Source organism: Podarcis vaucheri, assembly GCF_965113315.1.
Source record: "Podarcis vaucheri genome assembly, chromosome: 2".
Lineage (NCBI taxonomy): Eukaryota > Metazoa > Chordata > Lepidosauria > Squamata > Lacertidae > Podarcis > Podarcis vaucheri.
The window spans coordinates 61,024,500-61,089,942 of record NC_138760.1 but is presented as its reverse complement, the minus strand read 5'-3'; the positions used below and the strand labels follow the sequence as shown (position 1 = coordinate 61,089,942).

Here is a 65,443-nt window from a genome sequence, read left to right as displayed (position 1 = left end):
AATCAATCAGTAGCTGAACATGGTTCCACACAGTTACAACAAATTAACCGAAAAAGCCTCAAAAACAAAAATGCCAAATAAGTAGCAAAAACAAAAGTGCCAAACTTAATCCATTCTGGAAGTGTATTTGACTTCCAAAATGTTTGAAAACCAAGGTGCAGCTTCTGATTGGTGCAGGTGCCCCCAAAATAGCCGACAGCTACATCGGATGTTTGGCTTCCAAAAAAACGTTCGAAAACCGGAACACTTCCAGGTTTTTGGCGTTTGAGAACAAAGGTACCACTGTATATGCATTTGCACACAGAAAGGGTGAGTCCTTTAAAAGAGGCCCCGTGGATACAGAGTACACATGTTCCACAGGGCCTCTTTTAAAAGACTTACCCTGTACATACCTGTCAATCTCTCTGTAGCTGTACATGGTGGACTGTATTACCCTTCCCCAACTGTTGATGTCTGTCTAAATCTCTGTATCAAGAAACCGTCTTTTAATTACGGTAGCTTTCATCAACTGGCCGTTAAAGGTAATTACCATTTTTGTGTCAAATCCCAGACTCCAACCAGGCATTGTTTTAAACAGGGGTAGGCAACCTGTGACCCTCCAGACGGCCTGCAGCTCCTATCATCCCTTAAATTTTAATAGTGGCAGGAAGCAGTGATACAGGTTGGGTGACTGACGTGGTTATTGCACACACAAGCATAGTGCTTCTCTTGTCATGGACTGGCTAGATGCATAGAGGTGGTGGGAGGCACCAGTTGAGAAACGCCAAAGTGAAGAAGGCTCAGTGCCAGGGGGTGGAGGTGGGATGTGATGGTGGTTAGAGGGAGAAGAGGGAGCAGACTGGGAGGAGGAAGTGTTGGAAGTTGGGAGAGGTGACAGGGTTGGTGAGCAGGAATAGTCAGTGGCAGAGGGCAGTCCAGAATCAGAGGTAGAAGTGGAAGCTGGAGAGGAGGGGGGCCAAGAGGCAGGGATGAATCAGGCTGGGGGGAAAGTCAGGGTGTGTCCCCCTCCTGCTGCGACCAGCTCCCCTCCCCCCAGTCTTCCGGAACCAGAAGAGATCTGAAGAGGGAGGAGTAAAGGTAGACACAAAGCCATACTGTGACATCTCAGATTTCTTGGGAAAGACCCAGGTGAGGAGAAGACCTAGGCAACTGTGGGAAGGTGGGGAATTTCAGTCCACACAATTGCCTCATGGGGCAAGATCTACTGGGATGAGTTGCTGTGCTCACTAGGCCTGGCCTCCTGAGCAGACCTTGTTTCCTTGAATAACGAGTTGATGTACAATGTGTGGTTTATTGCTGACCCGCTCCTGACATCTGCTTCTGACAGCCAGTGAGGTGATTCCTTCCTGCAGGTGCACAGTTCTAGAGTAGCATGAGATCCAACCCACATATATCCAGTTCTCAAACCATTCTGCTTCTCACAACCACTTGTATTATGTTCCTATACCAACATAACTGTGACTGGATCCAGGTAACCAGCTTGGCATGGTACCAAATACTACAACTGAGTGATATTTGCACACCAGCAACCAAGGGACAAGATGTCAAAGCCTTTATAGTACAATATCCAGGAGGGGTGGAGGGAGGGGTCCAGAAGAAGAAGGATGGGGGTTGGCTGCTGTTTTTTGTGCTATTCCAGTCTCAAGTTGCACAGAGGGCTCAGTACAACCTGATAACCCGTCAGCATCTTAAAAAATTCTCATCTGAATGCCAGATGCCTTCTTTCCTCACTCTGTCTTACAAGATACAGACAGAGATAACTTCACCACCCACCAAAGTTGCATATTTCCTCTCCCTCTCTGCACCCTATTTTATTTTTTGCTTTGTTTACCATCTAGCCAGATGTAGAGTTATGCCTGCAGATATCTATCTATCATCTATCTATATCTATCTATCTATCTATCTATCTATCTATCTATCTATCTATCTATCTATCTATATCTATCTATCATCTGGGGGGGCAGGTAAGACAGAGTTCCACGCATGGCCACTTACCAGGAGGGAGAGGAACAAGACGGCAGCAAGATTGTGTCTGCCTGGGAGCACTGGATTGGCTCTGTCTGTGTTCAATCAGAGCATCCATTTCACCACCACCTAGCCCCTCCTGGTAAGTGTCCCACCAAGAGCTGCTCCTGTTGGCTGGCCAACTCAAAGTATCGCCCTAATGTGAGTTTCTGACTTTTTCTTGTGGGTCAACATGGCTGACTTTGATTTGTGGATTTACACAATGACAGATTCTGTTTCGAGTCTCAAATTTCATCTCACCCCACCACCCTACTCTCCTCGCCACAATATTTTTGGCTGCTGCCTAGATTTGAAGTATAGCTTTTGATAACACCCATGTGATAATGTATACAGCTTGGTTTGCTTCTCATATCAGGAGGATGGGCACTGCCTACAAAGGGAGAGGGGTCATCAGCTGTGCTTTTTGTGAAGGCCCCTTAGCTACTATTCACAGAAGGCTCTGAGGAAGGCATGATTTAACTAAAACTCAGGGCAACATGGCCAGCTTGAGAAACTTTGCTGCTGAATGCAAAGGACAAAATGGTGTCCCCTTCTGTTCTACCTGTCAAAGCAGACTGGAATAGCTTGCTTCTCTGGTGGCCTGGCAACACCCTCTACTGTACCTGAGGGCTAGGGGCAGGATGGGACATGTGGCTCACACAGAGACCTTGTTCACCAATGCCTTGCCACTAGTCCCTGCCTATCAGCATCTACCACATGAGGCAGTTGCCTCCTTCTGGCTAATGGTAGGGCCAGTTCTGAGGGAAGAATCAGCAGTTTGGAACGTGTACATTTTACAGTGGTACCTCGGGTTACATACGCTTCAGGTTACATACGCTTCAGGTTACAGACTCCGCTAACCCAGAAATAGTGCTTCAGGTTAAGAACTTTGCTTCAGGATAAGAACAGAAATCGTGCTCCGGCGGCGCGGCAGCCGGCCCCATTAGCTAAAGTGGTGCTTCAGGTTAAGAACAGTTTCAGGTTAAGTACGGATCTCCGGAACGAATTAAGTACTTAACCCGAGGTACCACTGTACTTAGGTCATTCCTATATTCATCCCTCTTCTTAAGGCAGTGAAATGGACATCAATCTATTGCTTTCAGAACACCAATAACTGATCAAATTGTGGTTCATTCTTAGCAGGGTCATCCAATGGTACTGAATGCTTGTCACTCAGATACTTTTCATAACCAGGTCATGCAAGAATTTGCTTGCTGTACAGTCATTTCGTGTTCTACTCTTTACGGAGAAAAGCCACAGAGTATATGGGTTTTTCAAAAAAACGATTTTTATCTCAAAACTGACTGTGACCACACTAGCAACCTTGCTACGCAGCATGTATATATTTAGTTTCCCCTCTTTGTCCTGGACCTGGCCTTAGTATTTCCCCTGTAAATACATGGGGTTTTTTCCCCCCTTCTGGAACTGTATGCTTGGTTTTGGTTTTTTTTCTCTTTCCAACCCTGCCCCTCCATTAAGCACTGCATTTTGATTATTTTATGGCAATGCAGCAATACCTAGTAAAGTTGATACAGTATAAACCCCACCCCCCACCCAAATAGCATGATATCTGGGAGAATTAGCATGGTTGCAAATTTACACATGCACAATGAACAATGAAAATGGCAAGGAATGAGAAGGAAAGGAATCACCACAGGACAAATAAATGCACACCAGTCACCCAATATCTTGTGGTACAACTTCTTGCACAAGAAACACGGAGAAGCACAATGCTCTCAGCACTTGGTGCGGACTTTTCCCTCTGCAGGTTTAAAAATGCTTGGGGGAGAATATCCACGATAAAAATGAGTGTGCTACCAAAGATGTTATTCCTTTTCCAATCATTGCCGATAATTAAGGGGGCATCAATTTTTAAAGAATGGCAAAAAATAATTTCAAGATATATCTGGCAGGGTAAGAAGCCAAGGATTCAGTTTAAGTTATTAACAGATGCAAAAGAGAGAGGTGGCTTCGCCCTGCCAGATTTGAAATTATATTATGAAGCATCATGTCTCTGTTGGATAAAGGAATGGATTAAATTAGAGAATGGAGAGCTGTTAGATTTAGAAGGATTTGACAACAGATTTGGTTGGCATGCTTACCTATGGTATGAGAAGAAAAAAATTCACAAAGTTTTGAAAACCACATCTTCCGAAGATCACTGATAGAGGTGTGGGAGAGGTATAAAAACTTGTTGGAACCTAGACTCCCCCATGGATTTCACCATTAGAAGTGATGAGTGTGAAAAAAATTAACATGAGGGGGAGGTGGATAACATATGGAGAATTGGTAATAAGAGAGGGGGGGAAATGGAAAATGAAAATTTATGAAGAGGTGAAAGAATTTGTTTATGACTGGTTACACTACTTTCAGATTAATGAAATGTTTAAAAAAGATTGTAAAATGTGTGGGTATGAAGGTAAAGAATCAAAATTCCAAGTGGAGGTATTGAATAATGAGTATAAAAACCTGTCTAAAATGTATAAAGTGTTGCTGGAGTGGCATACAAAAGATGAAGAGGTAAAAGTAGTAATGATACACTGGGCAAGAGACTTTGGTTACAATATACAGTATGATGATTGGATGAAATTATGGAATGAAAGGCTAAAATTTACGGCATGTACTGCGTTGAAAGAAAATGTAATGAAAATGTTTTACAGATGGTATATAACGCCAGTTAAACTGGCCAAAATGTATAAAACATGCAATAAGTGTTGGAAATGTAAAGAAAAAGAAGGTACTTTCTATCATATGTGGTGGGAGTGTAAAAAGGTGAAAGACTTCTGGGAGATGATATACAATGAATTGAAAAAGATGTTGAAATATACGTTTGTTAAAAAACCAGAAGCCTTTCTATTAGGAATGGTAGGAAACGAAATCAATAAGAGAGACTGTAAACTGTTTCAATATGCAGTGACTGCCGCAAGGATACTTCTGGCCCAAAGATGGAAACAGGAAGAAATTCCAACAGTGGAAGAATGGAGAAGGAAATTGATCGAATATGCAGAATTGGACAAATTGACTGGGAAGATTCGATACCAAAAAGACCAAAAGTTTATTGAGGACTGGGGAAAATTTACAGAATATCTGAAAAATATATGTGATGCGCAGACAACGCTTCTTGGTTTTGAAGAGACTCTGTGAAATAGTAAGAAATACTGCAAAAAAGAGAGTAAGAGGAAAAGGAGTGGGGAAAGGCAATATCATGTTCAGAAATGTGTCAATAAATAGAAATTTTTCGAAAGATTGACAGAGAAACTGAGGGAAGTCAAAAATTGAAGCATGAGTGTAAAATAATTTGTTGACTGTTTAAAACTTGTTTGGAAAATGAATAAAAATTATTTTTTTAAAAAAAGAGAAGGAAAGGAATCATCACAGGACAAATAAATGCACACCGGTCACCTAATATCTTGTGGTACAACTTCTTGCACAAGAAACACGGAGAAGCACAATGCTCTCAGCACTTGGTGTGGACTTCCCCTCCGCAGGTTTAAAAATGCTTGATTAAAGGGCAAGAACACATGTGGAGCAGGAAACAGCAGGTTAGGGGAGGGTTAAGTTTCTTCTTGCTTTCCTGGAGCTAATATAGGGTGGCTGTGTGGCTCACTTTCCACAGGACAGTCCTCTTTTTGCAAGATAGTCAGAGGACAGTTCTCTGTTTGAAGCCCCAGTGGTTACAAGGACCCCTGGTGGTTATGCTCTGCCACCACAGTCAGAGGCAATGTGCCTCTGAATGGCATTTGCTGAGAATTTGCGGCGGGGGAGAGAGTGCTGTTGCACCCAGGTCCTGCTTGGAGGCTTCCTGTAGGTATCTGGCTGGCCATGGTGAGAATTCGATGCTGCAGTAGGATGGGTCTTGTTGTGTTCAGAAATCCAGTTTAAAGATAATGAGATCCAAGAAGGGCAAGCAGAGATTTTGCAGTTGTCCACGAACATCTAACAGCTGGACAGCAGCATGAGCAGGCAAGAAGTCTCCTGGCCTCCGCCTCCCCTGCTATGGAGAGGTGTGTTGTCGTTCTGTTTGATTTTTTTTAGTGATTTCTAAACTTGCATCTTTCACCTTTTATTCATTTTATTTCATTAAAATTATTTGTAACCCCTCTCTTAATTGTCCACACAGTCCTGGTGTAGGAGGGGGTGGGAATTGTACACGTTGTGCATAACCTTGGGGGTTTCGTTTTTTGTTTTGTTTTGGTCTTGTTCACTGTCAAGGTAGACTGCACAACTGAGAACACCCTCACTCAAATCACCACATAAGTGTATTGCAGAGGACCGTGGCAACCTGAAAAGGGTACCCCCGGAAGATTTCAGAGTTCAGTGGTGTGCATGGTGTCGAGGACAGTGTGTTGGACTGGGACCTGGGAGATCAGGGTTCAAATCCCCACTCAGCCATGAAGCTGACTGGGTGACCTTGGGCCAGTCACCGGCTCTCAGCCCAAGCTGCCCCAGAAGTTGGTTGTGGGGTTTAAACAAGGAAGGAGAGAACCATTTATACCACCTTGAGCTCATTGGGCAGCAGGGTAAAGTGGGTTAAATAAATAAACCACTCTGGGGTTTTTTCTACAGTCAAGCGGTATATAAATTTAGGAAATAAATAAATAAATATAAGGGAGTAGGCTATCTTTCACATTATCTGTGTCCTGAGTCATCTAGGGCTTTATATGTCAAAATAAATATTGCATATTGGCAACCAGAGCACAGCTTTCCTCCCCAATATTGTATGTTGATGGTCAGCTGTCCCCCACAGGCAACCTCACCAGGGCATTCTGCACTTGCTGCTGCTTCTGAGACAGGCCCAAAGGCAGCCCACACAGAACAAATTGCAATTATCCCAACAGTGTACTGGGCCCAGGAAATCCTGTTGATATCCCCGTATGTTTGTGTTTTCGCCAACAACTATTTAATGAATGGCCACTGTTAATAATGTACTTCCTGCATTTCATTTCCCTCTGACCTCACAGTTCACCATCCATTTTATGCTCACTGTTTATACTCCTCTTCCTTTAACTCAAGATTTCCTGTGCTGAGCTTGTGGTGAAGCTTATCCCATAATAAATTGGTTAGTCTCTCAGGTGTCACAAGATTCTCTGCTGGTTTTTCCCAGCCACTTCTCTGGAAATTATGCTGAGGCAGGCAAGGGAGACTACACCAGGTGCAAAAATGTCATTCCTGGTAGAGAGCAAGTGCAGGGAAATTCAGAGCTTGCTCATCTCAGCAATTTTCAGATTGTTTGTGGATGTGTGTATAAGCCCCGAGGAGGGAGCCCTGAGAAGGGAATCTAGAATTCTGTTTTCAAAGCCTCTTTTTTTTTTTTACATTTTCTCCCCAAAATTCTTGGTGTAAAATACTGCACTTAGGGCTAATGCAGCCCACGGGAGAAGCAGCAGCCCCTTCCTTTAACACTTTGCAATTTTGCCTCTGTTTCCATTCGTTCAAAAGGAATGTACAGCAAATCGAAAGGGCGGTAGCTCTATGCCTCCATACTTGTTTAGGTGTCTGAAAAAGTGATGACCCTTGGTTTGCTTTTTCACTTTATTTGAACAGCTCCTCGGGGCAGAGAGCAGCCTCAATTGCCAATTTGTAAAGCACAGCAATGGCGTTCGATGTTCTCCCCACTGCCCTGAGCAGGGAGACGTTCCAGGGACAGCAGCGCTTGGATTGCTTTTTCTTTGGACGAGAGTCCTGAGGATGTACGGCATTGTTAATAATGTGCTTGGTTTACGGATATACAAGGATACGTGGATGCAAAAAGCAGGCTCTCCCACAAGGCCTCTCACCAGATTCCAGAAAGAGGCTCTGTATGGCCCCAGGGTGCCTTCAGCTGGCTCATAGCTCCCTCCCTCCCTCTGACTCTTCCAAACTGCTGTTTTAGCTTTCTCCCCCTCTCCACTCTCTCACACACTCATGCATCAACCTCCTCATCTGAATGGCTGTCCCTAAACTTCAATAGACATCTCAATCAAAAACATGGAGATGTTCAGCTCTTTCCTAACTATCAGCTACCATTGAGGAAACTGTAAAAAAAAACCAAAATCACACCAGTACCATTGTCCTGATACTGGCACTATGTAGATTTAATTCAGGTAAGGAAGATCAGAGCCAAGTCAAAGATGACTGACCAATCAGTAAAAGGAATTTTTTCTAACTTCTGGTATTGTTTACACTCATTTGCATCGCAGCAGTTACCATAAAGTTAACCCATTTTAAAGCAACAACCATCTGATTTATTTATTTTTAAGTTTATCAGCCAAAGAAATATTTCTGGGGTGATAAATTTAGCATGCGCCATTGGCAACAACTTGTTTTGGCAGTGACACACACACACACACACAGCATTTCTGAATCATCTGACATCATACTATCCACTCAGTAATTTAAAGCAGCACATTGTTCTTTAATCCAGAAACTGAGATGCACAAACAGGCTGGCAAAGCGGAGAAACAGAATGCTGCCTCTTGACCCGGCCCACATCTTCGTGTCAGATGAAGTTAGTCACACATCAGAGTGAACTTTTTCTTCTTCCTTTCATTTAAAAAGCTTTGTTAAGCGCCCATGATGTCAATCAAGGAAGACTTTTTTGAATGCTGTAATGGGAACCAGACTTTTGAGTGATGTGGCTGTTTAAATAAAGTATGATTTAATGTGTACAGCTTGTCATCATACCATATTCATGGGAAGGATCCTGCCACAGATTGTTCAAGAGAGCAGTATAAGCCCAGGCATATCTTGTTTGATGTAGACCTCAAGACTGACATCAGATTCTTGGTTGTTCAGTGCATCACTCTTAGTTTGCTGACTCTGCTCCAGACAAGAATGGGAGCTTGATCAGGAGAACATGCAGGGGAACTGCTATGTGCTAAATAAGACCATGGTTCCATCTACTATTTACTCCTAATAGCAGCCAGTATGGAGTATTTTGCTTATTACATCATGCAATGCCCCTTTAAAAAATGAGCATGTGGCAATTCCATTATGAAATGCCCAGTCTGGAAGAAGCCTCATCATTTCCTAAGAAACAAACCCCATTTGTTTGTTTCATTTCATGGGCTAAAAGACCTGGATATATGTTGACTTCTGAAAGTTTTAGCATTTGGTGGAAGTGGGACAGACCATGAGATTCAAAATGCACAATTGTATGGCCTCTGAATGTAAAAATGTCATTCCTTGGCAGTAGAAAAATGTCTATTTGATGTCTATATTTTCCTTTTAAACTTTTGCTGGCATGCTTCCAGACTCCATGGAACAGCCTCAGCTATTTTCCAGTCCTCCCACCTATGCTGTAAGTAGGTTTTAACATTTCCAAAAACATTGCGAGCTAAACCCAGGTGCAAATGCCAATGCATGAAGCAGATTCCACCATGGTGCAACAAACCTATTACTTCTACCAGTTTAGATCACCTAAAATATACATATAAGTAAGATAAATGCACTTAAAAAAATAAATATGCAAAATCTTTCTACCTAGTGAAAGATGCAGTGATAGACGCAGTTACACGGGAAGAGGATGTGAAAAACCACTTGAACTATTTATAGTTGTGGAAATTAATAGACTGCGCCTTCAGCGATGGGAAGAGAAGAGTTGGCAGGTCTACCTCCACTCTTAGAATGGCAGCTGCTGGGAACTGCAGGTGGGCAGAGTGCTGTTGTGCCAATGTCCAGCTTGCAGGCTTCCCACAGGCATCTGATTGGCCAACGTGAAAACAGGATGCTGAACTAGATGGTCCACTGGCTTGATCCAACAGGCTTCTCTTATGTTCTTATTCCTGAGAGCTTGGGTGCAACTCGGTTTTCAGAAGAGGGGTTTAGTGTAACATGAGGATGCACCTGCCGTCTGTCCAAATTGCCAACAGGGAGAAAAATCTGTAGCTAGCTTTACTCTTAAGCTACACTGAGAGCCAGTGTGGTGTAGTGGTTAAGAGCGGTAGTCTTGCAATCTGGGGAACCGGGTTCGATTCCCTGCTCCTCCACATGCAGCTGCTGGGTGACCTTGGGCTAGTCACACTTCTCTGAAGTCTCTCAGCCCCACTCACCTCACAGAGTGTTTGTTGTGGGGGGGGAGGGAAAGGAGAATGGTAGCTGCTTTGAGACTCCTTCGGGTAGTGATAAAGCGGGATATCAAATCCAGACTCTTCTTCTTATGCTAAGAACATAAGCAATGTGATAACAGGGTCAATTACCTATGGCAGGGGTCAGCAAACTTTTTCAGCAGGGGGCTGGTCCACTGTCCCTCAGACCTTGGGGGGGGCAGACTATATGTTTTTTTTTTAAAAAAAATGATGCAAGAGCACCACAAGCCCTGGTGGCTGCTTACCTGTGTCTTGTGACGGCAGCAGCAGGACAATGAATGGCACACAAAAGGGCTCTGGAGAGGGGCTGCTTAAAATGGCAGTTGCTCAAGCACTGCTGCCGCTGGCACCAACAAAGCCCAGCCCCCTTCCTCCTCTAGGCAGGGCGGGGAGAAGCCAGGAGGAGGAAGGGAGGGAGGAGGCACTGCCGCCGCCATGTGAGGGAAAGGGAGGGAGAAGGAAAGAATGCGTGCGCTAGTGATCCACACGGTGATTCCTGGACCGTCCGTGGGCCAGATCCAGAAGGCAATTGGGCCTGATCTGGCCCACAGACCTTAGTATGCCAGCCCATGACCTATGGAAACCCTTCTGATATGCAAAGCAAGCAGCATTTAATGTAGTGGATCTTGGTTAGAGAGTAGATGGTACTTGTTGCAAGCACACAGAAAGAGAGATGCTTGCAGGTAAGAAAACAATGTTGGAAACATATGACCTGGATAGAAAAATTTCTAGTTCTAGTCTAAGTAACAAGTCAGCCATGCTTGCTCCTTTGTTCTCCCAGAGGATAGCTAAAGATGACTTCTCTGGTTCCAGGTTGAATGAAATCTAAGCTGTCAGGCATACTATAAGGCACGAAATAAACAAGAATCCTTTGCTTTGGTGCAGACTGGTCTAAGTTGCTTTCTACCTTTAGCTTTGTATTTGATTTATTATTTGCAGCACGCTACAAGTACTTTCTAGGTGTCAAGCTGCACCGAATGGAGCAATCAATTGATGACAATTTACTACTCTTGATCATTAGCCCTTAAGTCTTTATCATTCGTTGTAGATGCTGGGGCAATCAAAAAAAAAGGGTGGAGGGATCTTTTGATTTCCTCATAAAGGCATTCCAAGAACTTTCAATCTGCAACTGTGGTTTTCGACAGCTTCATCTCAGTGTTTACGTGTCTGCCATATGTTGCACATATTGCTATAAAGCACGCACACATTGTTGCATGTGTTATTGTGAGCCTAGAGGTTTTAGCAAATGTAGCTAAAGCACAACAAATGGAGCTTTGTAGATAGCCAAAAGATCACAAAAATACATGGTGCCTCATGGCAGCCTCCTATACTTTGCCAGAGAACCAAAGTTCAGATCTGCTCAGATTGCTATTAAAATGCCCAGGCTACTAAAGAGAAGTATGGTTGCATTTCTCATCCTGTACACATCTGTTAGGCTTTTGTGAAAGCAGCCAGTCTCTTCAAAGCCCCTCACTGCACAAGGCTGGGGGCAGCGGAAATGAATATCCCATTGTTGGGGGCGGGGAGGGAGGCTTGAGTCCTTGGAGTGAGTGCATCTTGCATCAGCACTGGCAACTTCGATAAATCAAAGAGGGAGAAGCATTCAAATATACATATCACAATGAGCAACTGTACTTGTGCGTGAATGATTATTCTGCCCCCTCCTCTAGTTTGATGGACTTTTGTCAGCTAAAGTTTCCCACAATATCCAATTTAAAAACTGCTAGGCATGTTCTGTTGCAGGGGCCACCAACCTTTTTAGGCCAATGGGCCTATTGGGATTTTTCAACCAAGTGCTGTTGTCAGCCCCCCACCCCGTTTCTGGACAATGCTCTCCCACCTCCTCTGGAGCAACTCCTCCTCCCCCCCCCAAAAAGAGATAAAATGAAGCATTTCTCCTTTGGCTCTATGTACTTTTCGAGGGGGAAGCAGTGCTCCGAGGCTTGATGAGCACCGGGAGAAGATCTCAAGGGCTTCTGCCCATGGGCACCACATTGGTGAGCCCTGCTGAACTGCACAGGAACCACCAGAAACTTGAGATTTTGAGATGCTCGACTACATAAGGCTCCTAACTCTACATGACAGGAAAAGTTCCATTTTTAAGGCATTGTAGTGCCTGGGCCGATCTTCTTCGTTGCTCCTTTGCAAGCTCAATGTTACAGAAACGATAAAACTGAAGATACAAGCAACTTTTGTGACTAAAGAAATGCACAACACCCACGCCACATCTTTCAAAAGAGCACTTTGTATTTTTTTGGTTAAAACTGCACGTCCTAGAAATACAATAAAATTATTTTTTTTTACATTTGGAATAAAAAATATGGTTCGATGACAAATCTTTTAACATCTTTAAAAAAAAATGGTGGAAGTTCAGAAGGCACGTGGCCAAAGTGCCCAAACACTTAAAGCATGAGCAGGGAAGTTTGGGTGGTTCTTTCAAAAACTGAAAGAGAGCAGGGAAACGAGAAATGGAAGAACAGCCACCCAGCACCAATAGTAAAAAGAGCTCCCTTCTTCCATCGATAGCCACTGCCTTTATTTATTTAAATAAATAGTGCCATCATTGTGTTTCATAGTAGAGTAGGAGTCATTTCTTAGAAATGAACTGGACGATGCACAAAGTTGTGGTGTGATGGGGAAACCAGCTGACTAATGCCCGGGATGGTTTCAGTCGACTTCTGTTGTCCCACATGGCCTTAAGAACTCATTTCCTCTTTCATGAAACCACTTGTTTGATACTGTAAACAATAAAAGTTTTCGTTAGAACTGGGGCACCAGGCCCGTATGCAACCGTCTCACGTTGGGCACTGCGGAACAAAATTTAGCTGAAGCAGCAAGGGGAAAAAACTGGTTGAATTGCACACATTCCTCCATTTATTTCCCCCTTTGCCACATATTATAGACAGTAGAAACGAGATAAACACACTGGAACCAACCCCAAATCCAGATCTTGTGATGCTTCAAAATTAAAGGTCCGATGCATCCCACATGTGCATGCAGGATGGGGACTGGGAAAGGACTCGACTGAGCTCTCTCTTTCCCTTTCTACCTGGCCTTTGACCACAAAAAACATGGGCACTCATGGGAGTAACTTGTGCTCATTACCCTGGGGGTGAAGAGGGAGAGCTGGGTGCATCTATGGGTCTTCTGTTATGAAGGCATGCCACACCCAAGGGCCAGCGGAAGGGACAAAGGTTCCCCACTCCTGCCTAGTGCTTAGCGAGCCTGTCCTAAAACCAAGGACCTGGGAGTCTTACTTACCCCACTTGCACCCTACTAACACCGGACATGCTGCATGCCGTGTCCGGTAATCACCTTCTCCACTTCTGAAGAGGTTATACCAAAATACTGCAGTCCCCTGAAAGTAAAAGAAAAGTCTTCACTGAAATAAAAAGTACTATTTGTGCATGTTTCTGTGGGCATTTGCCACCAAACCTATAGCTGACGTTAATACAAGAAGACCACAATCACTTCCAGTCACCTCCTTGCTTATAAATTTCCCTGTTCCCGCTTTTAACAAGCTTGCAAAGGTAGCATTGTTTGGCCCAGTTCCCAAGTCACACCAATCCACCATTTAAAGTAAACTATGGTTTACTGTGAACAAGTAGCATTCTGGTACATGCCGAGTGTAGCCAATACTAAAGGGGACTGCTGTCAGCACCAATCACTGGACAAGTGTCATGGGAACATCTGTGCAGCACACACCAGAATGCTATTTGTTCACAGTAAACCATAGCTTGCTTTAAATGATGGTTCGGTGTTGCATGGGAACTGGGCCAATGTCTAGAAAGTTCCTGAAACAGTGAACATCATTCAGACAGGGAATGATTTTAAAATTCAGGCAGATGCTTCCTGAATCAGATTTAGCAGACGGCCTGATTGCATTTTTTAATTAGTAGTGCTGGAATGTGCTTGCTTTTAATCATTTTGCATTGCAAATCTAAGCCCAGAAATCACTACCACATTTGTTAATCAAGCCAGTTGCCACACCATATGGTCAACTGGGCAGGAGGGGTGCAGAACACAAAGAAGACTGGGAAATATTTAGAGCGAAAACAGTGGTCATAGCAGTTTTAGTGGGAAAACATGAGTAATAGACAAGTTCAGCTGTTACCTTCTTGGGCCAAATTGCTGCTCCAAAGTCTGGGAAAACTGTGGCACCTCCAGCTTCTACATCACTCATCTGGGGGTGGGGAGAATATCCATAAAAGTCATTGATGATTTGTAAGACTGCACAGATTAATGTATCGTTTCCTCTATAGAAATGTTAAGTCAGTTACTGCTGTCTGACTTTTAAAAGCTTATAAATATGAGATGCCTAAAATCAATGGCTAACAAGGGAGTCTTAAAATGCTTGACAAGCCACAATCCATAATCTAATTAATCAAAGCAAAGGGTCAATTAGATTATGGGTTGTGGATTGATCTGGATAAATAAAAGCATTTTTAAGGACCCCCCCCCTTGTTAGCCAGTGATTTTAGTTATCTCATATTTACAGGGTTTCAAAAGTCACACAGCAGTAACTGACTTACAATCTGGCTTAAAAATAGGTATGGTGCCTGCTTTCAATTGAAATTAATAGTGGAATCCTATGCATATTGAAAGCCTCACTGTGATCAGCAGAGCTTATTCCCTAGAATGTGCAATTAGGATTGTAGCCTGAATCCCTTCCAGAATTTTTTTTTATTTTTATGGTACTCATTTGGTGAGAAAAAGCAACATTGCCATTTAGCCACATGTTTCCTTAGCAAATTTGAAGCATACCTTGGCATTGATAACACTGCTCAATTATACATGTCTCAGAGTGAGTCATTTATAGGTCTGACATGTGGCAATAAAACAGACACTGCTCTATTTCTGTGTTAGAGTAATTTCAGGTCAGTGAGCCACCGACTTGTACTGTCATGGAGTGACACTTACTTCCATGCAATGATTTGAATCCTAAGTTACCATTCTGTTTATGCAAGGATTGGGAGGGGGGGATAACCATTTTTGCCAACTACCCCCTCCATCTGCACTATAACTCATACCATTTCCAAGGTCCACCAACCCTCAGGAACAGATTTCCAGGAGTGCAGTTGGTGCAGAGTGAAAATCTCTGTTCTGCAAACAGAACTCTGTTCTGTTCATGGAGGTAAGTTAGGATGCAAGCCATTGTGTTTAATTAAGGCAAGGAAGTAAGATTCCCCTAAAGAGGTATAAATCAGATTCAGCTCATTTCAAAGACGAATCCAAAGCCAGTGGCAGCAGTAAGAAGGAAAATATTGTGGCTCCGTCTAGTCAGTGCTATGTGGAATAGCTGATGTGGAGATGAGAATTTTTGAACAAAACAGGTTTGAAGATTCGTATGACCCATTAAAGACTACTAGGTCATTAAAACACTTTTCTAAAGTATGCCGAATCCTCCTTGACTGGGAAGTCAAGGAGAAGGAGGTTACAGCGTCTATGATTAAGTGGTCACAAGATTTTGGGTACTCAATAACTAAGAAGCAGTGGGAAAACCTTTGGAAAATAAACTGGAATTTTACAGCCTGTTACTCTCTGAGAGAGAATTTTATTAAAATGCAGCATCGGTGGTATTTAACCCCTTGGAAACTGTCCAAGATGTTCAAAACTGTCCCAAATAACTGCTGGAGGTGTAAAGAAAAACCAGGTACTCTATTCCATATGTGGTGGCAGTGCAAAGAAATCAAGGTGTTTGGGGAGGATATCCACAGAGAATTGGAAAAAATGTTTAAAATATCTTTCAATAGGAAACCAGAAGCTTTCCTTTTGGGAATCACAGATTCGGATATTCCTAAAAATGTTAAAGAGATCTTCTTATATGCTATGGATGCAGCAAGAGTTCTCATTGTGGCAAATTGGAAAAGTGATAAAGTCCCATCAATATCAGAATGGATTCAAAAATTGGCTGAATATGCAGAATTAGATAGCATGTCAGAAAAAAATAAAAATAAACCAAAACAGGTATTTATCTCAAAATGGGAAGTTTTTAAAATATACTTGAAAAATAATAATTGTAGTCTAAAGTCGTTTGCAGCATTTGAATATTTTCAGTAGCAGTGTTAAGAATGTTGTAAAACCTATGAATGGATCAAGGGATATTAAACTTGAACAAAACTAGTTATGCAATGGCAGTGTGGGAAAATGATTGCTTGTACATAAGAGCATGAGCAGAGTTCTTATTATTGCAGGGTGATTTCATAGCTAAAAGCATCCTTGGAGCATGAACAGCGTGTGAATAGCTCGTGCTGTCCTAAATGATTGGCTCACGTAGCATAGGACTCTCTTTGTCTGCGGGCAGGGGCAAGGTTGAATTCCTTTTGATTGTTACTTTGTTGAGTACGAGACAGAACAAGCGCTGGGCTGGAGGAGAGAGGATGAATTATTTTTACTGCACACAATAAACATTGCATGGCAAAAGCCAAAGCTTTTTCTTCAAGTCATCTTGGTGTGAGACTGATTATTTCGGATGCCGAGCAGGTTCTTGACATGGCAGTGAACAAATAATACAGAATCTGTAATAAGGAATAGATGGGAAGTCTGGCCGATAGAAAAAGACCACTTTTATTTAATGATTTGAAGGCTATTAGTTGATGTATTAATTCCCTTCTTTTTTGTTTGGTGGTGATGGAAATTTGTTTTCTTTTTCTGTATGGTGTGTGAATGGTAACAATAAAATCTTTTTTAAAAAAATACTACTAGGTGGCCATTTTGATATATGCACAGGTATGCCCAGCAAATTCAAAACGGCAATGGCAACATAACACTAGGAACCAGCAGCAGCACTCCACAACCCCAAAGTCTTGAAAATATGCCCACTTGATTTAATTGGATATTACACAAACACACAGAATCCCTATACTTGCAGACTAGCTATAGCTATACCTGTTGAACACATTTTTATAATACACAAAGATACTGTGGTGGTCCCCAATCCTTTGGAACTCCCATTCCTCAGCAGTGCAGATTTTTAAACATCTTTATAAATATGTAGATATATTATAATTTATAAATAAACAGTACCTTAATCACAGCTCTTACTGAAACCAAAACTATAGCAGTTAGCTCAGCAGAGCAGATTGAATTCTTTGACAAACAAGAAGAAGCACAATGAATTCTCTGTCACAGATATTGTGACTATGTGTTATGCTGAAAAGGACCAAGGAAATCTCCACATTCAAGGTCTACACTGGATGGCCACACCACTGAGACCAGGACCAGTTCAACATGTTCTTGAATCACCAGGGTCAGAGCTGACCTCTCAGAGTGAGACAGGTAGGCACCCAGTGTTCTCTTCTCCTAAAAAAACTCCTGAACTACATGGGTTGGTTGTGCATGTCATGTAGAACATGTCGGACTTGCGTTCGACCAAGCGACTCTTCTGGAATCGCCCTCCGACGATAATTAACGACCTGAGCCTCTGATGAGGCTCCAAGCACGTTCCCCTTACGCAGCACACGGAAGGAGCCGAGATAGTATGAGCTGCATGGCTAAAGAGTTTTATTTCTAATTACGCAGACAGAAAAGAAACATCCTCTCTCTGTGAGAGCAGAGAGCAACTGGGAAAAAAAGGAACAGGAAACCAGTAACGTCACATCTGTCTCCTGTCTTCCGTGAGACTTCCAACAGTATGGAATCTCTGGAATGTAAACAGAGTCTTGTGACTCCAAAGCACTGCACAGTGGCAACAAACAGAAACTAACAGAACAGAGGCATGGAAGTGTGATCTGGATCTGTCTGGCATGTGAACATGTGGACCTGCTAAGCCCACTTTGGCTACATCCAATGCTATTGCTGCAGGGCTGACCCAGGGAGAAAGTGGTTCTCGGGCTGCCAAAAGGTTTAGCCACCCCTGGTCTACAGCCTAGTAAATAACTACATTTCATGCAGTAAGTTGTATTTATGCCAGTGGCATGACAAAGAGGTCTCACTCCACATATACAGGATTGGTCATACTTACATAGCTTAAAAAAGTGGCCACGCGATTCCCAGTCCCTAAATGCTTGAAAACATCAGGTTCCTCTTTCTATAAAATTAAATGAAAGTGAACTGCAAACTTCAAGCACGCATAGAAGGACACAGAGGTACTTACATAGTTAAGAAACGTCGCTAGCCTATTTCCATCCGATTTGAGTGTGTTGTCAAAGGGTCGCTGAAACAAACAAGAACTTTAACCCAACTTCCAAGGTTCCCTGTTTTAGCTTTGGAAAGCGGGGTGTGCAGCCCTGATCCTATGCACATCTATAGTGTTTGAGAGGAAGTTGTCCAATGGGGGTTATCCTAAGGTAATTGTGCACTGAACTTCAGCCTTTAGAATCCCAGGCTAAATAGTTGGCTAGCTTATTTATTAATGTGGCATAGCATACAAGGCCAATATAGCAACTACACCAAGCCAAAGTTTAGCGTTTCATCCTGTGATCAAACAAGGTTTTTTCCACACAGGCACCATGCATGCTGGCAAGGTGTGAGAGAATTCTTTAGCTGCCCAATCAGCATGTATGGTAAATTTATGGCTGACATCCATGACACTATACAGGTAAGTGCTATCTTATGACATCACTGCAATTGGCTGTGCTTTATTCCTAAGATCACAGGTAGCTGAATCACAACGTTTCCAAAATGTGGAAATAAATTGAACTGCAGAGAAACCTGTGGCCGAGCCAACAGAGCTGTGATGGAGACTAGAGAGGGTTGTGTGAGTGTGCGCATGTGGCTGCGTACTACTGGCTGGAGAGAGAATGAGCAACGCTTGTAGCCCTGATCCAAAATCAGCCATGCCCGCACGGCTGCTCCTGAGTGCATAAAAATATGTCAGGTCTCATTAGGAATCTCTCTTATCTCTAGTTTAACCCTTAAAAATTATGTATGCTTATCAGGAACACAGAACAACTTTGAAATTGAAATCTTACCCGTGAGAAGTCAAAGTGTGGTTCATACTGTCCTCCCATGCCGTAATTAGCAACCTAAGGTAGGAAGAAAATGACAAAAGAAAATGTAATGAAATATAAATAAAAGATTTCTTCTGTAGGTTAAAAGAAGAAACCTAGGTGATCAGTTGTATTCAGTGCTGCTGCTCCACTTAAGCCACAAAATCCACTTGCGTAACAAACTTGTCCCTCCTCTCCTTTCCTTTGCAGCCCCCAGCGCACACCCTCAAAATTTCCTCCAGGGAGCAGTTGAGTCTTGGACATATAGAGCAATGGTTGATTAAGTCATTCTCATTGAGCAGACTCATTGAAACCAATGGACTTCCAAGTAATTTAAGCTTACTGATTTCAATATATATCTCAGTTGGACATCACTCAAGAGTCTCCGATGATAATGCTGACATAATGGAAATATCAGACAGTTAGTTGGAGATGTAGGATGTGAAGAGGGAGAAAGGATTATGAAGTGAAACTGGCTTGTTCATGACTGAATTCCACAATTTTGTCCTGGATGGAGTTCAAAAAACAGCAGCTGGAGGAGACATGGTCTCCATCTACTACTGCATTCACAGTTCCCATTGGCACACTCTGCCCCATGAATCCATAACCTCAGCTCTTCAGCCTGCTCTATTTGCCAGAAACTACAGCATTCCCTAATATCTGGTACTCCAACGCACTGAACTGAGATGAAGCAAACCAATATGGAAACACCTCAGCGCTGAAAATCTCTACTGATTCAGATAAGGGCCATAATCAAAAGTGGTAATTTATATGTCAGGCTGCTGTGGGGGTTGCTGATGCAGCACTCCTGGGTGCACATGTGTATTCAGAGACATCCCTTGTGCCCACATGGTCCCTTTCCACCTGTGAAATTAAGCCTTGAAAGAAGCCTTCTGTTGCAGCCAGTAGACTAGGCTGCAGTGTCTGCTTGGTTGCAGGAGACGTGTGGTTCCCACAACGCTTTCTCCAAATTGCAAATGGGCCCATAGCTCCCCAAAGTTTGGTGACCTCCTGGCTACGACCTGCCCAGCAGGAGGATTGTGGAATGAACATAATATTATTTTTCCCTTCCCTCGCCTCCTTTTTCGATTCTGTTTCTGTAAGTTATGGTCCCACAGAATTAACAAATGCCCCTGCTTCATAAATTGCAGCATGGAGATTGCGGTACTGATTGTTTCCCATGCCTATGGAAGAATAACTGGCAGTGTGCTTTTGTACTTACCTGCAATAATTCAGCTGTTTTCACTGTTAATCCTGTGATCTGCTCCATTCGATGATTCACTTTGGCGATAACAAGGTCATCATTTTCCTCCAGCCATGAACTTGCAGAAAAGAAGATTTCACAGAGAAATTAGACAGTTCTCTCCAATCACTGTAAAATGAAGTATATCCCCCCCTAATCCACAGCTCCCTGCATTTTTGGCTATTCTGGCTGGGGTTGGTGGAAGCTGGAACCCAACAACACCAAGAGAAGTTCCCCATTCCTATCTTTATCCTATTGCTAATCTTTAAAGAGAAGTTGACAAATTGCTTCTGTGAATGCTCAGTATGTGCTCAGTTTACAAAAAATAAAACCCCCAACTTCTCAAAGTTTCACCTTTCATCAACAGTACTTGGAAATGACTCCTACAGCAATGAGAATGAGAATGATCCTCGGACAGCTTACCTTTTAGACACTCGGTAGTTTGCTGTAGTTAATACGCCCGTCTTGGGGTCACGTACGGTAGCTCTTGCCAACTGTTATCAAAAGAAAGGCAAGGTTTAATAACTTCAGCAGCACACATACACACAAAAATTACTGACAAAATTAATACAAGTTGCACCTCCTGTCCTTCATTCACAGCCTTCCCATTTCTGCATCGGATAAAACTCCGTGTAAAAATGTTATGGGTAGATGATTTTATCATGTATACTGAGAAAGATGATATACTGCATTACTGGCAATGATAAATTTATCTCATATGAATTTTAAGCTCCATTAGAAGATTTATATAAACCATACTGTCTAAGAAACAGGTTTCGGAGAACAAAACAAGAACCCCCAACCTTCAGCTGTGATAAACTCTTGAAGATTACATCTTGCATTAGTCAATGCAAAGCAGAAACAAACAGAAAGTGACTATGTAAGAGGAAAGGGTTCCATCTTTTTGTTTACGGGCAGGGTTGGGTAAGGGCTGATTGCAGAGAAGCCTCCATAACCAACCCTTCCGATGTTTTGTACTGAAATACCCCTCAGCTCCAGCTAGCATGGAGTTGCTGTCCCAAACCTCTGGATTTCAGATTGGGGAAAGCTGCTCTAATGGAAGTGCCAGACACAATGAATGAACACACATTATATCTGCCAATAGGTCTGTACCAGTCCTGATGCCAACTGCTACTGACTGAAACAGACCAGTAAAACCAGGATGGATGGCAGTGTCACAGCACCTGACCAAGCATCACTGCACCAAACGCCTGCGATAGGAATGGCTTCTTCTTTGAAGCGAATGCACTTAAAAGATGCTTCTGGAGTGCTGCTAGAGTTGGAAGCATCTTCAGTTTTAGATCAGGGTGGGGAAGCTTTTTTCAACCCAAGGGTCATATCCCCTTCTGGGAAACCTTCCGGAGGTCATACCTCAGCAGCTGGTGACTCAATAAGAGGGCATTGTTCATATTTGTACTGTATTCATATTTGTGCTTTTTGTTTCTCATTAACAGATGCCGCCTGAACAGTTAAAACTGAATACAACAAGAAATATTAAATGCATTCACAAGACTAGTGTAGCTCAGTGAAGCTGAGGAGGATTAATTATCCTCAAAAAAAAAAAAAAAGAAAGAAAGAAAGAAAGAAAGGCAGAGGATTCCTAGTATTTCTAATATATCAGCGCAAAGGACTTAACTGGGAAAAACAGAGATTGGTACAAAGATTTGGCACATAATTGCTCCAAAAGGCAGCAAATTCTAATATGGAACAGCAGTCTGAGCCAGAACTGGGCTTTGAAGGATAGCATGGGGCCCTCAGTTGCTAACCCAGAAAGAAGAGAAATAAGTGGAGGGAATGGTATTTATGAAGATGGAACTTGCCAGCAATCCATTTTGGGCAATAGTGAGGGGCCCTGGCTCACTAGCCTGCATCATTCCTCCAGTGACCCTCCAGTAAAACTTGTTTCTGTTCAGCAGTTATGATGCTGCCACATTTATTTAAATCAAACTTAGGCTAAGATTTACTGTGTCCATTACAACCTACACAGCTATAGCTGTTTTCCACCTTATCATCCCCCCCCTTCAGTGTTTGATAATGTTTTCCCCCAGATTCTCTCATATGCTCTGAAATCCGCCTATTAATTTTCTTGTCTTGGCATGCAGTTTTTGGCACAACGAAGTGCCAGAATTCTGACTCATCTGCTATTCTGTTGCAGGCTCTTGCTCCACAAATTATGGCCAGAAATTTGATCTGTTGAACTTTAATTGTACAATGAAGTTTTGCTTACAGTGATTAAAATTCTGAGCTCCATATTTATGCCTGCAATTGTCTTATCCTTGCCATACGGTTCCTATGTGAATGCTTCAGTTGCCATAAACAAGCAAGAAAAGAAAATATACAGCCTACATCCTAATATTAACTAGTGATGTGATATAGCTCCTCAGCAAAATTTGGAATCAAGTCAGCGGTCACAAGCAGCACTGGATTACTGTTGCAGAAAATGTTCACTTTCCCCCTTGAGTTCTGCTTTGACCTGTAAAGTCAATTGCACCTTCTCATATTAAAATGTCATTGTCTTTATCCAAACCGTGGATGCTAATTTTACCACAAACAGAGCTAAGCAGAAGCCACCAAAGGCTTCAGGAATGATTGGGGAAGGCATCTGCAGATCCTAAGCACTGGAGAATTGTGTAGTCCATGAACATTATTATAAACTTGGCAATTACATATTGAACTTCAGCAATATCAAAATAGGCACTGGCATTCCTTTCAGTTGATGGTAGACTGTTGCCTCTGCAGTAAACACTTCTCTACACTCTACCATATAGTACAACAAGTGGTTATCCAATGAGTACAAGAGCTAGATGAGAAATAAAATTTCCTAACCCAATCACATCTGCATTTGATAAATGTTTTGCAGAGATGATGCAATTAACATTAACGCCAAAAGATTTGTTCCACTATAAATCTTCATTTTTAGCTCACTTATACTACAGTAAACCAACTTTATTTTAAGCAAAAATATTCAATTCGTTTAGTCTTTTCCCCACAGGCTGAAATCACCATGGTTTCAAAGTAAAACACTTTGTACAGTCCAGAAGTAATGTGATCAGAGTGCATCTCAATTGCTTGCCTAAATACATCAAAGCAACATATGAAGAAGCTGTGCATTTTTTAAGACCGGCACACCTTTCCATTTCAAACACCCTGCTGATTCTGAAAAATAAACCTTTCTCAAAACTAGATGTGCCTTCATTTAAAAACTAAAGCTGATTTCACAAGTAAAATTCCATGTGATTAGGAAGTATCTTGGCAATACTGAGTTACTGTGACTTTATTGAACGGTACTAATTGTTTTGTTGATTTTGTTGTTGTTTGCTTTATATGCTATTGTCCTTGACAGTATAGTGATTGCAATGCTTGTTGTTCTTTAATGCTATTGTGATTATTGTAGGCCACTTTGAGCTCAACATTTGTTTTTGGTAAAGCAGAATACAAAAATGAAACCTACTAAATCAACTCATATATCATGCCGAAGACTGTCATTCTGGAAAAGTGTTGTGCTTCCAAATGCACCTAGAAATGCACCTGGGAATGATTTCTTTTTAAACAACATGTATGGGAAGCATGCCTGTTGCATTTCAACTGTTTGGGTTTATTCAAAGCTAGGCTAAGTTGCTGTTTTCTAAGTCTGAGGTAATGATGAACCATCAGGAAAACACTCCAGAGTTTACAGAGGTGAAAGCCATGAGGCAGATAGAAGAATTTCAGCCAAGGCAAACTGGCTGATGAACAAAGAGTTATTACTTTAAAAGCATTTCAAAAAAAATTCATGCTCTCCAAAAGGTATCTGTTTCTTATTCCATCTCCAGGGGGTTACATTCATTTAGCAATAAAGTAGAAAAGTTATACTGACCCTGTGCTACCGACTTTCTTTTCTGTTACAGCTGCATGAGCAATAAATGCAATTATAATTTCAGTACCAGAGTCTTGTAGAATGCCACATTATGAAAGAGCTATTATTATTTTATTTCATATGAAGGGCCATAGCTCTTGGAAGAGAACATGCTTCAATGAAAGAGAACCTAGGATCATAGGGTTCAATTCCTGCTAAGTTAAACGGATTTCAGGTTAACGGGTGATATGAAAGACATCTGAAAGAAACTCTGAAGTGTGTCTCAGTCAAAGTAGACAATACCAAGCTAGACAGGGCAATCATCTCACTCAATGGTTTTCTTAGAATCTTATGCTAAAGTATGGTTTAACATGAAGTCAGTGAGTCTCGGGCACTCTCTCCTTTCCTCTCTTTCTCTGGCATGGCTGCAAGGATGAGACTGGAAGTTTTCACTTCCATTAAAAAAACCCTAACCAAAATTCCCCATTATGTTCTCATGTAAGAGGCCAGAGCAGAGTGTACATAAACAAAAAAATGATGGTTTATTGAAACAAGTCATCTTCAAACAATAGTGTATGAAGTTGGCATGTTTCACTAAAGTTTAGGGTTGGCCTTAAACCAGAATTAATATTAACTTGTTTAGGGTTTGGACATAGCACTGAAAATGGAAGTGGCATCTTCCTTGGGACAGGGGTAGGCCGTGAGGAAGGGTTAGGCCATGAGGCTGACTTCAGTGTTATGCCCAAGCCAGGCCAATGCAAGGCAGCTTCATATGTTCTATGAATTCAGTTTTCACTTCTAATTAGCATGGCTTTAAAACTATAAGCAAGGGAGCTCAATAAACAACATAAAAAACAATGTGGCTGCAACAGTTATAAAAATGGTTGGGAAAGGAAGAAAAGGGGTCAGAGACTGAAAAAGGTCATTATCAAGTGGTCCAATAGAAATATTTCTCATTTCAGTTTTGTGCCAGGCAGCACAAATTATAATGAAAAAAACATTCAAGTCAACATCACTGGTCTAGCGCTGCCACAAATCTCGTACTGTGTGTTTTAATGACCAAAGGAATAAAATATTAGCACCCAAGCCTACTAACTATGGCCTAAAATCTCCTTAACTTAGGCTGTCTGTGTCATTCAGACATAGTTTGGAGCCAAGAATGAAATATAGACAGCTATAAAAAGAAAAGGAGAAGAAAAGAGTAAGGAGGAACTTGTGCCTGGAACGAAAAATACACTTAGAAATGATTCTGCTGATGGATCAAGGAAAGATGCTCCCTATTCCACAATGGAGCTCCAATGAAGTGGTTCGATTTGACTATGGGTTCACTGGCACATAGACCTGTTGTAATGAAACCACCTATTGCAACTACCTAGACCTATTGCAACCACCTAGACCTATTGCAACTACAGTATGATTGCATCTTATGTGGTGGGGATTCTGCGTATACAGGTGGCGACCATTTTAGGCATGCCCAATGGATGCACAATCATCAACACATGAATCCTTTGGGACACAGAAAAGGGCAAAATGAAGGCAGAATGGGGTGGGGCGGACTTATGCGTGGCCCGCTGACATGTGTGGGGGCCGGGAACAGGACCCTCATGCAAAATGGTCACCACATGTACGTGAAAATTGCATAACCCAAACCCTGGAGCCACCCTGCAGATAGCAGAGGAAGGGAAGAGAGCAAAAGAATCCCTAGTACTCCCAGAACCAGTGCCTTGATCTGGTTGGGGCCTTGTACCCCAACAAAGGTGGAGAGCATAAAACCTCCTTATGTGCCCGCTAACTCCGAACAGACTCAGTGTGAAAAGAGCTTTTAAGCTATCTGTCCTGCTTGGATTTAACTTGTGCAACTTCAGCCAGCTCACCTCCAAACACACATGGCTGAAATTGCTCAAGATAAATGTGTGTAAGGTGTGATTATCCTGTAACTTGTTACAACCACTCCTCACGTAGCTGGGACGAACTTTGCTTCATCACAGTAAATCACACTCTTGGAACTAGGACAATGTGTTCTTGACATGTCTAAGTCACCCAAGCTCACTATTTCAATCAAAATATCACATTAGCCCAGCGAAAGACTGACAAAGACTTGCAGCACTTACTTTTGGTTTAGCCAGCTCCTTAATCTTCTCTATTTCTTCATCAGATAACACGTCATAGTACCTGACAATGTGAGGGCTGTCCCATTCATCTTCTTCTTTAAAAGGTGCTATAAGGAGGTGGGGATTTTGGTTCCCATTGTGGTACCTACAGAACAACCTCTTCTGTCTTCGAGGTGTCTATGAACAAATTCAGATAAATGTACTATTTTGAATGTTGAGTTTAGGTTCAGGTTTAGGTTCAGTCAAGGTTTAGGTTTAGGTTCAGTCAAGGTTAATTAATCTCTACATATTCAGACTTCAGTATTGTGTCTAATATTAATCGAGCAGTTATGCATTTATAAATTATTGGGAAACCATCTTCAAGAGTACAGTGGTACCTCGGGTTACATACGCTTCAGGTTACATACACTTCAGGTTACAGACTCCGCTAACCCAGAAATAGTACCTCGGGTTAAGAACTTTGCTTCAGGATGAGAACAGAAATCGTGCTCTGGCGGCGCGGCAGCAGCAGGAGGCCCCATTAGCTAAAGTGGTGTTTCAGGTTAAGAACAGTTTCAGGTTAAGTACGGACCTCCGGAATGAATTAAGTACTTAACCTGAGGTACCACTGTACTCATCTGAGAAAGGTTTCAAGGGGAGCTTCAAGAACAGCTTGACAATTCAACTAATGACCAAGGAGTGTGCTGGGTTCTCCCTCACTGGGGATACCATACCTCTGAGTATCCTGCACTGAGCAGGATGCTGAGGAGATGACCCACAAAAGGACCCTCCAACTCTTATTATTCTATATACCATGTTTGGTAGTTATGTCCCCAAAAATCAAATATAGCAACATGATACTTTAACAGTTCTTCTTTTCTCACTAGTTAAACTCTTGCTTCTGAAAAAAAAAGGTCTTATCTTACAACCGGAGTCTCCACTGATACGAACAGCAGCAGAAAACCTGGCTTTAAAAGGGTTTGAGATTATGATTATGAATAAATTGTTGGATATGATTCAAAGGATCATACTGGTTTGGGGGATACAGATGACACCTATTCAGAAATAGCAACTTTGTGATTTCCAGTCTGATACTGGGTTCAGAATTTTGACTCAGAAAGACTGTTTTGCTTTTGTTTTTATTTGTTTTCATTAAAAAATGACTTAATGTTTAAACTAAAATATTCTGCAATCCTGAAATTCCCTGTGGACTTTTTCAGAAGCCAAAGGGTAGTGTCAGTTTGTTTGGGGGATGCATTCCCAGAAGATTTACTGCAGCATGATAGGTTAAATCTGCCTTTGGAATGGTCTTTCTCTCACCATTTTCACACCTTCTCCTCTGCAAAGAGCCTCATAGATTTCACGCTCTGGCAGGTAGTCCTGGGGCCTTTCATATATCCCACCTTGCGTTGTTGGCTCTATCGTATCTGAGGTCTCATTGATTGTCTTGGCTTCTTTTTCTTTCTCCAGCAGCCTCTCAAAGTACCGCATGTTGCTGCCTGCCCTCTCGTGACTGGGATCTTGGTTGGGAAAGAAAGGCAAGAGAGAGAGAGAGAGAGAGAGAGAGAGAGAGAGAGAGAGGGGAGACAGATAAAGTGATACTATCTGAGGAATCTGATCAAAGGGGGACTTCAAGCCTACAACATTACACCAATTATTTTGTGCAGTCAAGTGTACTCTCCCCTCCTCCCAACACAACTTGAAAAATAAAACCACGGAAACCGAGCTCTCTGGAGTCAATTAAAGTTAAGATCTTGATTCTGGTTAAAAGTAAAAAAGCACACCAAGGGAAGAAGCAGTTCAACTGACTCTTTCAGTTTGATAAAGAATACAATTCCTGTTGTACCACATATGGCAGAGGGAGCAAACATGGTACCCTCTAGGTGTTATTGGACTCCATTATCCACCACCATTGGCCATGCTGGCTAGGGCTGATGGGAGCTATAGTTCAATGCCACCTGGAAGGCACAACATTATCTATCCCTGTCAAATATCATCTCGTTGCATTTAAAAGGAGCACAAGCTGTAGAATAAAGGAAGCATCAATTTTCATGATGATCTACCCAACAGAACATGCCAGTCAAGTAATGGAATGAGAAATTCTTTGCACCGCCTCCAAAACAAGGTAAACCTCTCTTTCTAGTATGCATATGGTGGAGAGCAATACAAGGATTGACTCTAAGGTTCAGGATATTTTGGAGATCACTTGCAGAAAAAACTTCAGAAGAGACTAGGGCAGGGAGCTGAAATGACAAGTCGTCATTCATTCTCCCCCACTCAAAATCTGCTTTCTGGGTTTAACTTTTTCTCTTGGAGAGGCTGCAATAGCTTTGTGGGATGGGAGAATCAGTACTTAAAAAGGCTGCCACAACAAAAACGGTATTTTGCCACTCATGGATGGTTGGCTTAGCCATGTCACTCACTGTTTGTTTTGCACCGTTAGCCAGAAAAAGAATCCTTGCTGTCATTTAAAACAAAATCAACCCCACAATCCACACACATCTTCATCCCTTACAGAACCAGAGATACAAAGCAAAGCATGCATGTACCATTCTTCACTGCAAGCACATGGGTTTGTAAGGGTGCCCGCACTGGAGGACATTGCAAATATCTTGCTTTAAATTTCCTGTGCATACAGAAGCAGTGAGAACATGGGTGTGAGCATTCCTTCTGTTGTTCAGTGATCTTTTCCAGTATTAGTTGCTGATGCCTAAGCAACCAGCCAAGGCAGCTAAGCTTTTGCCTCACTCAGAGTCTCTCCCCAAGCTGCTAGCCATGCCCCCAAACACTCTTTGTGAGTTGGGGTAGAAACATAGGAGACTGCCATGAAATTGAAGCTAAATGATGTTACTGAAATTTCCATCTTGAACTGTTGCACATTGCTTCTCACCAGCCCTACAACAGACTAGACGGTTAAAAGGAATATACCTAAATCAGCATTTCAACACTATCTCCCCTACTTCAATGCCAAATTTAACACCAACATGTCATCATTCCTATAGGAATCACAAGTGAAGGCTGGTCCATTGTGTCAAATGAAGCACTGCTAGCCCCCACCTGCCTGCCTTCTTACAACCAGTCCAGGGAGTGGCATAATCTGTCAGCCTCCTCCTCCTCTGCCTGTGTTGCCCTGTTAGAATTCAGCAGAGGAAAGGGTGGGTACAGAGTTAGTTGGATCTGCCTGTCATTGGCTCTGGCTCCCTCTACTGTTGGTCTCCCTGCTTTCCCACCTATCACTGCTCTCCCCCCGCCCCGCAATGGCTATCAAAATTTTGCCTGCTAAAAAAAAATCTAGAACAATGTTCAAGTTTTCATTGTTGACGTAAGTCAAGGAATACCTGATGTGGTTCCTCCAGAAGTTGCTGGACTCCAATTCCCGTCAGCTCCCGCCAGTATGGCCAGTGGTCAGGTGTGGAGGGAACTGTGGTCCAACAACATATTGAGGACACCATGTTGGCCACCCCAGTTTAAGGGATTTCTGAGAGAAATAGAGTGGATTATTGTTCCAGGTTAGATAAACTGAACTTTAATCCAAGTGACTGACTGATGCCAGATGTCACGAGGCGAAGGAGTGACTCAGAAACCTTCTACGTCTGCTAGTTTGCCAACACCACCATATGTTTCTGAAAGGAATTTATCAAATCTGTCCAAATGTGTGGTGATGTTGATGAATTATGCTCTCTAGACAATTCAGAAATCCTGCTGCAGGCAATGGTATTGCTTTTCCATTTTATATTCAGTGTAAAACATTAACATTTGATACAACATTACACCTCGGAGGGCTTTTAAAAGTTAGAAGTAAGTCAAGGATCATTTAATCATACATTTAGAGTGAAGCTGTAACAGCCAGCAACTAGCAAATGGCATGCAAAATGCATGAAATACCAGGAAAGGGATGGGGTGCAGAGCATATGGGAGAGGAAGCTTATAGGAAAGGAGCCATTTCAGGTCCAGTAACCTAACTTTAAACGCCTGGCCTTGTGAAGCATAAGGAAATAGAAGCTGAACTATTGTGAGCTAAGTTGAATAGTTAGTCTAAGTGTTCATGTACCCAAGGAGACAGATTCTACTCTATGGGAACAAAAGACTTTTCACTTGGCAGCAGTGGCGTAGCGTGGGTTGTCAGCACCCGGGGCAAGGGAAGTAATTTGCGCCCCCTAACCCGTGGATTTGCGCCCCCTAACCCTAACCCCCAGATGTTGCGCCTGGTGTGGCCGGCCCCCCCTGCACCCCCCACGCTACGCCACTGCTCAGCCTGCAGAGGCCTCTTCCCAGCTGTGCTTGAAAGGGGCAGGCAGGCACTGCCCCCCACCTCCCCCCAGACAAATAGGACGTTGATTAGTTTTTCAATGGACCTGTTTAAAAGATTTTGTAAATTGTTCTTCTTCCTGAAGGAGCATCTCCACCCCCATTGTTCTGCCTGGACACTAAGGTCCAGCTCCGAGGGCCTTCTGGCGGTCCCCTCATGAGAAGCCAAGTTGCAGGGAACCAGGCAGAGGGCCTTCTCGGTGGTGGCGCCCGCCCTGTGGAACGCCCTCCCACCAGATGTCAAAGAGAAGAACAACTACCAGACTTTTAGAAGACATCAGAAGGCAGCCCTGTTTAGGGAAGCTTTTAATGTTTAATAGGTTATTGTACTTTAACATTCTGTTGGAAGCCACCCAGAGTGGCTGGGTAAACCCAGCCAGATAGGCAGGGCTTAAATAAATTATTATTATTATTATTATTTGTTTTCATTACTTTGCTCCCCACTCTTGGGAGTGCGGAGAATTCAGCTGTAGAGAGGGCTATAGATTCTGCGAATAAGTCAATAATATTTCCCCTCTTTGGCCAGCTGCTGGTCCCTCCATGTGCACCCCTCCATTTGTCAACTCCGAGGAGCCCAGGCTCTGCCTGTCCCTAAGCAGGGGCAGAGGAAGGGGGCGGTGGGAGCGGTCCACCCCAGGTGTCATCACTGAGGGGGGGGTGACATTCGGCGCACCGTGACTCCCAGGCCTACCCTGAGCCGTCAGGGGAAGGGGTGGAGATGCGCCGCCTTGCCAGCGGCCTTCCCCACCTTCCCCCTTTGTTTTGACAGCTGGGGGAGGCTTTGGAGTTGTGGGCCGGCGTCGCGCCATTGCCCCTCGCTTCCGGGCTGCTTGGGGGAGGGAGCCTCCCCATAGCTGTTAAAAGGAAGAGGGAAAGGAAGAAGGGCGCTGGCAAAGCGGCATGGCTCCCCACCCCCCAGGAAGCAGCCCAGCATGGACAGCTCGCTCCACCCCCCCCATGGGCATCTCTCCCCCTGGGACACTCACCCCATGGCATGTGCACCGCTCCGGGCGCTGCAGCAGCTAGCTCTGCCTCTGTCCCTAAGGCCAGCCTCTCAGTCCCCCCCCCTGCCAATCATAGAGTTAGAAGGGACCCTGGGGGTCATCGAGTCCAACCCCCCCTGCAATGCAGGGATAAATATGCAGCCGTCCCAAACGAGGATCAGAGACGCAACCTTGGCGTTCTCATCGCCGCGCTCCAACCAACCGAGGTATCCACACTTCTCCCAAATGCCCCCTTCCCCGAGAGCTGCCCGAGGATTTGCTGTCGATTCCCCGCGTGAAAATGCTTGCCCATTAAAAGGAAGGGAGGCTCCCTCCGCCCCTGCCACGGGGAGCTCAGCCTGCACTTGGGCAGGCCCTTTGCGTCACGTGCGCTTGGCGCGCTGCTCTTTCCAGCTTCCTCCCCTCCGGGCCAGCGGCTCCACCTCTTTTCCTTTGCCTCTTTGAGCCGCTTAATTCCCAGCAAGGAATTAGCAGGCTCGCTCCACCTCCTCCTCCTCCCGACTTTGCTGCTGCTGCTGCGCGGCTTTTTTCCTCTACCGACGGCACGCTGTGCCTTGGAGAGGTTCCCACTTCCTCGAGGGGGGCCGGCGAAACGCGCCCCCAAAAATGTTGCGCCCGGTGCGGCCGGCACCCCTGGCACCCCCCACGCTACGCCACTGCTTGGCAGAAAATACCCAAACAACTTGGGCAATCCTATAGTACAGCATGCTAAATTCAACAGGATTTCATTCCAAGTACAGTGGTACCTCCGTTGTCAAATGTAATCCATCCTAGAAGAACGTTCAACAACTGAGGTGCAAAGGGCAGTCGGCAAAGTCAATGGAGAAAAGCACACAGTGGAAGCCATTCGACTTCCGAGGCATGTTCAAAAACGGAAGCAATTACATCCGGGTTTTCAGCGTTCAAAAACCAAAATGTTCGGTTTCTGAGACGCTCGAAAACCAAGGTACCACCATCTAGGCATATAACAGGGATGAGAAACACCTGGCTCACCAGATGTTGTTGAATTCCACCTCCCATCAGTCCCAGTCAGCATCACCCTTGGTCAGGGATGATGGAAGCTGGTTGTCCAGTCACAGGTTCCCCCTCCCTGGCACACAGCGGTGAGGCATCAGGAAAGAAGTGAAAATCTTGGCAGGATTTCAACACAGAAAGCAGGATGACTCTATGCAATGAAGCAAGTTGGTTGGTTGTCTCCCACTCCCTCCCACTTATGGAAACCTTTACTGGATTGAAGCTGGTTCCATGCCCTCTCTGACTGCTTTTGTCTGTATAGAATGTGCCCTTCAAATGTGATGTCTCCTGTGTACAGAAACCTCTGGCTGTAGTGAGGCTGGAATGTAGCACCACCCCGCCCACTTTCAATTTAGGCCACGCCCACCTCTGGCACATGATCTCCAGGAAGCAATGCAGTCCTTAGGCTGGAATGCAGTTCCTCCGCCCTGGTCCTAAATGTTTACCATATCACAAAAAGCAGAGCTTTATCCTACTTTGGCTTCTCCACTTGAGGTGCAGGTAGCTTTCCAGCGTGCTAGAAGAATGCATGATTTGTCCTTCTTACCAAGAGACACCAACCGCCTTGTGAGCTCCATAGCCCTTTGTATGTCGCCAAGCTGGAAGACGCCATAGCTGAGATAATCCAGGATCTCCGCCTTCGTGATGGCTGCCTCTTCACCATCATCGTGCTTTTTCAACGCCTGCTGCATCCAGAGCACGGTGTGGTAATAATCCGCATCATTATACGCTGTTTTGCCCATGCTAAAGCAGTCGTCCACTGACAGGACTGATCTGTACTTTGTTCCTGAATTGAGAGACGCAAATGTTAAGTAAGACCTAGTGACTTCTACTCACATTTACAACTTTCCTGAATGCTAAAGCCATCTGGAAGTATCCTGTTCCATTTATCACCCCCATGTTTTCAAATGGACACACTGAGCCGATGTCCCTGCTTCTCTGTCAGGTACATTTCCACCTCACCTGGGAAGGCAGGACTTCAGCTCCAAAGGCTGCCCTTGCTGCTGAAGGCACCTAGAGACCATTCAGCTTTGAGTCCTGTAAAACCTGGTCTCAACTTCTCTGGCTCATTTCCATCTGGCCTAGCCCAGACTAGCTTAGGGGTTGTAGTTGGGGCCAATGCCTTGCATTTGATATGTTGTACTGGTTTGCCGCTATTTGAAACATTGTGTTTGCAATTCCATGAGTGGATCATTTAATCTTCCTATATATTTATTAACAGGAGGAGTTTGGCCTATAAACATTTGTATTTCAATTTTATCATGCTTATGTTCTTGAAATGTTGCTATATTTTATTATGCAAAGCACTCCCGACTTTGTTGTGAGCTGTTTTGAGCATGGTTGAGCACCACTGAAAAACGGCACATTAATAAAATGATGATAATCCAGGAAAACAATGGATTTCTTAAATGACCTCACTTGCCTACCCACAACACCTACAGAACCAACCAGAAACAATGTCTGTGCATGTTCACTGCTCTCATGCTGTTTTAGCACACTGCAGAATATTGAAAAAGCAAACCCAGAGAAAACTGACTTGGAAGTTGGACCACTCACTTGATTTCAGCCTCTCACTCACTTTCCTTCCAGCTGGGGCCTAAAGGGGGATGGCTGGAGCCAGGAGGACACATTCCATCCAGGACACAACCTCTGAGTTAAACTGCCCCTCCCCCCATTTTTAGGATCCTTTAAGCTATTAGGCAGGCTACTTGCAGTTGAAAGGACTGGGGTGGGGGTGGTTGAAGAAACATATTTCCTTTTTTGCTGTGCAGCTGAAAGTGGGGAACCAAGCACTCCATTGAAGAGGACGTCATTCTTTCCCTTTTTCTAACTCTTGGCTGACATACATTAAATAACTTGAAAATGAAAAGCAGTGGTGTGTTTTAATAATGCAGTGCTTGTTGCCACCAGTGGAGAAGAGGGAACATGAAGAACATTCAGAGCCCAAATTCCTCCCTCACAAAGGATCCTTTAAACTACAATGAAAGCCCTTCTGATCTTAAAAAAGATGCAGGATGAGCAGAAGAATGCAAAGAAGGAGCGTCCTGAAACATGCCTTCTCTGAGCCCAGCGCTTCCAACCACCCAACTGGGTCCTTTTTAACTTCAATGGGAGAGCTGCCTTTTCGCAGCTCAGAGCCTAGGCATGGCATGTCATTTGTGGTTTGTGTCTCTCCAAACCAGGCTTCCTCAAATTCGGCCCTCCAGATGTTTTTGGCCTACAACTCCCATGATCCCTAGCTAGCAGGACCAGTGGTCAGGGATGATGGGAATTGTAGTCTCAAAACATCTGGAGGGCCAACTTTGAGGAAGCCTGCTCCAAACCATGAGGGATAGCGAAGGCTTGTTCTTCACCACTCACGCTTTGCTTGTTTCCCTCAGACAAAGTAAACAAGTATGGATGTGCCCAAGTGGCTTGCCTGGCGAGGTGGAGCTGTAATGCTGGCTTTCCCAGCAGCAATGCCACTGCTTCTAACCAGGACGGAGATGGCACACTATGGAAGCCAGCCACTTCTGCGCCCATGGATTTGGATGACACAACATGTAAAGCTACCTGTGGTTTGTTGCTCCCAACACGGCCAGGAGCAAAGAAGGAGTGAAGCAGGGACTTCTGAGCAGTGTGCACAAGTACACTCCTCATTCAGACTTAAACAACAGGTAAGCATTACTATGGCTTAATGTGATGTGCAAACACAGGCTGTATGTTCAAGTACTGAGTGCAAAGTATTATCCAAATAGCCTGGAGAACCTCACAAAACTGTTGTGAATCTAGAATTTGTCCACAAATGGAACAACATACCCCTACTCTAAGCTTCAGTGCCCTGATTTGGGGAATTAACAGATTGTGGGCATAATTCTTTGATGGTGAAAAACTATATTTATATACATTTGCCTGCGGACATTCATAGTCACTACTTTCCAAATAAACTGATCCATGTGAGAAACCAGAATGAGTTAATGCGATTTAAAGCCAAACATGTTTATACTCAACACGAAGCCTGTGTGTGAGTTACTTTTCTTGCCTAAAAAATGTTCAAATGCATGAGAATCTCAATTATCACCAGAGTGTTAATACAGTTTGCCAAGTTCTTGTTCTGCTTGAAAATCCTACGTGGTGACCTTAAAATGCCCTCTAGTCCAGAAATACTGAGCTAACATACCAGTCTTAAGGAGAACAGCTCTACTTAAGCAGTGCCTGCATTTGCAAAAATAATTCAGCTAACAATTTAGATTCTGTATTCTTGTTGGAAACATAAGCAAATTGCAACAAACTATGACGAGAGTATTATAAATCTCCAGGCTTGTTTCTGTGGTTTCATGTTGATGCTCTAGATATGGCTTAGTAGGCTTTTCCAAAATCTGGTGAAGATTACAAGACTTTCATGGCTGACCACAGGTCTAGAAATGCAGAAAAACTGGCACGGTACCACCGCCAGCAATTGTGTTTGAGAGGAAACTCACTGTAGAAGAAAACTTTGCTTAGCCGTTTACTCAACTGCTATTGAACATATATTTTGAGAAACCAAAACACAAGAATCAGTGTGTAAAGCCAATAAGTAGCTTCTGACCATCACCTGGAAATGCTCCTTTTGATATTGTTTCTGGGTCAAGCTTGTAGGTGTCCTGCAAACGCATTAATGCCTTGGCAGCTCCCGTCTCATCTTCTTCATTTGGGAAGAACTGACGATGAATTGTGAGATTTGCAATAAAACCTTTATTTGAACAAGACGGAAATGGTTAGCACTATGGGTCTCAGATGCATATAAGTGATACCAGATTGGTTGGCAATTGGAAACATTTATTCTATCTACAACAATCCCTTGTGGGATTGAAACAGATGAAATTTAAACATGAACTATCATTGTTCTCATCGGGCTCTGTAAAACTATAAATATATATATACCGTAGCTTTTGCTATTTGGCATAAAGATAAAAATTCATGAACTAAACACGCAAGAGATATTAAGGGGGGAAATCTGAATAAGCAAGCAATTAAAAGTGGGTTTAGGCAACAGGGAAGGAATGTTTGGAGCTTTCTAATGAAGTGTTCCACGTTCAGCAGGAATTGAGAGCCTGCATCCATTCAGTTGTTCTTAAGACTCCAACTTCCATCTACTCCTGCCAGCATGGTCAATGGTCAGGAATGAGGGGAGCTGGAGTCTAACAACATCTAGAGTGATACAGGCTCATCCCATCCAGAGTAATGGGGTCCAAAACATGATGCACTCAATGGCTATCATGCTTTCCCAGTACCCAGTTCCCAGTTCAGCTCGGATGTAGCAACAAAACCATGGATTGGCTACTGGAAATAAGCCTCAGATTTGCACATTTGATCCTCCTGCTTTTCTTCACATGTTCTAAATCCCAACCTCACTACCTGGTTTAGACAAACCATACCATGCTATAGTTTCCAATTCTGGTTTGAAGGCTAACTGTGATTTGCACAAACCGTTGTTTGACCAATCTGGATATACGCAATGAGAAATCATGGCTTGCCCAAATCTAGAAATGATGCAGAGAATGAAGAAACAAAGGTGGGGAGAAGAGAACACATGATTCCAAGGCTCAACTCTGATGGCCAGACTATGGTTTCATTTTTGCACCTGAAATGGAGCAGTGACTTGCTGAGAGCATGGTTGCCATCCATCACACATAGCTCCCATGATGCATCTCTGCCAAACCGATCCCACATGGAAGGAAAAATGCAGGTCATCTGAACCCATCTTAAATATGTATTCGAATTATATCTCCTGTTTAGAGATCTAATAACACCTCAAATAAAAACAAGTACAAAAGTTCAACATTCAGCTAAGGGCCACCAACCTAATGCAAGGGTGATGCATTCATTAACATGGCTTTATACATACAGCACACCCTCTCTTATGGGACTATCAGAAGCGGTGGTTCTCCAGAAGCTAGTAGACATCATTTCAAGAAAATTCCAGGAATGGAAACGGCTGATAAAAATTGTGACCCAAACAAAGAAACCAACAAGGTTTCCCAACAATGAGTGCTCCCCGAAAGGAATGGTTCCAGAGCAGCCTTTCTAGTCATCATGACCAATAGCCAAGAATGATGTGAGTTGTAGTTCACCAAAACATCTGGCGAGTACCAGGTTGCAGAAGTCTGCTGTAGACTAATTGAATTATGAGAAGATTTGACAACAAAAAAGAGTTTGAGAGAAGATATAGTGGGGTAAGCTCAAACTGCACAGCCTTTTCAACGGCTCCGGTACCAGAAATAACAGGAGGAAAAGAAGCTTATGACTGGCTTTTTCCTTAGCTGTAAAAGAAGACACTTCCAAACCACCCACCCTGTTCCAATAGCCGTGATCCAGCAAACAATGTACAGAGCCAGATTTCACTGTCAGCTATAGAAGGCAAAGAGCTTCAAGCACAAGCCAGTCTGTAGCAGGATGTGAGATAGGCCTGGCTGCACTCCCAGTACTCAGTCACATATGGCCAATATCTTAGAAACAAAGGAAACACGAAGCACCAACTGTGAAGCAACCATCATCCATTATCAGTTTTGCACAAATCCTTCATCAATAAAGATAGCCATCTTCTGCCGCTCTCAGAAGGCTGCAGAAGTTCGATTTTATTTGGAAAACTGCTGCAACATGTGCTACACCTCCTGGCTGAAAAGAGCACGTTTCAAAGTCTTTCCCCTTTAGCCTGAGTGCACGCACACACGCACAAAACATATGTGGTTGATTTCTGAGAAACAGCATTTCCTCCTTTATAGTCAAGCCTTAGCAAAGTCTTTCTTGTCCCAAAAGCTGTCTTGCAAAATAGGTAAGCTTTAGTATATGGGACAGCTCTAGAAGAACAATGAAATAGTATTACAGATAGCTTCCCTTAACATTGCGTTTTAGAAAACAGCTTCCACAAGCTTTCGGTTCGCAGCAAACTCAAGAACTTCTGCAATTCACAGCTGGAGAGGAGAATTTAATTGCCATGCGCCATTGCGACCCAACAAATCCAGCGACTAAAAGCATCGAAGCCTTTATATGAAAGGAAAAGTGATCCATACAAGATTCAAGCATTACATTCCAATGACAACGTATATTCTACAAGACCAGATTTGAAAGGGGATGGGGATGGGAAAACCTTATCTTGGTTAAACCTGCTCTGGGTGAGTATCACATCCATAATACCATACACACATGACCGAGAGGGTAGGAACATCAGTTCATTTAGTGGGAACGGGCCTTCTAGATTAGCATACAAACCCACTCACCTTGTGGATTGTGCCCTCCGTCCTCTAACTCTCTTGCTGAATTGTGCAGATCTTATTCCCTGAATGCTTCTGACATCGTTTACGTCATGTGCTTTTGAACCTTTTGGAGAATGAAGACTTGGTGGGCACATGATTCCTATTTGTTATGGAATGCACTCACCAGTTGTGGGTGGTTTGCCAGGTGGCAAATAATGATTTTTAAGGACAGTTCAACACAGCTATCACTTGCTGGAGAGGCAGCAAAAGCAACATATTTTTGACCAAACATCTGATTAATGATACCCTGAGGGAAACATTTGGGACTTCTTTCCTGTAGAAACATCTGGAGTTGTTTCATTAGTTTTGAATAAAACATTGTTGCTGTGGTGCCAAGTGCTTATTTCCAAAACCTTGCTTTTATTGATGTCTTCTACTGTGATTTGCTGCATTATTATTTTTGTTGTTTTAATGAATCTATTTGCAACTGTATGCATATGCATTTATAAGGAAGGGTGGTATACAAATATTTCAAATAAATGAATAAAAAGGAGAGAAAGATTTTGGGCCACTCAGCACCACTCCCTCTTACTGAATATGGCAGAAGCAGTCAAGCTGGAATGGTGTGGCCTGTGAGCCACCTATTCCAATCCCCTTGGACGATGGATGATATCAAGAGCGAGAGCATCCCCAGCAGAAGGCTGTCCACCAGCCCTGCTTGAAGACCACGAGTGAGGAAGAGAAGGATCCTACATACACATCAGTGAACACTCATGGCTATAGTTTAGGACCGATTGGGAAGAGTTTAATAGCGATTCCTGGTTCTTGAATATTTCTGTCGCTGAATGGAATTAAAAACAAATCCAATGTTCTTGTGAATGGGGCAAGGAACTGAACTCATTGACACAAACATGGGTGCCAGTTGACACTTCTTTGAAAACAAGCACAGATGAGAAGAGGAGGCTTCTTGAACAGACACTGTGGCATTAAGTAAGAAAAGGCATGTTGCTTTCCACACTGATTATTTTAAAAGCTTGGTTTCTTTGAGATTCTCACCTTTGGTTGCATCCTCAAGAACCAGATTCTCCAGCTGCAGCCATTCTGTGTTGAGACGCTTCACCAGTTTATATGCATTGACTGGGTGGGCAAGGTAACCTTCTGGATCCGAAGTCGATTTAACAGTTAGCGATTCCATCTTCTCAGCCCAACTGGAAAAGACGAGTATATGCCTCAAGTGCAGTTTTGATTTTATTTTTAGCCCAGGCATATGATATGCTCTGGGAGGGTTGCGATAGAAATACAAAAGCCCCAGTTGCCTTCCTTTGTCCCTGTATCCTTTTTCTTTCTTGAGCTGTGTTAGTTGCTTAGCTATCGCCGTGCCTCTTGCACTTTGCTAGTTAAACAATCAAATTGCAAAGTGAATCGCCACAGAGAAAATTATTTCAAAACACTTTTGTCATTGCTTTCTTACAGCCTGGTTTTTAAGCCTTTGCACTGACACAGCATATGATTAGGTGGCGTGCTAGAGCCAGTGTTTCTCAAACCTTGAGCCACTTTCACCTGAGCCTCAGTGCTGCAACTTCCTCTGTGCTTCCTCACTTACCCTTCTCGCTCAGATCCCAAAGACAAGCATAGGGGCAACAATCTCCAGTGACAAGGAAGAGAAGAGGTGCTATGTTAAAATGGCAAAGTATTACTTTGTCTAATCTCACTTTACCTCTTGATTTTAGCAAGCTTAGATTCTTCTTCTTGAATATATGCCTTTAACGACTGTACCAGATCTTTCTCTGCATAAATGAGGTCTGTCATCTGGCCTGAAATGAAAAAAAGGAAAGAAAAGTATTATTAGAAACCCAAGAAGCCATCTGTATCCAGAAAGATAGGTTGAGAGCAAATAAATACTGCAGATCAAGGAAAAGACACAGGGAGACTATCACAGCAGGCTGGAATTTATAACGTCACTAAAGCATTTGTTCTAGTTCAGAACATGTATTCTGCCAATGTTACTGCAGCTCCATTTCTAACACTCTAAGGGTGGAATTCGACATCACAGTCAGGCAATTATTCTGCCAGCACAAATGCTTCTGCTTGCCATAGGGAATGATGCCTCCTTCTCCTCTCCCATGGGCAGTTCTAAGGGTTCTCCTGACCCACCTGAGCAGATCTGTGGAGGGTGAGGAGGGAGGAGAGAGGAGAAGTCCCATTGCACCAGCTTTCACTAGCACAACAACTTAGCTGAATCTGGCCTTCAGAATCTAGGGAAGGGAGTTTTTGTTGCATTCCTTATGCCATGGTTATTTTATTTCACAACAGCTTTAAGAGTATATATGTATATATATTTCACATATTTCATAGAGAGGAAAATGAAATTAATTCATGCATGAGGAATGGGAAACAGAAAACTATTTGGCCAAGGCATAGAACATCCATTGTAATCATTCACAGAAACATGCATATTAGCTTTCTCGATAGTCGAGGGTATGCTGTTTTATCAGCAGCACTTATCCATTCTACCTTTGTCTGCTCAAACACAGAGTTACTTTAAACAGTTTGTTCGGTTTAGGCCACTGTATCCTGAAGAAAAGGAACATGCAAGAGTAAGTTGGCCTTTTAAACTTGATATGGTGAGACAGAGTCACAGAGCTTCAGGCTAACTGTATTGAGTTACAAACTTAATACTAGCTCAAGAGCAAGACATGCCAATTAATCTAGCAATCAATCCTCAGCATGGCCTATTACGTTTAATGTGATGTTTTTGTTTAGAACATCAATTTGATCCTTCATAGCCTTCATAAAGCTGCCACAGTTCATGCAAAATTTGCAAAATTATCTTTTAATCTGAAGTCACGCTGTATTTTATTTTATTGAAAAATGCAGTAATAAAATCTGAAAATGCCAAAGGCGTAACAGGTGCAAAGCTCCAGAAAGGTTTTAAGCAGTGGTTGTCTCCATCCCTCCTCCTGTCAAAGGTGAGTTTCTAGAATTATTATGCTTACAACAGCTAATTAGCGGATGAAAATGAACTGATGCACAAACCTCACATCAGTTATTTGGAATGGCATAACATCGTCAGCATATTTCCACAGATATTCTAATGCAATTAGATCCCAACTCTCTTGGGAAATTGTAAAAAATAATAATGGAGCAATTAAAAACAGAAATTCTGGGACATTCTCAAAATTGCCAGGGGAGCATTCATAAGCACCCCCCACAACTGCAGCAGTTTGTTCAGCGTGGGATAAATGAGATGATTTTACAAGTCTCCCAAGGAGGAAAGTAGAGTGGCAATTCTAATCTGCAGTGGTGATTTACAATAATGCAATGTGTTTTTAAAGACAATGTCACATGTTTCTTCAAGTTAGCCCATAGCAATGGGCCAGAATACATCTAAGCCCATGCACCCACTAATACCTAGCAATGGCCAGAATACATCTAAGCCCCATGTACCCACCTTTAAACCACCTTTAAACCATTCTAAAGAGAGGAGTGGCAATTCTCATGTTGGAAATGGAAAGAGTAAAACACAACCAAAGAGTGGAGTCTATTCCAGATGATTGCATTAATAATATTGATTATGATCACACATTAATTGATGTAAACTATGCTTCACCATTTTCCTATTTTGCCTGAGCTTTTTCATACCTATAGAAGTGAAAAATTCAGCTCTTGTCAGGCTGGTGCAAATAATGCAGGTTAGCAGTAATGGTATCATCCACGGCGTCATTCTGAATCAATGAAATGTCTGCAAGATATTTAAAAATAAATAAATTCATGACAACTGAAGAAAAAAGGAAAATACAAGCCCCAAATTCCACAATCTGTAGTAAAAAATCAGCCACGTTTTTCGACTTTATTGAATTCATATGTTCAGCCATACCAAAAGAAAGCTACATTGCAATTCAGGCACATTTGTCCAATTCGGCCTAAAATGGGGAGGCTGCCATTCACAGCAAATCTCATGCAAACCGAATGCCCCTATTTAGTGTGCAGAAATCTGACACAATGAAAACATTGTGCCAAAGAAGTTAACCATTTCCAAAGATGAATCAGTAGAAAGTGATGAGCGGAATTCAACATCATGCTGTCACGATCGTTCAATCCGTGCAAATAGTTTTTGCTTTCTAGATAGAATGATTCTCCTCTCTTCCATCCCTGCGTTCTAGGAAATCTCCCAACCCTCCAGAGCAGATTTGGAGTCAGGAGAGAGAGGAAAGCCCTGTTAAGCTAACAGGAGTCCTTGCACTGGCACCCAGGTTAGTTGAATCCAGCCCTTTGGGTTGTAGCCGACTAACTTTCGCTCAGAGTAGATCCCAGATCCATAGCTGTCAACCTTCCCTTTTTTGCGGGAAATTCCCTTATTCCAGCACCATTTCCCACTGCTTCCCGGATTGTTAGAAATCCCATAGATTGTCCCTGGGACAGGTGAGGCTGCTGATCCCTTATTTTCAAGGCTGCTGTCAGGGGATGATTAGCTGCTTGTGCTTAAAATTGTGCCCCCTCAGAGTTTGTGCGGCTCCACAAACCTCTGTGTGTGACAGAGCTCCTCAGACATGTCTGCTCTAGTCACTAGTAGAGTCTGACAGTGGCTGCCTGCGGAAACGTTTCCAGCAAAGAAGCTCCTTAACGGAAACGCGTCTCCTGGACTCACGACGTGGCAGCTTCCGGCGAAGAATGGGTCTCCCTACAGTTGCTTCTGACACCTCCCCGCTATTTTCGCTGGACGTGTCTCTCACCCCTTTCTCTCCCCTGCTGTTTCCTGCCTGGGCTGCTGCGTCTCTCTCAGCATTACTGAGATCCTCCTCCAGAGACCCCTCGCTCCCCCTGCTGGTCCCTGCTTTGGCTGCTGACTCTCTCCCAGTCTCTGGGAGCCCTACCAACTCCCTTTCCTCTGATGTCAGTTCCCTGACATCCACCTCCCCTCCAGGGCCCCCTTCCCCCCCGCCCCTACTCTCTCCTCTGGGCGGTGAGGAGCTGAAACCCCGAAAAGAATCCTCTTCATCTTCAGACGTCTCGAACATTTCCCTCCATCGGTTTTCGTTCCGGCTCGCTGAATCCTCCTCCGCCTCGGAATCAGAGAACCCCTCCAACTCTTCTTCTTCGTCGGTGGTGGCGAAGTATTCCCTCCGGAACCTCGCCACTGGCTGAGGTTTACGAGGGAATCTCTGATGAAAAGTTTCTATCAAAACCTCGTCATCTACATCCTCTGCCATGACCCAGGTGTTTTCCGACTCCGGCTCCCCTTCCCACATTACCAAATACTCTACTTGATCTCCCTTCCACCTGGAATCGAGAATCTCCGCTACATGGTAGCTGTGTTCTTTTTCCTCCATAGCTGGTCCCCTATTGACCCTCCCTCCTCTGTCCCCTTTATACGGTGACAACAACGACCTGTGGAACACTGGGTGCAGCTTCATGTGGTTCGGTAACCGGAGTCTGAAAGCCACTGGGTTGACCTGCTGCGTGACTTCAAATGGGCCCAGCCTTTTGGGTCTTAACTTCTTACAACCCCCTTTGAATGGTAACCCTTGGGTGGACAGCCACACCTGGTCCCCCACCCTAATGCTTTCCCCTTCCCTTCTGGTTTTGTCTGCCTGCCTCTTATATTCCTCCTTCGCCCTGTTTAAATTAAGTTGGAGCTGGCGATGGATCGCTTCCATTTCTTCAACGAACTGTTCTGCAGCTGGAACGCTCCAGTTCTCCCCTTCCCCCCCTGGGAAGGCTCGGGGATGACACCCGTGATTAGCCAAAAAGGGGCTCATCCCCGTGGACACGTTCTCTGCATTGTTGTAGGCAAATTCTGCCAACGCCAGCTTCTCCACCCAATCATTCTCTCTGTCATTCACATAACACCTCAAATATTGCTGGAGGACACCATTAGCTCTTTCCGCCTGCCCGTTGGTTTCTGGATGACGGGCAGTTGAGAAATTCACCTCTACATGCAATAAGCTCATGAGCTTCCTCCAGAACCTGGAAGTAAATTGTTTCCCTCGGTCAGAAACCACCCTCAAGGGGGCGCCATGCAGCCTAAACACATTTTCCACAAACAATTTAGCGGTTTCTTCCGCTGTGACCGCATGTGAGCAGGCTATAAAGTGGGCCATCTTGGTTAACAGGTCTACCACAACCATGATGGCTGTTTTCCCTCTGGACCTTGGCAGATCAGTCATGAAATCTATTGCCACTGCCTCCCATGGCCTTTCCGGCGTGGGTAGTGGTTCTAATAAACCTGCCGGTGCCCGCCTCTCCCCCTTGGCTCGTTGGCATTGGTCACACCCTCTCACATACTCCCGCACATCTTCCCTGACCTTGGGCCACCAGAATTCCCTGGTAACCAGCCACATGGTTTTGTGTTGCCCAAAATGCCCTGCTGTGGGGCTATCGTGCAGTTGCTTGAGTACCTTTTCCCTCAATTCCCCTTCAGGTATATATAACGCTCCCTTGTAGTACAACGCCCCGTTTCTCTCCTCAAAACCCCCGGGTTTGTCTCCCTCCCTCCTGAGACCCCTGAGTTTGTCCTGGGCGTATTCATCCTGCACCGTTCCCTCTACCAGTTCCCTTTGCCCCACCAATGCCGCCCCACACACCCAGCGGTCCTCGGGAATGACATGGATCTCTTCGGGTGCACCCTCCCCCTCCAAATATTCAGGTTTGCGTGAGAGAGCGTCCGCCCTAACGTTCTCTGGGCCTGGCACGTAACAAATCTCAAAGTTAAATTTGGAGAACTCCTGGGCCCATCTCAACTGCCGTTGGTTGAGCACTCGCGCAGTTCTCCAATACTCTAGATTCTTATGGTCCGTGCACACTTGCACCTTATGTTGTGCACCAATTAGCAGGTGCCTCCATCTCCGGAAGGCCTCATGAATCGCAAGAAGTTCCCGGTCGTACACCGTGTAGTTCCTCTCGGATTTGTTCAGCTTTCGCGAAAAGAAGGCACACGGTCGCCACTCTGACTCCTCCTTCCCCGGCTGCAGAAGAAGCACCGCCCCTATGGCTCTGTCAGATGCGTCTGTTTCGACCCTCAGCTTTTTTTGTAAATCCACATGCAGAAGTTGTTCATCAGAGGCGAAGGCCCTTTTCAGTTCCTCAAACGCTCGCTCCGCCTCCCCCGTCCAAACAAACTTCTTTTTACTGCTGAGACAGTCCGTGATGGGCGCCGTCAGGTGGGCGAAGTTTCGGATGAACTTACGATAAAAGTTTCCAAACCCTAGGAACCTCTGCACATCCTTCTTGGTTTTGGGTGTTTTCCATTCCAGCACTGCTTGAACCTTGCCGGGGTCCATGGCCAACCCCTTGTCTGACAAGCGGTACCCCAGGAATTCCACCTCCTTGGTATGAAACTGACACTTCTCCAGTTTCACCCACAGCCTGTTGGCTTGCAGCCTGCTCAACACTTCTCTGACGTCTCTCACATGTTGCTCCTCATTCTCTGAATACACCAACACGTCATCTAAGAAGGCCACACAATTCTTGTAGAGCAAAGGCCCCAGTACGTGGTTCATGAAGGCTTGAAAACACGCGGAGCCTGTTTGTAATCCAAAAGGCATAACGAGGTATTCAAATGCCCCCAAAGGGGTGAACATGGTGGTCTTCCATTCATCCCCTTTCCTTATACGTATCAGGTTGTACGCCCCCCTTAGGTCCAGCTTTGTAAAAATCTTTCCTTTCCGCACCCTGGTCAAAATATCATCAATCCTGGGCATAGGAAAAGCCGCCGGCTCTGTCACTGCATTTAACTGCCGGAAATCACATACAAGTCTCGGCTTGTCCGTGTTCTTTTTATCCACAAAAAACACTGGGCTACCCCCTGCTGCCTTGGACTCTCTGATGAAGCCTCTCTTCAGGTTCTTGTCAATGAACTCTCGCAACTGCTGCATTTCCCTGTCTGACATGGCATACAACTTGCCTACAGGAAGCTGTGCTCCAGGGAGTAAATTGATCTGGCAATCAAAGGGCCTATGCGGGGGTAGTTGGTCAGCTTCCTTCTCGCTGAACACGTCGCTGAGATCAGCATACTGTGGTGGCACCTTCCCCTTCTCCATTACTTCAGTCCCTGCCAGGGTGGCTTGGGCCCCTGCTGACCCCTTTTCCCCCCTGCAGTGTTCTAAGCAATGTGCTGAACCGAAGGAAACCACTCTTTGATGCCAGCCCACCAGCGGATCATGTAGGGCTAGCCAGCTCATTCCCAAAATAATGGGAGCGCCTCCCAAGGTGGCCACATTAAACGCTATCAGTTCTGTGTGCCTTGCCACCCTCATTATCATTGGGACGGTCTGCAAGCTGACTCCTCCTCCCAACAGTTCCCTGCCATCGATCGTGGTCACCTGCAGGGGGTTGCTTAAAGGGATAGTCTGTATCTGGTGTTCAGCAGCAAACTCCTTGCTCATAAAATTGCAGGAGCTGCCTGAGTCCAACAGCGCCTTTATTTTTAGGGGGTGTCCATTTTGCAGCTCTAGCGACACTTCAATCACTAGAGCAGGTCGAGGAGCTTCTGGCACGGGCACTTTCACTGCTCTTTGGCCTGGCTGCAGTGCCCTGACGGTGGCAACCAGGCGTTGGCTTTTACATGCTCCGTTTCTCCCTGCTCTCCCCCCTCAACAGCTCCCACCATCCCTTGCCATTTCTTCCTCTGGGGGCAGACTCTGGCAAAGTGGCCTGGCTGTTGGCAGAGATAGCATTTCCGGGCTCCTTTTCCCTCCTTCTTAGCCCCCTCACTGGGCTTTGAAACTGCGCGCGCGCGGGCTGTTCCGATTTCCATCGGCTCTGCCGGCGGGAAAGCTGGCTCAGGAATGTCTGGAATGCGGAACTCCTTCCAACGTTCCCCTCTCCCTTCCCGCCTCTCCAAGGCTCTTGCCTCCTGGCGCGCTCCAATGGTCAGTGCAGATTTGGTCAGCTGATCCATAGACACCGCCCTGGGGCTCCGGGACAGCTCGTCTTTCACAGCCGAAGAAAGACCTTCTTCAAATAGCATCTGAATGGGTGCCGCCGATAAATCCCACCCCAATCTGTGAATCAGCATGGTAAATTCAGTCCAGTACTCACGGACAGATCTGCTTCCCTGCTTGCAAGCCATTAGCTGTCTGCGCACCACCCCTTCCTCAATATCGCTGGAAAACATGATATCCATTGCACGAAAGAACTTCATAGTGTCCTTTAGGATATCATTGTGCGTTGCCATCAGGGGTCGAACCCAGTCTCGCGCCCCCTTCTCAAGATGCCCAATTACGAAAGCAACTCGCGATTCCTCATCAGGGAACTCATCAAACTGCACATTAAGGGCATATTGCATCTCTGTCCTAAAGGCATGGTAATCCTTGGGGTCCCCCCCAAACTTCTGCACCAATCCTGGTACCTTTCTGGGGAACTGAGTGGTTCTCCCCTTTTTGTCTGCATCCTGAGCCCTTCTCTCCTCGATCCTCGCCGTCTGCAGCGCAAGTTGGACCTCCAGAGCTTGATACCTTTCTTCCAAGCTTGGACCAGCTCCAATCCCTGCCCCTCCGGTTCCGGCTGGGTTGCTCATGATGCTTTCTCCTGCACAGGCAGCGTACAAAGACTGTCAGACTGCTGTCAGGGGATGATTAGCTGCTTGTGCTTAAAATTGTGCCCCTTCAGAGTTTGTGCGGCCCCACAAACCTCTGTGTGTGACAGAGCTCCTCAGACATGTCTGCTCTAGTCACTAGTAGTGTCTGACAGTGGCTGCCTGCGGAAGCGCTTCCAGCAAATAAGTTCCTTAACGGAAACGCGTCTCCTGGACTCACGACGTGGCAGCTTCCGGCGAAGCATGGGTCTCCCTGCAGTTGCTTCTGACACCTCCCCGCTATTTTCGCTGGATGTGTCTCTCACCCCTTTCTCTCCCCTGCTGTTTCCTGCCTGGGCTGCTGCGTCTCTCTCAGCATTACTGAGATCCTCCTCCAGAGACCCCTCGCTCCCCCTGCTGGTCCCTGCTTTGGCTGCTGACTCTCTCCCAGTCTCTGGGAGCCCTACCAACTCCCTTTCCTCTGATGTCAGTTCCCTGACAGCTGCTGATCCCTTATTTTCAAATCTGAAAGTTGACAGCTATGCCCAGATCCCATGAACCACTTCTTCCCCCTACTAAAGGAAACTTACTGAGATGTACCTGGCCTGGGAGTGGGATGGCAATGGTCCTGTGAAATGCACAGGAATACATACTTCCCCATCCCCTTGTACCCATCACCACCAGGATTCCAGCAGCTGTTGGGCAAGCAAAGAGCGCTGTCAGTCCCAGTTCTTGAACCAAGAGAAATATCCCCAGCTGCGCGCTGTCTCTTAAGCTATGCCGGCACTTGTTTGCTGATCCACAGGCCTTTCCCTACAGCCTCCTCCTGCCCATTATAATCATGGACTCTTTGCTAGTCCATAAAACGCTAAATGATGTCACACTGAAATATCTGCCCAGTGCCACTTAACAAGAGCTCCCTTAGGAGAGAGAGAAAAGAAAGAAGTTTCAGCTCCTAAACCAATTCACAGGTAATCTGAGACTTCTGTAAAGCTGAGTGACAAGTACCATGAAGGGGTCTGCCAAGGGCAATAACACAATAAGCGATATAACAGAACAGGGGAACCAGCCAAAAGAATTCCGGAGGCACATATATTTGGATATATTATGCCATGGCAGCCCATCTGAAGTGCTTGTTCTTGTTTCCTGGAGACATTACACACATCTTGGCTAAGCGACGCTGGAGGAATTTTCCAGCTAAAACGAGCAAACGCCGCTCTCATTCCCCTCCCCACCGCCTGCTTCAGATGCTTCGGAGTTCAGGGTACCTGCCAAGCCCAAGAACATTATTTACTTCATCCAGTGGTCTGAATCTTTTGCAGCTTTGCCATGGTACACAAGAGTTATGAGCGTCAATAAGCGGAAAGTAAACACAAAAGATGGATTTCGCTGGGAAGAAGGGAGACACCTGGCAATGGAATTTTATATTCTTTCCATATTGTGCAGCTGTTTAACTTCAAACAAAAGCAAACAACTCTTTATCATCCCAGCATGGCTATAGCTTCGTGAAGAAGAGCAAGAGCATACATGTGCAGAGAGCCTGTAGAACTTCTGCTTATGTGTCCCCACATTTTCCTAGAGTCTAAAATGGAAGGGAAGCTTATGAGGGATTTTATAAGAGTGTGAATGATAAAAAAAAAACACACACACATAACTTGTTCAGTCAGGCAGAGAAATAAATGTTTTGGATTAGCAGATGGAGGTGTGGGGGGGGAGGAGAAAATTAAAAGTCACTATTTTGCCTTTGTATGATACGTTTCGCTTGTGTTGGCCAGAAGACAGAAAGGAAAATGCCATGTTCTGACAGGTTGATTTAGAAGATCATTTTACATGCTGAAAAATTCCAAGTGCTTCATTATAATTTGAAAGCATAGAGACCCCTGGCTGGCTGAGACAGCAAAAAGAATTTGCTTCCTCAAACATGCAAGGGAGTCTTACTTCAGGAGGAATGTATGGGCGTTCTTCAGGGCTCCTGGCAGCACGAAAGAAAAGGTATGCAGCTTAATACCGGAGAAACAGTCCAAGATATCAAAAGAGGATAGGTATTCTCTCCAGCCCACCTGCGGTATCATTATTTTTCCAGCTGCTAAAATGCCTGTCTGCTGCATTAGTGACTCACTTGGGTGTCTAAGCATGTTATGGTTTTGCAAACCTCTATATTCTTATTCACAAAATGTATCATCACCCTGCTCATTCAGACTGTGCTTTGTTAAGAAATTAGCCTTTCACAGAGCATTGCACACAAACCTAACAAAAAGTCTGCCCCTTTTTATTTCTTCACATTCCAGAAAACACTGGTGATCTGGCACAGGAACACCAAGACACACACAACAACTTGACTTTGAGATACAGGTGTCCCAAAATGGCAAATGCCTTAAATTACAATGGATTTAGGGTTGCCTTGTATTTTTATATTTTTCCAAGCCAGAAATTAACCACTGTGCAAGAAAAAAACATTTCTTAATAATATTTGAAGAGTGGTAGAAAATTAGCCCATATTCCTATCAAATGATCTGAAATCCACTTGGACTAAAGGTAAAAGTTAAGGGACCCCTGGAAGGTTACCGTAAGTCCAGTCAAAGGCGACTATGGGGTTGTGGCGCTCATATCACTTCAGGCCGAGGGAGCTGGTGTTTGTCCGCAGACAGCTTTCTGGGTCATGTGGCCAGCATGACTAAACTGCTTCTGGCGCAACGGAACACTGTGATAGAAACCAGAGCGCATGGAAATGCCATTTACCTTCCCACCACAGCAGTACCTATTTATCTACTTGCACTGGCGTGCTTTTGAACTGTTTTGGGACAGAACAACGGGAGCTCACTCCATCGCGGTGAGGGACGCAGGTGGTGCTGTGGTCTAAACCACTGGGCCTCTTTGGGCTTGCCACTTGCACTACTCACCATGTAGCCATGATTCTTACTCAGAGTGCCAACATTCCCTCCTGCACAGAGTCAAATCTCTGCACAGGGATAGGCTAATCTTTGTTGCCTACACTCTGGTAACCTTTAGGTTAGATTACTGCAATGCATTATATGTGGGGATGCCTTTGAAGATGGTTCAGAAAATGCAGCTGGTGCAGAATTCAGCAGCCAGGTTGTTCACTGGGGCAAGACAGTCTGAGCACATAACTCAAATCCTGATCCAATTACTGGTTTTTGACCTATAAAACCTTATGCTCTGATACCACAAGGACTTACCTGGATCCTGCAATTGTCACCTGAGGCCCTTCTTCATGTGCCCTCTCCACAAGAGGTCTGAAGGTTTGAAACACGAGAACAGGCCTTTTTCAGTGGAGCCTCTCTGACTGTGAAGCACTCTCCTCAGGGAGGCTCCCCTGGCGCCATCATTACGTATGTTTAGGCACCCAGGTAAAGTGTTTATTTTTCACCAGGCTTTCCGCTTTTACCCATCTGAGGCCTCCTTGAGTGGGTGAGATGGTTTAAATCCTGCCTTTTAAAAACAGGTTTGTATTTAAGTTTTTTCCTGTTTGCTTTATGGTTGTTTTAATGTATGTATGTATTATGTTTGTTTACAGTAAGCTGCTTTGAGTTACTTTTGTAAAAAGAGACTAACAATTTTAATAAATAATAATAATAATAATGAAGGTAAGGAGAAATTAAGGGCTGTGGAAAAGGGAGTAGCCGATGTGGTTTACTGATCCACCAGCAAAATAAATACTGCTACATTGCATCTCCAGGTGTCTGGTTTGTAACCACTTAATGGGATTATTCCCAGACTGGGGAAATCCACATTTGGAAGGCGAAACGAGTGAGATTGCAATTGGCTACTCTGGGCAAAAACTTTCATGGATCAGAGGCCACATTGTTATATGAAAGAAAAGTAAACAGGAAGCTTAGAGGCAAATGAAATGCAGAATGTATAGACAGGGACAATGACATTCTATTTAAAATACGTTTAGTCTTGTTATGTTAACAGCAGCATTTAATTTAGTTGTTGCATTCAATTATTCCTAATATTCCACATGTGCTCCCTGTGGCCACAATTCTAATGCATACAAAAGTGGATAATAATCACAACATTTTCCAGTTAATCTTGTGGGTTAATCCATCAAGTCCCTTTGTGTCATCTTGCTCTTTACAGCAGCACATATTAGTTTAAGCCAGCGTTTCTCAAACTGTGTTCCATAAAGCAGTTCCATGATTTCCACTGAGCTGCAGCTATCAGGAATAAATGCACTGCTCAAGCAATTTCCCTGGAAACCCCTTCCCCTCCTTTCCTTCTCCCACTGTTAATTCAGGTAAGCAACACTGCCCAGCCCATACTGCCCTGCTATACTTGGGTGAAAACTGCTGTTCAAGCTCTTGTCATGTGACTCCCTCATTCCCCCCTTAGCCTCTTCTATTGAGCTGCAGCCTAGAGGCAAGGGTAACACTGCAGTGAGATTAGCAGGCTTCCTCAAACTCAGCCCTCCAGATGTTTTTGGCATACAACTCCCATGATTCCTAGCTAGCAGGACCAGTGGTCAGGGATGGTGGGAATTGTAGTCTCAAAACATCTGGAGGGCTGAGTTTGAGGAAGCCTGGATTAGGGCCACAGCCTAACCAGTCAGTGCATCTGGCTGTAAACCAGAAGGTGGTTTGAGCCCACCCAGGCAAAGCTTGGGCCAGGATTCCTGCATTGCAGGGGGTTGGGCTAGATGACCCTTAGGATTCCTTCCAACTCTACAATTCTATGATTCTATGAATGTATTAAAAGCGTCTCCCATCAGAGGAGATCGGGAGGTCCACAGCAACCTTTTTCAAGGACTCAGTTGTTTTTAAAAGCTCGAGCTGTTTGGTGTTGCCTTGCTTCCTGTCCAAATAATCAACCCGTCTCTCCGCCCCCTTTAAAAAATCATTTTAAAAGATTTTACTGCAAGGGTTCCGCAAACATTTGAGAACCATAAAAGTCAACAAATCCAAACTGTTGCAAATATATTTCCTCTTTCTCAAGCTAGTTGTATTACTTTGCTTAGCTTAAAAAAACATAGAGGCTGATAAATTACATTTCTAAATAAAACTCAAACTGGCCTAAAGCAACAGTCAAAATCACAACCGTCTTTCTTCCTGCCGCAGGAAAAGAAGTGGTCTCTTGCATTTTTGCACTCTCTCTCTCTAAGTATATATTGCCCAGAACTTACGTGTCACACATGATTAGCTAGAAAATATACCAGTACAGATGACACGTTTCAGAAATGCAGGATTTTAAGGAAGCTGAACAGTTCCGCATATCACAGCTGTGGAAACAGATGAACACCATGAAGAGTCTTATGTATTCCATATGGCTGTTCTGAATTTATTTCTTCAATGTCACCTGTTGCTCTACAGCTCTTAGTATCTCCCAAACTCATTAGTGGATTAGCAGTGCAATCTTATGCATTTATACACTGAAGTTAAGTCCCACTGAGTTAAGAGTTTATTCCCAAGTAAGTGTGCAAAAGACTACAGCCTACAAGCATGATCTAGTCTATGGTAGCAACACCTTATTAAACAAGAGAAGTCAAGCCAAATCTGAAGCAACAACTGGACCTAACTTTGTATTTTCTCCCCAAACCGGAACTAAACACCCCCTGCTGACTTAAGCAAAATTCAGTATATCAATATCCAGCTCAGAATAAAAGTTTGACTTTTTTTAAAAAAAGTCTATAAATTGTTCTGGACACAAAACATTGGTTGTGTTTGCATGCCACAGTAGGCCATTAACTATGGCTTGCCGTGAACCAACAGTGTACTAAGCAATGCTGCCCAATCACTCCTGCTTTGCTCCTCCCGTAAGCAGAACAATCCACAAACCATGGTTCATTGTTTCATCAAACTGTGGTTATCCCTAAACAAACCACATCAGCAAGCCAAGAACAGACTTGCTCATTCACGAGAAGCCTATCATAGCTTATGCCTCACTGTGACTTATAAACATGGCCACTCTCTGGGAGGTTTTTTTATACATTTTACATTTAATCTGATTTGTACTTTGTCTGCTTCAAGAGAGGCTACAGGTGGGAGAGCAGGCTGGGACCTTAATACAATCCACTGCAGACTGTGAAGATCAACAGGTTTGGGGTGAGGAAAGGACATAATACAGAACCATGTTTGGGGCTTGTGTTTCAAGGAGATGGGAGAAGACATCACTTGGTGTATGAAATGCTGGGTATGTGAAATAGGAGGGGTTTTTGACAGAAGCATGGGATGGCAGTTGAGGGAGGATGGGAATTCTGTCAGTTGAGGGAGGGCTTACTACAAATCTGTTTTTCCAATGTTCCTCAAATAAACACTCTGTCTATTGTTAAACTTGGACTGTGAAACCCATGTCCAAAAGGTTTGAACACCTACCCCAATTTCTACATAGTGCTGTTAGTGACTGTGACAACATCGTTACTATACACCATAAGGTATACCTCCCTGATGCTGCTGTGATCAGTCACTTTCTTTAGCTATTGTAGTTGTTGCTGAAATGCACCTGTAGCTGCAAAACCAAGATGTCTTCATCTGCCCCAGCTGCATGTCTCTCCCACATCAGTCTGTATGACCACAGCAAGCGCTGCAACCTTCCAAAAGCTTGAGCTCACCCGCAAAGGCACACCTCTCCATTGTCTCCCAAGATAGACGGATGCCAACATAAGCCTGCAAAATCTGACCCTTACTTATCTGAAAGTAATCGTTCATTTTAACCTTCCGTCCCATGTCTACGTGAACAACCTTGTGGTTAGGAATCCCTACGTATCTGAGCTTGTTTGGAGGTTCTAGCAGGGGAGGGCAGCTATCGTATACCCTTGACCGAAGAATAGTACACTCCTTCTATATGGGACGGTCGTCCTCTTCCACCGAGCGCGCAGCTTCGGGAGGGATGAGCGAGGGAGGGAACACCCGCCCAGGCAGCCAGATCAACCAAATCAACCCTGGTGATCAGTGGGGTGACAGATGTCACAGCCAGATCACCCTAACATCCAAGGGAATCTGCCCCCTTAGCTACTTCATTTCAGAAATCTAGAGAGGGGCATAAATGGGTAAAAATTTGGGGGTGGGACAAAGTGGATTTTTTTAAGGGCGCCACATCTTTCCCTCCATAATTTGAGCCCTTGAGGTTCAATTTCTTCTGTTTTAGAGAACCAAGCACTTGCACGTGAGAATGATCCTCTGCTTTAATAAAACTGATACTTATACTGGGAAGCAGGAGATCTATATACAGCATTGCTTCTCAGTGTATCTAAATTTGAGCTGTTCGACACAGTTTAACCAATCTTAATTTAGATGAGTGCTTGTCCTATATGACACTTAGTATTTGCTTCAGGGGTGTGACCCTGTGCTGAATCCATGAAGACATGTCTCTTACATAAACAACAATTTGAGGTTAGATTCAGGACAGGCCTTCCTCTGGGCCTGTTTGATTTCACGTATGGAAGCAGTGAGGAGAAACCCACAGCACTCTTCATTAAATTGTTGGTGGGGGGAGGGATAAACAAAGGGGTTTTGCTTTTTTTAACAAGCCAACGCCAATTAAATGCCAAACATGTGCCTCCTTTCTGTTAAGACAGCGTGGCTACAGTTCAGTGTCTTGGCCTATGTATGCTTACACGGAAGTAAGTCCCACTGTGTTCAATTAGACTTACGTGTAAGTCTGCACAGGACTCAAAACAAAAAAATATTGAAGCAAGGAGGCAAAGGGAACAACATTTAAATGCCAAACCCATCGCAAATTGTGAGGGTGTGACATTGGACAAAATGATCATTGCGTGAGAATATTATATTCTGTAAGCTGAAGGGGGGGGGGAAGCTAAATACAAACAACAACTCTTGTCTATATCAGCCAGAATCTAAAGAACTGTGAAATTAGTTCCATAAGCCTGAATAACTTGCTGCTTTTTTTTTGTTTAAATCACAGGCCCTTTCTTACTGGTGTAATATACAGCAGGCAGCAGCATGTCTCCTGCTCAGAGAAGAGTTAACTTTGCTCATTAATACTGAGGCTCAACATCTCTAATTGTGATGCAGTTCCAAGGCACTTTCAGAGGAAATAGTCAGCATTACACAAGGAGAAACTGTTTTGTTATTCCTTTTACATTGTGGTATCTGCCCTGGAAAGTATCCATCAGTTCTTCACCCTGTAATTACTGTCTCCAGAACGTACTTCTAAATGTTTAAAATCGTATTTCTCATTTGCAGCCTTCCAATCGCACAGAAATCACTAGACAGAGCTTCCAGAATCTGTAGTCATTCCCAATCCGCTCCGTGTCTTCAGAACAATCTAGATTTGTCTGAGTGTCCAGCAATATGAAACCCAGGGGTCAGTATTATTCTTAGCCTTTTCTGGTCCAACATAGTGCTTTGATTAAAAACCCTTAAGGAGCGCACTAGCATTTCCAGAGGACTGCGCTCACCCATCAAATACAAGAGCCCTCATTCTAAGCCCCCCCCCCCAGTTTTCCTGAAAGATATCTGCCTTCCAGCTGGCTCCTTGCTTTGGAGTTCAGCATTATTACACCCCTCAAAGCTTTGCATGCATCCACTCCACATGCCTGCATCACCACCTCCCTTGCCAAGTGCCTAATGTGCATCTGCAAATTATTAAAGCATCTAAATGCTAAACAATAATCAAATCCTTGGGGCGTGGCTTTCCTCCTTCTCCCTAACAGCATATGAAGACGTGGTGCTTCAAATGCTGTTTCTTAGTACAGAAATCAGTAGGGTCCTTATTCCAATAATGTTAGTAACCTTGTGATTTGTGTTATGTAAGCTTAGGAAATACCCAGAATCTGGATTAGCTCCTAAAGTCTCCTTCATGCTTCACTGCATTTCACAGCTAAAGCATTTTTAATTTTTTTTTTATTTTGCCAAAGCCCACAGTACTCTGGCACTTTTAAATTCCACTGTTTGAACCTTCTCTTACCCTGTATATAGATGTAAATAATCACTTAAATCCAGTGCAAAGTACAGCGATGGATCTACGCTTTCTGAATTGTCTGCTTTATCTTCCCAGTCTGGAGCTAGCCAAGACTTATAGAGTACCAGACATAAAACTGCCTTTTGGTGCTGAAAGCCCAGAATGTTAATAAGTAACATCCTGACAGATAAATCTAAAAACAGTCTTGGAATATATATATATCATGAAGACCAAATTGAAAATCATTCCAAAATCCCAGTTCCAAAATGCTTGGAAGCAAATCCCAATGGAATTAGGTGTGTTGTAGACCATAGCTCAAGTAATCAGAAACATTTAACTTAACGACTATATTTAATTATGAAATGTTTCCTCTCCCCTACGGTCAAGGTGGGGAGCTCTTTTCAGTCCATGGGCAACATTCCTTTGTATATATCCTTCCATATATATCATTCTTTTTCAGTATGAGTAAACATTACAAGCATTATCCATAGACCTTTTTTTTATAAACATCAAATGAGGAGATTTAATCTGTTTCTTGATTGTACAAATTCAAAATGAACATGGAGATTTTTAAAACGAACGCTTTCCTGCACACAGAAAACTAAATGAGGGACAGCTTTGTAGCTGTGCTTCTCTGTGGAAAGCAACTTTCTCTACGTCGGGAGAAGAATCCAGTAACAGGACCCTGACTTGTAGCCTGACATGGTACAATCTAGAAGCAAGCTTATTTCCTCGTTTGATGCTGTGAGACCTAGAAATAGCTGTCAACTTTTCCCTTTTTTTAAAGGAAACTCCATTATTCTGAATAGGATTCCTCACAAGAAAAGGGAAAAGTTGACAGCTATGAAAGTAGGCCTTGATAATCACATTTGGCAAAGTAGAAGCAAGCAGCAGTCTGTAATAAGCACATGCCACATTAAAGAGTGCTACACCAATGTCTTAAACCAAGGTCTCTGGCAACAGGAGGTTCAGACATCTTACTCACTACAGTACTGCAGCAACTTGCTAGAGGTAGGAATTGCTATGCAAGTCTGTTATCTGCTGCGCTGCAGTAACTGCACCGCTGCAGATGGCAAAAATATTCTCTGCAACTGCCAATCAGGACAGAAAAAGGACTAATGGGATTCTATCTAGTCCTACAAAGTTGGTTGGCTCCTACGTCTTATGTTGTTCTGTTGCTTGATTCCCTGCCAGTCCTGAGTGAGACAGCATTGTTTGAACATTGTAGTTCTGTGCTTTTTGGTTATACATGCTCAAGTTAGACTAGATTCCTAGACATATGTGGCTCTGTGCCACTGCAAAGGGACAACTGCATCGAACCTAAAATGAGTCTATGGTCCAATTACTAGAACTTAAGGTGATGGGAATCTGCTTGATGAACGGAGTTTAAGGTCCACAAAACCAGGCAGTTTTCAGTGGTTAGAAAGCAGGTCTGCTTCCACAGAAACAACCGCTCTATCCCGGCCCTATAATGGCTCATATATTTATGTCTATGTGCCTCTTTATAGGGACAGATAGGTAGGAGGAGTGCCAGCGAGAGTGTCAGGCTCCAGGACCTGGGAGAGATGGGTTCAAATCCCCACTGTGCCACTAAGATCACTGGGTGACCTTGGTCCTATCACTGTTTCTCAGCCTAACCTACCTCAAAGGGTTGTTGTGAGGATAACATGGAGATGAAGAGAACCCTGGATGACACCTTGAGATCCTTGGAGGAAATGTAGGATATAAAAATAATAAATTAGATGTTAACACATATATAAAATTATATCCCTCTGATTATCACTCTAGTCCTTGCAAGAGAATGTAAACTCTGCCAATGCTCAGATTTTTGTCTCAACCTATTGACACTGGCAAGAGTTTACATTTTCTAGCAGGGACAAGAATGATCAGATTTTCTTCATATTCTTTTTAAATATTATAAAACCTGCAGGGGTTAGTCATTAATCCTTGGTGATGATTTCTAGCTATGGCTCTGAAATGCATAACTCTACATTCTGTGGCTACAAATTAATGGTTTTTAAGCATATGGAAAACCTCAAAAGAGTAATATATGAAATGTCCTTTAAGCATGACTCATGTTGATTACATTCAGTCATTGAACTGGCACTACTTCCAAGCAGCAGGAAAGCAATAGACTCGATTGAATCATTAAGCTTAAATGGATGTATAAAACTGTACCCATTTACGCAAACACTCCTCCCACTCACACAAGCGGCACATATCAGAGAGATTGAACAGGTAAATAAACAAAAATCATGCAGCTCCATAAACTGCCCTTAAGCTTTTACCCATTACAGAGACAACTAGCGCAGTACTGTGTGGTTAGGATTATGTGCTGGCTATTTCTGATTCAGAGCTCTGCTTAGCTATGAACTCAGGGGTGGTCTGAGACAGGCCACTATCTTGTACCTTCAATTTACCATCTACGTATATTATGGCTATACTGCAGCAGTACTGGCCTATTTTACAAATGAACACACATAGGACCAGACTGCAATGTAGCGTGTAAAACACCCAAGGGGGGAAACACTACAGGCACACTGCGCATTAGTATCATTTTTGTCAACTTAAGATATGGCTCCCTGCTGGTCAAATAACCGCTGTGGTTACCTATAATTCGTTTAGCAGAATCTGCTTGAAGAATTACCTCCTGAAAATTATTGGCAATTCTTCCACACAACCAACTCGTCTCTTCCTAATGTAGCTGCAAAACAGACGAGAGAGTCCACTGATGTAAGAGACCACTATATGTCAATGACTTGGATGGGATTTCTGTTTTCTTCCAAATCAGTAAAAGGGGGACGGGGGTAGAGGAGATGGTAGAAGTTCCCACTGCCACCCAAACAGTGAAAAAGTGCTACTCGTTTTCATTCTGTTAAGCAGAATGCATGCCCTTTCGCTGTACGTGGAGCTGTTAGAAGATAGAAATGTGGGGTGTGTGCATGTTTTCTATCCCAGAAACTCCATACTAAACATGGTGCACTAGGGCACTCATGCAAATTTAATGCATCTGGCGCAAGCCGCAGCCAGGTCATCTGTACTGTGCCAAGGAAGTTATATGTAATTTTGATGGATGAGGCAACTGCATATAAAGCCAGCTCTGTGCTCTAAGAATTCCACAACATTTCTACATAATTGCAGGCTGACTATTGCAGGGACCCAGGGATCCTCTTTCACGAACTGTCTAATATTAAGCAGTGGTAGGGCACAAAGCAATGCTCTTAGCTAGCCCTGTTCTGTGTCCCTAAAATCGAAAGGAACATGGAAAAATATATGTCTTACATATGACACACTACCAAATGGAATAAGGAGGTAGGAAAGATATCCACTGGGGTTTTGTGTGTGTGTGTGTGTGCTTTAGATATCAAATGGACAAAGACAAACAGAGGTGATGAGGAATCAGGATTTAAAAGAGGAAGAAATGAAGGGGGAAAGTGGAAAAATAATGAGGAAGAAGTATACATTGAATCTGAATATTTGTTTGCTAGTGGAAAACAAGTTCACTTTCATATTTGGTTAAAGCAGAACTTCAACTTTATAGTTTGAAACTATAAATAACCCAACACCATGAAGTAGTTACATTAGCACAAATGATTTCAGTTTGTACAATGGAACTTCTCTTCTCTCTTCTTTCCATGTCTCCCTGGTGCCCTCCCTGAATCTGCTCCAGTGGATTGGGGGGGGGGCACTATCCAGAACAGGTCCAGGGGCATTTGGGAGACTCACAGGGAGCTATGCGGGAGCAATTCCGTTGTGCAGCCAGAAGTCTTTGTGCTAATGGAACTTGTATGAAAGCCAGTGTGGGATAATGAGAAAGACTGTTGGACTAGGACCTGGGAGACCACGCTTCAAATCCCTATTTGGCCACAAAGCTCACTGGGATGACCTTGAATCAGGCACTGCCTCTGTCTGGAGTGAAGAATTAACTCCTTATTCTCAAAAGCACACTTACAAGTTAGCTGAAGGCTAACTCAGTCCTACATATCGCAGCTACTCCTAGGTGTACACCCAATGGAGCAAATGCTGTAACAGAGAGAACCCATCCCCGACCTCAGCTAATGTATCTCCTAACAGCAAACAACTTTGTTGGATACCACCAGAGTATACAAATATGAACTACCAAAGAAAGAAAAATGACATTATGGTAGATGTGGTAAAAGAAACCCATTACCTTGAATTTCAGAACTTCCAGTGGAAGTAGGCTATAAAGAACTGGTGACCAATTCTGCTTCCTGAGAAGTTGCTTAACTGTTCCCACTGAAATCAGTAGGACTGAAAAGTGTCCCCAATCTCATTTGGCTTCTTGGATAACGTAAACCACAGCACTCATGAATCATGAATTACAGACTGTGGTTAAATGAGATCATGTAGTGTAGAAAGGCATCCCGCTGGAATCAGAAGCAGCAGCCACCACTTCCTTTGGGAACTACTAGGGCCCATGGCAAATTACTGTTATAATTGTTGCATTTTGTCTCAACTTTGTGTGGACTTTTTCATGCTAATTTAAGGGTGCTCTTATAAACCATCTGCAAGATTGCATGCACCCTAATCAAAGGAAAGTGGTACCTACATTCAGTATCCTGAAGACACTACCAATAATAATATTTCAGAGCCTTGATGGAACTATTATATTTATATTCTTATACACGCTACACACATCCATTCTTTTTATCCCACCATGGTTTTGGTCAAAGAGGCTTGCAGGTTTTGAAGAGACTGCAATGAGCTAGGAAAAGTGAACATATGTATAACAATGGATTTGTCACTTTCCAAATCTCCCTGATGCTATTTTCTGTGCATAGCTTTTATTTGCATAGCCTGGGCACAAAAATACCAGAATTGGCCAGTGCTATTTCATGTACCCATGTCATGTAAAGCACAGTTAACCAATGTTTTGTCAGTTGCTGTAGGCCTGCAACTCCCATTGCTCCTGCCTATTGGGCCATGGTTTCTGGGGTATGATGGGAGCTGAACATCTGGAGAGCTTTGTTGGCTACCCTGGATGTAAAGTGATGATCCATGAGATGATCCACATTTCTCCACTTCCAGAGACTAGGAAAGTCTTATGTAAACGAGCTTGGTGTGTGAGGGTGGCCTTATGTGACCTTATATGGGAGAAATCCAGAAAATGCCTTTCCTCTACCACCAGAGGACTTGTGTAAAATCCGAATGTAAAAATCCCTTTTCTCCAAAGCTCTTGAGAACTAAGAAGGAAAACAACACAACTGTGGCTTTAACAGTGCAAGAAGAATTGCTTGTTGAATCTCTGATAAGCTTTTTAATTTTTTTATTTTGTAAAATGTATCAACCACATAACCAAAAGGTCTCCACACAGCATACATGATTTATCAATAAAAGCAAGTATACATAACTAAATTATTGCTGAAATAAATAAGTTCTTAGCAGGCTGTCTAAATCAATATAGCAGGGAAGTTCCAACGCATAGCTTACATTGATTAATATTTTTAAAAAATAATTGGTTTTTCAAAAAAGTTTTAGTTGTCCTATTTTTATCTGTAACCCGCCTGAAGTCCCTGTCAGGGAAGAAGGTGGGGTATAAATAAATATAACAACAACAACAGCAACAACAACAAGCGCTGCAATGTTCAAAGAGCCACTCCAAACAGTTATGCAGAAAACTTTATATATCACTCTTAAAAGTGCAAGTTATACAGATTAAGGTGGGTCAAATCAAAGTCATTGGGAGAGGGAGAGTAATGAGCATCAGGCTATCCGTAGCACTCTATGGAGGTAGAGAAACTGGCAGATGGGAAGGACTATCACCAAGAAATCACTACCCTCAATTCCTCCTTTTCTGAGCAGCATATGATCAATCTGCCATACTTTTCATAAGACCCCTCTCATATTTTCTCCGGCCAAAAACTGCTTTGCAAGGGAAAGGTGCAAGAGGTTCCTACTCCACATTGCCTCTTGAACTCAGATATCCTTGAGAAGTGGGAGCTCTCCTGCCTCTCCAGGGGCTCCCTAGCACCACCAACCCACCCACCCACAAACAAACAAACAAACAGAATGGAGCTTTCCTGCTTCAATCCATCTACCACTGACACTGTCAGAGGATGGTTTGCATTATTTTCCAGAGCCACTCAATACCCTCTTCCTCCTCTCTGAAAATAAAACACATCTCCTTTCCTTCCAACCCCACTGTTCACAACCCCCCTCCCCAAAACATGCATGTACACAACTCTGGATACATGTGTCAGATGAAGTCTGGTTTTTAAGGTGCCACAAGACTAAGAGGGCTGCCCCTCTAGAAATCCCCACAGGAGACATTCCAGGGTTTTTTTGTGTTGTAAGAAGTCCACCTTCCCAGCTTATGCACACAACCATTTGCGTATATTGGAAAAAACAGGGATAGCTCAGTCAGTAGGAGCATGAGACTTTTAATCTCAAGGTTGCGGGTTCCAGCCCCACATCGAGCAAAGAGATTTCTGCATGGCAGAGGGTTGGGCTAGATGGCCATCGTGGCCCCTTCCAACCAGTGGCGTAGCGTGAGGGGTGCCAGGGGTGCCGGCCGCACCGGGCGCAACATTGGGGGGGGGCGTGTTTGGCCGGCCCTTCGCAAGACAAAAGTCCATAGGGAAATCTCCGGGACAGCGGGGAAGCGCAGCGCGTCTTCCCCACTGTCCTCGGACCTCCTCCGAAGCCTGGCGGTGGGGCAGAGAGACCTCCTCCCGCCGCCAGGCTTCGGAAGGATGCTCCGAAGGCGGGTGGCGGGAGGAGGGCTCTCCGCCCCACCGCCAGGCTTCGGAAGGCTGCTCCGAAGCCTGGCGGCGGGAGGAGGGCTCTCCGCCCCACCGCTAGCCTTCAGAAGGCTGCTCCGAAGCCTGGCGGTGGGTCGGAGAGACCTTCTCCCCGCGCCAGCCTTCGGATGGCTGTCCTGAAGACTTGTGGTGGGAGCAGTGGCGTAGCGAGGGGGTGCAGGGGGGGGCTGCCGCACCTGGCGCAACATCTGGGGGGGCGCGGAAGAGACTAGAGTGCTAAAATCCACGGGTTAGGGGGGGCAAATTACTTGCCTTGCCCCGGGTGCTGAGAACCCACGCTACGCCACTGCTTCCAACTCCATAGGTAGCTAGTCTATGCACCAGGTAAGCACCTGAGGGTCGCCTTATATTTACATTACTCCCTTCCCTTCCGAAATGCAGAGGATGCTGCCAAGAGCTTTCTCTTGCTGTACGGATTGCAAATCCCCATTGCTGCTGCTGCTGCTGACCTGAGCTCAAAGTTTCCCACAGACATTCCTCAGGTAGGAAATCGCCCACGGGGGTTTGGGGGGGGGGTGGAAAGTCACACTGCTCCAAATAACTCCCCGCTAGCGGTACAAACCAGGGAGCGGATTTACCTGCCGCAGCCGCTGTGTTGACAAGTTGGCAGCGCCCGCCTCGTCCGTCGCACTTCTTGCCTCGGGAGCCTGAAAACCAAGTTAGGCAGGAGTTTATTACGGCGCGGAAACCTCCCCTGCCGCCGCTCGTCCCAGAGATGAAGTCATCCCCGGCCGCTTTTCCACCCGCGTCTCGCCTCCTCGGCCGGCGGCTTCGGCTGTCGCCGTCGCGGGGGCCCGCGAGAAGCCATGCTGGGTCAAGCGGGAGCCATGCAGGTGCGCCGTCGCCTCCAGGCTGCAGCAGCGGGCGGGGAGGGAGGGAGGCACGGAAGGAGGCGGGGGGCGAGCCCCACGGAGGGAAGGCGGAGAGGTGAGGAAGAGCCCAGCGGGAGGCAGAGGTGGGCAAGGGGCAGCGGGAGGGCACAGCAGCCGGAGAGCAAGCGCCCCCGGGCGCGCCAGAGGCAAGGGAGCGGCCGGCTGAAGGCGCCGCGGCCGCGGGGAAGGGGTCGCCCGAGGCGCGCGCCAACCCTGCCCTGCCCGCGGGGCGCACCTTCCGCGCCTCGCCCGGGAACACGCCGCTTCCCGCGCCGCGCTTTCTAGAACAGCCTTGGCGTTTCCAGCCGGAGCTGCGCTTCCCCCGCCCCTTTGGCGGAGGCCCTCGGCGTTCTGCGCTCCGATTGAGCGGCTGCCACGTCGGAAGCCCCGCCTTCGCCCGGCACGGAGAGAGCGCTACCGTAATGCTCCCAATAGCCGACGCCTCCCCGGCGATGATGGAGCCTGGACGGTGTTAGAGCTGTGCGCTCGACACCCTCCCCGAAACGCGCGCACCCAAGCAGCACCCAACTTGTCAGTGCGACGTCTCGTTGCCTAGGACGTTTAGAGGACCGACAAGAATGTTTGATGGGAACGACAGTGAGATTGAACGCATTATTGGCAAGAAAAGGAAGGCCTATCAGATCTGGCAAAGAGATAGAAACATTCGCAGGAAAACCCAAATGCTTCTT

The 65,443-nt window shown here is 44.4% G+C and overlaps 1 protein-coding gene across 6 annotated transcripts; it reads right to left on the bottom strand.

Moving 5' to 3' along the window:
• Nucleotides 1-12,424: 12,424 nt before the first annotated feature.
• P4HA2 (prolyl 4-hydroxylase subunit alpha 2) lies at nt 12,425-65,106 on the bottom strand. Of its 6 annotated transcripts, XM_082210980.1 has the most exons (16): nt 64,990-65,106; nt 64,461-64,529; nt 42,352-42,451; nt 40,427-40,523; nt 39,766-39,917; nt 36,069-36,206; nt 33,042-33,281; nt 27,489-27,688; nt 26,190-26,366; nt 20,667-20,737; nt 20,223-20,322; nt 18,983-19,036; nt 18,034-18,099; nt 14,185-14,253; nt 13,332-13,428; nt 12,425-12,808 (listed from the first exon to the last, which is right to left on the bottom strand). In XM_082210980.1, the coding sequence occupies exons 3-16, from the start codon at nt 42,431-42,433 to the stop codon at nt 12,738-12,740; spliced, it is 1,614 nt and encodes a 537-aa protein (XP_082067106.1). In that variant the 5' UTR covers nt 42,434-42,451; nt 64,461-64,529; nt 64,990-65,106; the 3' UTR covers nt 12,425-12,737. The 6 variants fall into 6 exon arrangements, with proteins under 6 accessions (XP_082067106.1, XP_082067107.1, XP_082067108.1 ...); XM_082210981.1 differs by lacking the exon at nt 64,990-65,106 and having other exon boundaries at nt 64,461-64,932; XM_082210982.1 differs by lacking the exon at nt 64,990-65,106 and having other exon boundaries at nt 42,352-42,455; nt 64,464-64,477.
• Between the last annotated feature and the right edge of the window lie 337 nt (nt 65,107-65,443).

Coding starts and splice junctions, on each gene's coding strand:
- P4HA2 (XM_082210980.1), bottom strand. CDS start 42,433: ATGACGCCGTGGATGATACCATTACTGCTAACCTGCATTATTTGCACC. Junction 27,689..33,041: donor AAGGCGGTTGGTGTCTCTTG/GTAAGAAGGACA, acceptor TTCCCAACCAAG/ATCCCAGTCACGAGAGGGCA. Junction 19,037..20,222: donor AAACAGCTGAATTATTGCAG/GTAAGTACAAAA, acceptor TTCCTACCTTAG/GTTGCTAATTACGGCATGGG.